General features: G+C 44.9%; 1 protein-coding gene across 1 annotated transcript; it reads left to right on the top strand.

Moving 5' to 3' along the window:
- The first annotated feature begins 20,576 nt into the window (after positions 1-20,576).
- LOC126236583 (facilitated trehalose transporter Tret1-like) lies at positions 20,577-42,520 on the top strand. Its single transcript, XM_049946005.1, has 3 exons — positions 20,577-20,657; positions 32,829-33,850; positions 40,482-42,520. The coding sequence occupies exons 1-3, from the start codon at positions 20,606-20,608 to the stop codon at positions 40,818-40,820; spliced, it is 1,413 nt and encodes a 470-aa protein (XP_049801962.1). The 5' UTR covers positions 20,577-20,605; the 3' UTR covers positions 40,821-42,520.
- Positions 42,521-72,089: the final 29,569 nt, after the last annotated feature.

The raw sequence follows: 72,089 nt of genomic DNA, 5'->3' as shown, positions 1-72,089 counted from the left end.
GCCGCGCTCTAGTGGGAACCGGCCTTTACGCTGTTGGCGACCGCACCGGCTTTCTGTCGTGCCCCTATCGTTTCCCTGGCCTAGTGGGTTCGGTACGCGCCTAGAAGGTGAGCTTCTTGCCGATTTCTGTCCGTGCACGCCGCAGTAGTCTCTCGTGGCGGTGGCCGGCGTCTAGAGTTCTGCACTGTGTCTGCTCGCAGAGCGCGTGCTGCTTGAGATTTCGGGTGATTGATGTTGTTGCCTCTATTGTCCGTGAGCGCTACAGTTGTCTCACAAGGAGGCAGTTGTCGCCTGGTGCTCCATAAGAGATTCTATCCCATTAATTACGCTCCTGGCCGTCAGAGGTTCGTTACTGGAGAAGGGAATTTCCTTCAGTTGTTTTTTTAGTAGTTCCAGAGCCGGAATCCACGCCGTACTGACCTGATATCCTGCTTCCCGGTTGATCAGGTCCTCTGTCACCTTGATTTCGATAGATTCAGTAATCACATTATACCGAAATCTGGAAGTCTGAGTCAGGACCACTGTTTTATCATAATTCATGGCACGTTCAAGTTCCATGCAATGTTCTGCTACTGCTGATTTAGTGGCCTGTCGTAGCGTAGTATATCTTTGGTGTTCTTTACATCGTATGTCAATTTTTCTGGTGATTTGATCGATATAAGACATACTGCATCCACATATCATGTGGTAGATATCAGGGTTTCTTAACCCCAGATCATCTTTGACTATTCCAAGGAGCGCCCTTATCTTGTTTGGCGAGTAGAACACAGTATTGATTGTGAGTTTTTTCAGGATCATGTTGATCTTAGCAGATACAGGCCCTGCACGCGGTAGAAAGGCAGCACTCCTGATCTCTTCTTCTTGTTATTCTTCCGTTATATCAGGTCGTCTTGGGGGTGAAGCGCTTTGTGGATGTCCCTGGTTGAGTACCCATTGTCTGTAAACACTTGCTGTAGATGTTCTAACTCTGCTGCTAAGCTGTCTGAGTCGGATAGTGTCTTGGCGCGGTGTACAAGCATTCTCACTACAGTATTTACAGACATTTCGCGAGATGTTCAGAAGAATTCCAGATCACACAGATGCTTACCAACTATAGTTCTCAGTGCGCGTCGTTCGTGGACCGGAACGGGAAAGAGTGGAAGTGGCAGTGGCAGTGGTAACAGAAAGTACCTTCCGCCACACACCATAAGGTGGACCGCGGAGTGTAGATGAAGGTGTAGATGTTGATGCAGATGCAGACTTCGTCTCGCCGTCAGTGCACTGCTTCGCAGTGCTCTGACATTTGACCGCTGCCGCGGCAACTCCGAGCTGTGAAGCTCTTGATCTCTTAACTTAAAGTGGTTGCTCTAAAGCTAAAAACGTATAGTCTGCTGAAAGTCACAAAACGATTTATGTATCGGGTGTGACTAAGTTTAACCAGTACAGTACGAAGTCTTGCCGTAACGCACTAGTCAATTTTATATTGTTCAAAAACTGGGATAATAATTACAGTTCCTAAATTTTTCTTCCACTTATGTGCATGATTTAAAACAGACTAAATTATACATTTGTAAAACAGTAATAAAATTTAATACGAGGTTGGGCTGTAAAATAATACCTCAAGAATTTTTTTTGCGAAAACTCTCAAAGCTTTCTGAATAGAATCAACGTTATTAAGGGTCTACATCTTTATTCGTCATGTCTGTATATTTGCTGCTGTTGTGGTCTTCAGTCCTGAGATTATTTTTATGCAGCTCTCCATGCTACTCTATCCTGTGGAAGCTTCTTCATCTCCCAGTACCTACTGCAACCTACATCCTTCTGAATCTGCTTAGTGTATTCATCTCTTGGTCTCCCTCTACGATTTTTACCCATCTCGCTGCCCTCCAATACTAAATTAGTGATCCCTTGATGCCTCAGGAGAATATGCCCTACCAACCGATCCCTTCTTCTAGTCAAGTTGTGCCACAAACGCCACAAAGTCCTCTTCTCCCCAATTCTATTCAATACCTTCTCATTAGTTATGTGATCTACAGCATTCTTCTGTAGCACCACATTTCGAAAGCTTCTATTCTCTTCTTGTCCAAACTATTTATCGTCCATGTTTCACTTCCATGCATGGCTACACTCCATACAAATAATTTCAGAAACGACTTCCTGACACTTAAATCTATACTCGATGTTAAGAAATTTCTCTTCTTCAGGAACGCTTTCCTTGCCATTGCCAGTCTACATTTTATATCCTCTCTACTTCGACCATCATCAGTTATTTTGCTCCGCAAACACAACAACAACAACAAATATTTGCAGTCTCTGTCGCTAGAAGGCTCCGAGTGGCAGCGCGTAAGATGGCAGTGAGGAATGTAGCTATGTTGGTGCATGAGAAACAGTGTGCTGTAATCGAGTGAATCAAAAGAGATCGTCCACACGTGGGGCACCCTCTCCTTCAGCATGAAAATGCCAGACCACACAACAGCGCTGCGACATCTGCAACAACCCGACGACCCCTCGAGTTCATTGTCATCGGTCATCCTCCATATAATACCCACTTGGCCCATCCGATTTGCATCTGTTTTCAAAACTTAATGAACATCTTCGAGCACTCCACTTTTATAGTGATGAAAGGGTGCAAGCAGAGGTGAGGTGGTGGTTCCATCAATAAAGTTAAACAGTCTATAGTGACGGTAACAAGAAAATGGTCTCTCTTTGGGAGAAATGTGTTCGTCGCCTGGGTGACTATGTTGAGAAATAAATATGTAGACATGAAGAATAAAGATGTATAATGTTAATAAAATATTTTATTTAAAAAGCTTTAAGAGTTTTCACATAAAAAATTCTCATAAATATTCCATCTTGGTATAAAAATTCATTGCTGCGCAAAAACTATCTACAGAAAAAACTATATACCAACTGAACGAAGTTATTAATACATTGATGTTATAATGTTCAGGTATAAATTAGAGCTCAATGCAAATCAAGTTTATAAATTCAACGTTAATATTTCTTACAGACTAAGACACGAAGTGACCTACACTACTGGCCATTAAAATTGCTACACCACGAAAATGATGTGCTACAGACGCGAAATTTAACCGACAGGAAGAAGATGCTGTGATATGCAAATAATGAGCTAATCAGAGCATTCACAAAAGGTTGGCGCCGGTGGCGACACCTACAACGTGCTGGCATGAGGAAAGTTTCCAACCGATTTCTCATACACAAACAGCAGTTGACGGCGTTACCTGGTGAAACGTTGTTGCGACGCGTCGTGTAAGGAGGAGAAATGCGTACCAACACGTTTCCGACTTTGATAAAGGTCGGATTGTAGCCTATAGCGATTGCGGTTTATCGTATCGCGACATTGCTGCTCGCGTTGGTTGTTAGCAGAATATGGAATCGGTGGGTTCAGGAGGGTAATACGGAACGCCGTGCTGGATCCCAACGGCCTCGTGTCACTAGCAGTCGAGATGAAAGGCATCTTATCCGCATGGCTGTAACGGATCGTGCAGCCACGTCTCGATCCCTGAGTCAACAGATGGGGACGTTTGCAAGACAATAATCATCTGCACGAACAGTTCGACGACGTTTGCAGCAGCATGGACTTTCAGCTCGGAGACCATGGCTGCGGTTACCCGTAACACTGTATCGCAGGCAGGATCGCCTGCGATGGTGTACTCAACGACGAACCTGGTGCACGAATGGCAAAACGCCATTTTTTCGGATGAATCCAGGTTCTGTTTACAGCATCATGATGGTTGCATCCGTGTTTGGCGACATCGCGGTGAACGCACATTGGAAGCGTGTATTCGTTATCGCCATACTGGCGTATCACCCGGCGTGATGGTACGGGGTGCCATTGGTTACACGTGTCGGTGGACGTTACATTTCAGATGTATTACGACCCGTGGCTCTACCCTTCATTCGATCCCTGTGAAACCCTACACTTCAGCAGGATAATGAACGACCGCATGTTGCAGGTCCTGTACGGGCCTTTGTGGATACAGAAAATGTTCGACTGCTGCCCTGGCCAGCACATTCTCCAGATCTCTCACCAATTGAAAACGTCTGGCCAATGGTATCCGAGCAAGTGGCTCGTCACAATACGCCAGTCACTACTCTTGATGAACTGTGGTATCGTGTTGAAGCTGCATGGGCAGCTGTACCTGTAAAAGCCATCCAAACTCTGTTTGACTCAATGCCCAGACGTATCAAGGCCGTCATTACAGACAGATGTGGTTGTTCTGGGTACTGATTTCTCCGGAGCTATGCACCCAAATTGCGTGAAAATGTAATCACAAGTCAGTTCTACCATAATATATTTGTCCAATGAATACCCGTTTATCATCTGCATTTCTTCTTGGTGTAGCAATTTTAATGGCCAGTAGTGTACTTATGTTAAAAATCATTCGCAGTCAAGACTTCAGTAACGTAGGGGAGACACTGCCGTGTTGGAGAAGACCAGTGACTGCAGTGGCTGGCCGCATGCCAAAAGCCCCTAACCTGAGATTTACGGCAACTCTACGCTAGTAACCAACACTCACTCGAGGCTGCCCTTGAGGCACAAACCGATTGTGAGCAGTCGCGAAACCGACTGCGTCTGCGTTGTCTTTCATCCGAATTAGTGAACCTTTATCGAGAACTTGAATCTGCGTAGATTACAACGGTACGGAATAAAAAGTAAAGGCAAACGAATTGCACTGGAAATAGTCTTGATAGGGACGGGGAGTATGATGTAGATGATGACCTGGTAAAAATAGCTACTCAAACTGGTGGCACTAATGTGCACTTCCGACAACTGTTTCAACTTCATAATCGGCCTCATCTTAATGCTGATGTTAGGCGTGTTAAAATAGGGCTAGTGAAGGCACTGATGGCAGAGGGAACGGCTCACATTGCAAGGGTGCTAACTGAGTCTATCAATAGATAAGGTTTCACTAGGAATGGGCTGCACCTCAGCAGGTATAGGAAGAGGAGGCTGGCAAAGCTTATAGTTGACAATGTAGTGGGCGGTCGTGGGATCACTTATGGAAAAATTCCTGTAATAATTGGTGTTAGCGCTGCACCTTTTTCAGATTGTAGTCAGCTGGTAGGGATCCCTGCTTAAAGGAAGTCCCTCTAACAAAGAAATCATCTTAGGAGGAGGTTAGGTATTCAAGTAGTGAAGAAATTAGCATATTTCTTCAAAATATAAGTGGTGTTAGAGAAAGTTAGTGAATTGTTTACAGATGGTGACTCTGACATTATTGGTATAGCGGAGCACCACTTAAATAATTTGACAGTTCAGAGGCGTTTTTTACCAGGATACAGATTAACTGGCTGTTTATCAAGGAGTTCTTAGCGGAGTGGGGGAGTAGCCATGCACGTAATAAATAGTATTCCATTTGTCTGTAGACGTATCATGGCATTCCACTGAACAGGTATTTGAATGTTGCGCAGGGGCAGTTGAATTTAGTGAAACTAAACTTCTGACTTTAGAGCCTTTGTGCTCAAACTGAGAGGGTCCTTGGTTCACTTCATGGGAAGTACCAAAAATTAGTCATATATGGTGACTTCAGTATTAATTTTGTATGTGCTTGAGCAATAAAAGGATGTTGGAAGATCTTCTAAATTCATATGATCTGGTGCAGACTGTTTCTTTGTAACCAGGTTGCAGGGGCACAGTAGCACAGCCACAGATAATATTTTTATTCTTCCTTCATTACTAGATGAGCATTCTGTTAGTAAAGGAGTAAATGGCCTTTCAGACCATGACGCACAAATTTTAACACTGAAAGGTTAATCCATTCCTAAAACTACCTTCATTGTGGATGATTAAAGGTGAAGCAGAAAAAGAAAATAACGTTCTTTGATTTCATTCGAATTAAGCCTTCGGGTTTTTCCACAGATAAATATCTCCGAATCACCTGATAAAGAACGCATCACGCGAGTTGAGTGGTTGGTGTCGGCTCATTCATCATGACGTGACAGACACACGTGCCTACGTCGAATGATAAGGCACATTATCGTATCACTGGACGACATCCAACACTGACAGTTATCGAATATTTTGAGAATCATAGCTCATTTCGAGACGGGACTGGGGCTTCCGAAAGGAGAGTACTTTGCATACGGTTTTCTGAGTTCTTCATGAGAAATGTAAATCTGTGTGTCTAGTATCAGGCTTGGCTTTGTCTGTTGATGTAGTGAAATTACTCGTGTGTGCCAAGCTTCAGATTATTGAAATTATTTACTAGTACGTAAAGTGCGACTGAATATTCACAGGACTTTCGCGACATGATACACTGGTGTTTTAGATGTTTGACATCAAAACTTCTCTAGTCTGTAATGTGTGCATTAACCTGCTAGGTACTCTTTGGAAGTTTATTGATTTTTTATATCTTCTCTTAACCGAGTTAGTCTTCTAACCAGATGGAGGTTAAACCGAGAATAGACACCATCATAACTCCGCTTAAAGAAAACGAACATACCACTTTAGTACGCGCGTAGAATCAATTATCCTGTCGATGTCCCAAAGGATGGGGCTTGGCCTAGCGATTTCAAGTAACAAATGTTGACGGGGTATTAATCGAATACACGGCCAGGAGGAAAGCAATGCATATTTTACACATGGGAGAGAAAAAAGTGACTTCGCTATCGTCATCTGCAGTGCCGGTCGGTCCATCTTCTACTGTGTTGTCGTTGAAGACGGTGGTAATACCTCCCATAAATTTATTCTAGCTAATATCGTATTTTCTGTTTCCGCGTCCATGAAGTTTCTCTCGTCCTGTAGCCAATGCACACTTCAAAAAGTAACATACCGTTTTCTACACTTATATCATCACAGCATGTTATTCTTGGCAGTTACGGGAGCGAAACTCTTGATCAAGGAAATTATTTTTAACAGAATCAGTATTACCAAGAATTTAGGTCTTAATAATATGGCATCAGTCTGTGTGAAACAATGAATTTTGTTGCAAAATTTTAACCATGGAATAAAAAAGAGAAGGTTGTCACTCAACAAAACGTCAAACTTTTGCTTGAATCTGGCTCTTAATGATCATTATTTTTGCCAGTCAGGTCTGTACTTAATTTCTTAGAGAACTGTTGGATGTGTTTTATGCTGTTTCTATTGTACGGACCATTGTAAAAAATGATTACAGTTCATGGAAGTAAGCCCAAAATCAGCTTTATTTCCACTTTTTTTTTTTTTTTTTTTTTTACATTTTCGCTGTCAATCTCTATTTCAAAGCTTCGCCTTTCGAATCATATGGCTAGCCAACGCGTAATGAAACCCTTACCACCGCCTGCATACACAACAAATATCATGTTTGGTAACTGAAAAAATTTCACAAGTTCAGATCGCTAAAAATAATTTTATTGGATAGAGCTATGCTGTCATCATTGGATCTGCAGGAGGATGAACAGATCCGATGATGTCAATATAGCTCTGTCGAAACCGCTCATCCAATAACGTAATTTCTTAGCGACCTTGGCTTGTGAAGTTTTCTTCAGTTACCATACACTGCACATCGCCCTCCACGCCATCAATGTCATGAATATGTAATTATGTTTCCTGATGTTTTCCTCGCGGGTAGAATATTCCTTGATTTTACGGGTGTGCATTCGGGACAATATTATTTCTTCTTCCGGTATTTCGGCTGATAACCATACAGTCATCTTCAGGGTGAGTCACTGGCAGAATCTACAAACGGATCTGAGCTTATCGACAATGACAATATAGATAGGGAGTTTCCAACTCATGGGGGGGGGGGGGGGGGTCCTAAGTTAAGCCATCCGCCGTGCAGATGGGATCGTTGGTCCTCACTGTGAAATGTCTCAGGGCTGAGACAAGAGCTGATTCTGACTTTTGCTGGAGGAAAAGGTGGACATATTTCTCTCCCGTTGTTCTGTTTTCCAACTGGCGAAGTAGTGGCAGAATTCGTGTTGGAGATGCCTCATGCGATGCTTGTCCTGAGAGTCATGAGACTACTTCCACTGCTGGAAGTAGTAATACTGGATTTTCAGATCACGCAGTGGGGGAGGAACTCATCCAGTGGAGTTGAAGCCCTAGGTACAGTAGAAGCAGAGGCCTTTATTGCCTTCAGGGTTTTTGTGGTTAGGTAATTGACAGCGCTAACCAGCTTGGCAGGCTTTGTCAGGTCAAGGTTTTACCACATGGTGTTGTTGAGGACCTTGGCAAATTTGTCCCAGTCTGTCATAGTTATGGTAGAATGAACATCTAAGGGCAGAGCTACATCAGTAAAGTGCAGGAGAACTGGGTCATTGTCAGATGCCAATTTGTGAAGGGTTTCCAATGAAAACTGCACTGCAGTCTTCTTGAAAATGGTCATGTCCAGAACGTCCAGTTGGCCGTTGAAGTAAAGTGGTATATCCATGGGAGTGTGGGGGCTATAGACATACAGTGCCAGAGTATCTTCCATTTCGAGGAAGAGTCTATCCTTGGGATGCCAAGTCAGATACTTGGCATTGAGATCAGCGCCAATAATGAGTTTATCAAACGATGTCAACTTTCAGAGGTCTGTTTCAAGAAGTGGCTCGATAAGGCTCAAATATGCGGCAGCAAAAGTGATGGCTCCAAGGTGGGTAGAGACAGGGACTGCCGTGGCCTACACATGTTTCAGTGGTTGGATAGCCTCATGATTGTGGACGAGTGTCTTATGTAAAAACATTGCCATGCCCCCACCTCAGCAATGGAGCCAGTCTGTACAATAGCAAACCATGTTACGCAGGCAAAAAATTGTTCATTGGTTTCAGGTGGTTTTTTGTAATAAGTAAGATTTCCACATGGCAGTCGTAGAGGAAGGTGTTCGGTTTTCATCTTTTTACTGCCACTAACATTAAAAATACAGTTGACTAGATCCTGAGACGGCTGGTGGTTGTCCAGTGTGTGATTCGCCATTATAACAAAATCTGGCTGAGCACTTCAATGAAGTCAATGATCTTTGTAAGCCTGTCCTCTGACCAACATATCTTCTGAGTTGTTTCGCCAATGACAGCTCTGATGAGGGGTTGCGTGAACAGATGACCTGGAGGTTCTCTCACAGGTCATTCCAAAGTGGGGCATCTGTCACCACCAACGGGGGCGGGGGGATGTCCAAGGTGGGTGCTTGACCCTGCAGCAGACAGGGGTGGGGTGTTGTGACTGGTGGAGATGTTGCAGCGGTGCACAGTTGTGGAACGTCAACATATAGGCTTAGGGAGGCTGCAGATGGCCTTTCGTTTTGGTGGGAGTTGGCATTCTTCACGGGAGATGGATGAGCAGGAGGAGACTGAGCTGTAGTGGCGAAGGCAGTCGTAGGGGATGGATCCAGAAGGGGTTCCTGTGTCACAGATGTGTCAGTTGCTTGAGCATCTGCAGTTTGATGGACGTCGAGTAGGCCAAATAAGATGGGGAAATGAGAGTGGTCCCACAGTGGTGGGTGTGACTGATTCATCCTCGGTCACCTTCTTGGAGGTCGGGAAGACTTCATCGCCTTCTGGTAGATAGGACAACCGTTCCAGGACACCAGACGGTACGGTTGTCAGAGATGCCAAAGCAACAGGCGTATATGGGTTTTTCTGAGGCTGGAAGTTTACAGTCCTCCAGCACATGCTGGCCAGCACACTTGACACACCACAAAGGCAGTGAGCAGTAATTACTGGTGTGTTGCAAATGTTGACAGCTACAGCAGTTGGATGATCCGTTGCGACCTTCGTATGATTGAATATGCACCTTGGTGCACAGGAGATATCCGATTTGGTCGATACGTTCGGCATCTTCTCTCCTAATTAGGGAGACAATATGGGTTGGTAAAGGGGTTAACTTCCGAGTCTCAGGGTCGCTCTTGTTGTATTTGTGGACCAAAGTGACCAGGAATTTGAGACGGAGCAATTCATACATGTTGCCTGTTTCCATAATTTCAGAGGGAAGGTGTTTGATTACGATATTTATTCTCCTGTTGGAGTAATTGATGGCCCTTGACTTCACATAGTTGAGGACTATGAGGTAGTCATCCTTCATGACAGATACTTGACATGGTCTTGGTAAAATGCCCACAATTGGCCTATAGTAAAGCGTTGCAGTTCAGTGTTCAGTTTAACATTATTCGTGGGAGTGCAAACCAAGATAGGAAATATCTTCTCGTTCTTTGGTGGTGTTGACGGTGGATTCTGCGAAGTAGGATCTGGAGGGGGAACAATTTCCTGGTCCATGTCACCAACAGTTGCGGATTCCCTTGGTAGGAAGACATCTGAATTCGTACCATGGTCACTGTGATGGACGAGAGCAGATAACCTTTTGGATGTTTGGCCACTGGGGGATTGACAGGGGCTGAGCCCCTGAAAGCCCGCTGGGACGGTGCGTCCATGTGGCTGTTGGTTGCATTAGTGGATAGTGCCGACATGGCATGCGCGCGCCTTTTAGGATGGGCGTGCCCGGCCATCCTGGACGCCTCGGAGCTGTCGCCCTCTGTTGGCGTTGCTGCGAAGCTTGCCCTCCGAGTCGCCACGGAGTGGCCGCGGCCGCCCGAAGTGCACTGCCTCACGAAGTATCGGCGCGGCGTAACTATCGCGTCACGACAACTACAAAAATGGTTTAAATGGCTCTGAGCACTATGGGACTTAACATCTGAGGTCATCAGTCCCACGACAACTACATTTTGATAGAATAGGAAATTTTCTGAACTGACATAATTCCCGCGAGCGTTGAAATATCTTACCGATACAGAGCGCTCTTGCCACAGGTAATCCATTTTTTACGCCTTCCTCGTCCAATATACAGATAAGGCGTAATCTTTAACATAAGCATCCAAATATCCAAAGAAGATTTCCATCAATAATACGGTAATTCGTTTCACAACGGCCGGTAAATTTAACGAAGCTATCAGTGTTGTTCGGACCTGGAAGTGAAAAAAAAAAAACGCGAAAGCCATGTTTCAACATGATTTCAGTACGACAGTTTTCTTGAAATTTTCGACTGTACAACGTAAATCCCCTATTGCAAGAAGATATTCTGCAAATATATCTCAGGAGAAATAAATTTTTCACACCACAAAAGAAGTGAAAAACAAGATTAGAGTCAAAGCGCTTGCTGGCATAAAGTATAATTAAAATGGGCTGTGAACTACTTCACGGTAACATTCCTGCACCCTCCGGAACTGATTAAACAGAACAAAGGAGAAGGTAAATCAAAATAGTTGCCCGGGCTTCGCAGATTGCTTCCCTGTATGAGTGCAGACAACCAATGACCCGCCTCGCTCGGTCGTTAGATAAGAACGGGTTCGTGTCGTGAACATGCACTACCTGCTTCAGGTCTATCTGAAATGAGAGCCTCTGGGGCTCACGGCTGTAGTCCATTAGCATGAGAACAGCGTTTACACTATTCGTTACGTGTGCCGGAAAATAGATGACAAGTAACTGGCCCTCAGAAACAGCAACAAGTCGTATGCAGCACCAGATATATGAGAGGAACTATACAGTTACACGCAGCATAAGCAAGAGAGATTAATAAGGGCGAAGGGCAGTGAGAGGAATAAAGACACATTATGAGCGCATCATTTCATATTAAGATGTAGTCTTGGCTGCCATAAATAACTGTACCGCACGCTGTGGTGAGTAATGTTTACGTTCTGTCACCGACGCGCTCGCAGCGTAGGACGTCGTGCCCTGCGCCAGATCTCCAGTTAACCCATTTCTGTCATCATATACGATTAAAACCATCTGAATCACACAAAGTCAGCAGTTCTCCGTAAGCGCTATCGTAGTTCTTATGCTGTTCCCGCTAAACGCTGCCATACTTCAATGAAAGAATGATCTGTGCAACTCCTTCTCGTTTATGAAAAGAACCACTGACTGACAAGGAACCCCTTGAATACGACTTCGCAAAAGGCCAGTGATATTACGGCATTCGACGCCCCACGCATTTTCTACCATGAAATCATGTTATTGGCTGCTATGGGAACAGGTGGCGAGGCAGGAAATATCCAGTGCTGAGCACAGCATGACGCTACGCAGCACAGTCGACGCGTAACCTCACAATATACAGTGCTAGCGGTGATCATACAAAGCACGGCAGTGGCAACGATAAACGAAGCAAACAGCGCACTATATCTACCACAACAGTTCCCGAAGTTGTCATTTCATCGGAAAGGAACCCAAGGAATTTCACACAGTGAGAAAGAAATGGCAGATGAAATATTAGCGCTTCTACAAGATCCGTCAAAAATGGCTCTGACCACTATGCGACTTAACTTCTGAGGTCATCAGTCGCCTAGAACTTAGAACTAATTAAACCTAACTAACCTAACTAACCTAACTAACCTAATAACATCACACACATCCATGCCAGAAGCAGAATTCGAACCTGCGACCGTAGCGGTCGCTCGGCTCTAAACTGTAGCGCCTAGAACCGCACGGCCACTCCGGCCGGCGCAAGATGCGTCAATGGTATGTATGGTGTCGTATACACTCGTCTGTGCGGGCAATGTTCTTGAAGAGTACTATGATGACAGTATGTGTTTAAATGAAAATGATACTGAATCAGGTGTCGAGCCGTGTAGTTCATCATCATTGTCGGATAGGGAGCCACACAAATCCAGACTCCAATTAAACGTAATAAAGGACAACCGTTGTCTAAGGAGCCGGTACTAAATATCTAAACGTAATTACGTACGTGGAGGATCATCCACAGTATAGGAAGAAAAAAGCAGAACAGATTGGCATTAGTCAGCAGCAATATGACCGAGTAGTGCATAGGAAAAACTTCAGATATTCAAGGGAGGAGACGGTGCACTTGTTACTAAAACTGGCTGCTCGATACAATTTACAGGATCTGCATGATAGTGACCTACTACTTTATGCATATCATATTGCGCGCGACAGATTCTAGTTATTTGAAGGGAAGCAGCGAAGTTTCAAACGAAACGACAGTTTGACAATGCTAAGAAAACTGTGGATCGGCCCGAAAACTTGTAGATGAGATAAGCAAACTTACCCCATCGTCCAATAAGGACTCTGACCAATCGGGATTTGAAGAGGAAGTGCATATGAAAGGAACCCTGAAAATGAGAGGTGCCAAGAGAGTTGTATCAAGATAAGCTAACATCAATGCCATTGCGCATTCCTATAAAATTACGCCGACTCTTAATCTGAACAATAAACTGACTGAAAAGTTATTTATTGTGCTATTAGCGTGCGTGCGTGTGAATTCTTAAGGGACCAAACTGCTGAGGTCATCGGTCCCTAAGCCTACACACTGCTTAACATAATGTAATTAACTTACTCTAAGGACAACACACACACACACACACACACACACACACACACACACACACATGTACGAGGAAGGACTCGCACCTCCGCCGGGGGCAGCCGCGCTGACCGTGACAAGACGCCCCGGACCGCGCGGCTATCCCGCGCGGCTGTGCTATGAGAAGTTGGAGATGCCCTGCCCCTCAGATGTTTTCTCGTGTGCTTGATCTTTCAAGGGCAGTATGGAATATTTACGTCACAGCAAGCAAGAGTAGAAAAATGGGCGTACGAGAACTACAACTATGGTGTGAGCACTGTTTTTGGCCAGTTGCTGCTCAAAATAACTTGCTTGTACTTAATTCCTGATCTGTGTATAAAAATCACACTCCTTTATAGCAAACTATCCCTCTTGAAATGTGTAAAAATCCATTTCATACAACCTGGAACCACTGGACAAACTCAGTCTATAACACATACTTGTATTATCGCACTACCTGCAGCTGCGCTTTAAGGGATAGCCCGTTTCATGATAAGCTCCACGACCGACTGTTTCGCATTCCGTTGCATGCTATTACATTCCATCACTTTTCATCACCCGTTACACCAATATGATTTTATATACACTCCTGGAAATTGAAATAAGAACACCGTGAATTCATTGTCCCAGGAAGGGGAAACTTTATTGACACATTCCTGGGGTCAGATACATCACATGATCACACTGACAGAACCACAGGCACATAGACACAGGCAACAGAGCATGCACAATGTCGGCACTAGTACAGTGTACATCCACCTTTCGCAGCAATGCAGGCTGCTATTCTCCCATGGAGACGATCGTAGAGATGCTGGATGTAGTCCTGTGGAACGGCTTGCCATGCCATTTCCACCTGGCGCCTCAGTTGGACCAGCGTTCGTGCTGGACGTGCAGACCGCGTGAGACGACGCTTCATCCAGTCCCAAACATGCTCAATGGGGGACAGATCCGGAGATCTTGCTGGCCAGGGTAGTTGACTTACACCTTCTAGAGCACGTTGGGTGGCACGGGATACATGCGGACGTGCATTGTCCTGTTGGAACAGCAAGTTCCCTTGCCGGTCTAGGAATGGTAGAACGATGGGTTCAAATGGTTCAAATGGCTCTGAGCACTATGGGACTCAACTGCTGTGGTCATCAGTCCCCTAGAACTTAGAACTACTTAAACCTAACTAACCTAAGGACATCACACACAGCCATGCCCGAGGCAGGATTCGAACCTGCGACCGTAGCAGTCGCACGGTTCCGGACTGCGCGCCTAGAACCGCGAGACCACCGCAGCCGGCAACGATGGGTTCGATGACGGTTTGGATGTACCGTGCACTATTCAGTGTCCCCTCGACGATCACCAGTGGTGTACGGCCAGTGTAGGAGATCGCTCCCCACACCATGATGCCGGGTGTTGGCCCCGTGTGCCTCGGTCGTATGCAGTCCTGATTGTGGTGCTCACCTGCACGGCGCCAAACACGCATACGACCATCATTGGCACCAAGGCAGAAGCGACTCTCATCGCTGAAGACGACACGTCTCCATTCCTCCCTCCATTCACGCCTGTCGCGACACCACTGGAGGCGGGCCGCACGATGTTGGGGCGTGAGCGGAAGACGGCCTAACGGTGTGCGGGACCGTAGCCCAGCTTCATGGAGACGGTTGCGAATGGTCCTCGCCGATACCCCAGGAGCAACAGTGTCCCTAATTTGCTGGGAAGTGGCAGTGCGGTCCCCTACGGCACTGCGTAGGATCCTACGGTCTTGGCGTGCATCCGTGCGTCGCTGCGGTCCGGTCCCAGGTCGACGGGCACGTGCACCTTCCGCCGACCACTGGCGACAACATCGATGTACTGTGGAGACCTCACGCCCCACGTGTTGAGCAATTCGGCGGTACGTCCACCCGGCCTCCCGCATGCCCACTATACGCCCTCGCTCAAAGTCCGTCAACTGCACATACGGTTCACGTCCACGCTGTCGCGGCATGCTACCAGTGTTAAAGACTGCGATGGAGCTCCGTATGCCACGGCAAACTGGCTGACACTGACGGCGGCGGTGCACAAATGCTGCGCAGCTAGCGCCATTCGACGGCCAACACCGCGGTTCCTGGTGTGTCCGCTGTGCCGTGCGTGTGATCATTGCTTGTACAGCCCTCTCGCAGTGTCCGGCGCAAGTATGGTGGGTCTGACACACCGGTGTCAATGTGTTCTTTTTTCCATTTCCAGGAGTGTACATTCTTTAAAAGTGGATACCTAGCTGAGCGTCCTGCACATATTGTAATTCCCAAGGAGTTTGTCTTCGATCTTGATGGTGCGAATCTATGTGATCACTGTGGCGCGCCATTTCTCATTCGGTGTTCATGGTGCCAGTTAATGGTTTGCTTTGAACATTTCTTGAATGTCGATGATGACAGTTTTCTGTCGTTCTCCTGACACACATGGTGAGTCACTAGCAGCTAATATTTTTCCTTCCATAATTGTTAACACAACACTTTCTCGTGAGCATTACTAAAGCCTGAACTTGCGACCTCGCATACAAGGAATTCTTTCTGGGTCAAGTTATATTGTGTGTGCTTTTTATAGAAGGGAAGGTGGGATTTATTGCTCGTATGTAATTATTCAGGGTCTACTGAGAAACTTTGTGAAAGATTAAGTTTTGTTAAGGAACGTATCGTCTGTAAAGAGTCATTTATGACTTACATTCGGGAGAACTCCATAAGGTTCTGAGAACGAACAACAACAGCTAAAATACGTGGATGCCTCGCCCCATATGCTTACACAGACAGCTCTTGCTATTCTAGAAGGCGAAAATGAAAGGAACTTACCCCAGTTTACGGGAATGGAACACGTCAACCGACCGTTGGGATTTTAAATTGATTACCTAACCACTATTCGACCGCGTCGGCATCGTTCCTACTTTCAGGGGGTCCCTGGAAAAATGGGAAGATATCACAACTCTAATAAGAAAGAAATAAGAAGTAACAAAAATATTGGCACATTCTGAAATCAGAATTATGAAAAACAATACTTCGCTGACGGCGGCCCTCACTCATGTTAGACAATGATAAACAACAGAGAGCGAATGCCGGCCATGGTGGCCGAACGGTTCTAGGCGCTTCAGTCTTGAACCGCGCGACTGCCTCGGGCATGGATGTTTGTGATGTCCTTAGGTTAGTTAGATTTAAGTAGTTCTAAGTTCTAGGGGACTGATGACCTCAGATGTTAAGTTCCATAGTGCTCAGAGCCATCAGAGAGCGAAAATCCTGAAACCACAGCTCGGTGCACAGAACTACGAACAGGAGAATGTGATAAACGCCTTGCAGAACTGAAGGAACTCGGCATCAACGTATGCGCTGCCTTCTGGGCTCGTGGAAACAGAGTGAGCTGGATTTCAGAAGATCTCCATATTGTTTCGCAATGAGGACATTTTCGGTCTGCAGAAAGTGCGAGCACAAAACATATTCCAAAATTCTATAACAGACTGACAAATTGAGCAAGGCCTATAGTTGTGTGCATCTGTTAGACGACTCTTCTTGTAAACGGGAATGAGCTGCGCATTTTTCCAGTCGGCTGGAAAGCTTCATTTCTTCAGCGATTGTGATACACATTGTATTATCTGTGGCAGTATCAAAAGACGAAAACCTCACTTGGCAGCTGTATCGTCCTTCTAAAATGTAAATTTCGTTTAACAACAGCAGACAAAGCTAGGAGTCCGACGGTGCCCTCGAGACTATCTTCTTCATATTGGAAACGAATAACTCGCTGTCAGACTACATTAAAGATGCTTCCGATTCAAGAAACGTTTAAAAGATGGACGGTTGAAATAATAGTGCAATCAGATTTCTGCCAATATCTCCGCAGAATGGATTTTTGCTTTGTAACTAAGTGAGGGCTGATATGAAACTTCCTGTCAGATCAAAACTATGTGCCGCACCGCGACTCGAACCTGTAACCACTGTTTGGTATGGAAAGTAAGAGATGAGGTACTGGTAGAAGTAAAGCTGCGATGGAGGGTCGTAAGTCGTGCTTGGATAGATCAGTTGGTAGAGCACTTCCCCTCAAAGGCAAAGGTCCTAGGTTCGAGTTCTTGTCCGGTACACAATTCTGATCTACCAGGAAGTATCAACATATCTGTTTCTCTTTCCTCCCGAAACCAGAAACGCAGGAAGGAAAGAGGTCATTGCGTATAGAATACCAGCTGACTTCGTCACAGACAAATAGGCCTTGGGCTTACTGATGGAACATGTGAAGGTGGAATTCTACATTTCAGCTTTCATTTTGCTATTACAGTATCTATACCGGTCTCTGTCTCGAGAGTGCGTCTGTACCCCTTCCTTATTTGCCACTGACGGGCTTAAAATACAGAATGACAAATTATTTAGGTTTTAAGAGAAATATTAGAAATGTATTTTTACGGTAGTTGATCGAAGACTTCACGCTTTGCCCCAGTATTTAAGCGCGTATCAAACAACAGCCGTGTACCCACGGATTTAGGCTCTACATTACACCTAATGCCTATTGCACAGCAGTCTCTGTTTCTTAATACCTTTTCAGTCATTGTTTGTACGACAAGGGAGAAGTGTTCAGTCGTCTTCAATTATTCAGTTTGATGCAATTTTTCCTATAGGTTGATTAATTATTAGCTTGATCACGAGCTGTAGTTCTTCTGTGTGTTTGTTGCTCGAGATAAAATCATTTACCTCTTTTCTGAGAACTGAATCCAGGCAGAAGTGAGAAATCAAACGTGGCAACGAACTATAAGGCATTTTGTACTAAATAAGCACCAGGCATCTTTGATACTGCAAAAGACTTTCCTTGCAGTTTGGTTTCATAAAAAAAAAAAAAAAAAAAAAAAAAAAAAAAAAAACCGACTGTGCTAGGTCGTATAGTGTTGCATAAACAACGCCATCTACGACATAGTTGAAGAAGGTATACGACGTAGCTCTCAAGCAGGAATATGTGGATGTGTCAGACGACTGGTGTACGGTATTAATATATATTGTGGCGACTGTGCCATTCGCTGAACGTATTTCTCCCCCTTTGCACTCGGATCCTCTGGTTTAGGCTAAGCCAAAATCAGCAATTATTAGCAAAAAAGCATTCCAGATTATCCCACGTTCGTTAATCTGCATCAAAACTTTTGCAATAAACCTTCCATGCATGATTATAATAATTCTGTCCTCAAAGTAATGATAATTGCATCGCGGGTGAAGGCATATCAGTTCCATTTGTTGACGATGTTTGGTTTGTGGGGCGCTCGACTGCGCGGTTATCAGCGCCCGTACAAATTCTCAAATTGTTTAGTCCAAACTCGCCATTTTCATGAATGATGATGAAATGAAGAGAATAACACAAACACTCTGTCATCTTGAGGCAGGTGAAAATCCCTGACCCCGCAGGGAATCAAACCCGGGATCCCGTACTCGGGAAGCGAGAACACGACCGCGAGACCACGAGCTGCGGACTCGACTTGTTGACCTTACCTGTTCAGGACTTAGAGAAAGCTTTGACAATGTTATCTGGAATACCCTCTTTCAAATTCCAAAGGTGGCAGGGGTAAAATACAGGGAGCGAAAGGATATTTACAATTTGTACAGAAACCAGATGGCAGTTATAGGAGATGAGGGGCTCGAAAGGGAAGCAGTGGTTGAGAAGAGATGTGAGATGTGGTCCCAGTGATTCAGCTCCGACGACGAGGTGAAAGAAGAGGTTCTTAACTTTCTGAACAGCATGGCGGCGAGCTGGTATGACACGGGCATACAAAAACAGCCACAGCGTCTACAAAAATGCATCGACAGAAATGGTGATTATGTCGAAAAATAGCTAAATGTTGAAGCTGTAAACTGATGTAAACCATTGTAGAAATAAACAGGTCTATGTACTTATAAAAAAAATAGGAGACCTTAGTTTTGGGATTACCCTCGTATGACTCCGATAACCCAGTCGAACGATTAATTGCAGCCTATAAAATCTCGGCTTCACACAACGTCATGTGAGGCTTATCTACTGTAAGCCCATCTCTGCTGCGATCATAAAACTGTATACTTGTCGCTGAGTCGCACCTTGTGCGGAAGGATCCAGTAGTGTTTGGTTAGTGCTGTGCGTGAAGCGTGTTTATTTTGTTAGCATCGTTTTGTTTGTGTGCGTGTTTTTATCATGTGTGATGAAATACGAAAGAAAAGGGCCAGTGCCAGGATTCGGGGTCCAAACACATCTAGAAAGAAATCCAGACAAGGAATTGGAACTGAACCGAGTAATTGTTGCGGTAGCTTGGCAACGGCGAACGGTTCGGAAGGGACGTCGAGCACTCTGATTGGAGAGAACCAACTCCAACTCGTGAAGTGTCAACTATCAAGTAATTTTAATCGGACTATAGAAAACTATCGTCAGGGTTCGGATATTTATTGCATATTTACGTTGTCACGCATCACATTATCATTCGTAACGCGACAGAACTGAAATCCAGTATCGGCAGTGTGGTGTCACCGCCAGACACCACACTTGCTAGGTGGTAGCTTAAATCGGCCGCGGTCCATTAGTACATGTCGGACCCGCGTGTTGCCACTGTCAGGATCGCAGACCGAGCGCCACCACAAGGCAGGTCTCGAGAGACTGACTAGCACTCGCCCCGAGTTGTACGACGACTTTGCTAGCGACTACACTGACGAAGCCTTTCTCTCATTTGCCGAGAGACAGTTAGAATAGCCTTCAGCTAAGTCCATGTCTACGACCTAGCAAGGCGCCATTAGCCTTAGATAGCTTGTATCTAAAGAGTCTCACTTGTATCGCCACAATCTCCAGATGTCTCATCAAGAACGATGTATACAAGGATGTATTAAAAGTTAAGTATTCAAGGAGCTACGTACTTTTCTTTATAACATTCATTACGTATCCTGTTTCAGACCTCACTCCAACCTTCGTGAGTTAGCGCGTGCATCTTGGCCGCCTCTTTCAATTAGTGTGCGTAGTGTTGGCAAGTCTGCCGACACTACAGGCAGGTTCATCACACAACCCTATTTCGAATCTCCTACACATCAGTCATTCACTTTGCTAGTTATATCAACGAATTTTGTTCTGCGACTTAACGTTATACTGTTAACTTCCAGAAGTATTTCAGTGGACACCGATCTACGCTTTAGTCCAAAGTTTGCTTTACGTACGCTGTTAAGGTGGGGGCGTCACAAAACAAGTGGAGCTGATCAAGTGCAGATTGCACACCGACGTTGTTATCATAACGGAAACAATGTAGTGGTGGTGGAGTGGTTATCTGTGTACGTCGTATGTAGATGGCGCAGGCCGCTTATATCAGCGGCAGGTCAGTGCGAATGCCGCCAGTCGTTGCCGCCGCGGACAGCAAGTATTCCAACAGCAGGGGCCATGCGGGCGGCGTGCGGCGGCCGCTACATGCAGTACTTCGCTGCCATCTCAGGTGAGCTGGTCCAGGGCTCCGCTGACCACCGACAGCGTGGACACTGATTAAACACAGGTTCTGCTCCTAATACGGACCCGGAAACAGGACCCGTTTGTAGCTTCCTCTTCAGTTACACGTAGGCTATCATGTAGTAAACTGAATTATTTTTAACGGGAAAAGGAAGTGCGCCACCTGCCTGTGACATGTAGTAAATACACTACTGGCCAGTAAAATTGCTACAACACAAAGATGACTTGCTACAGACGCGGAATTTAGCCGACAGACAGAAGATGCTGTGATTTGCAAATGATCAGCTTTTCAGAGCACTCACATAAGATTGGCGCCGGTGGCGACACCTACAACGTGCTGCCACGAGGAAAGTTTCCAACCGTATTCTCATACACAAACAGCAGTTGATCGGCGTTGCCTGGTGAAACGTTGTTGTGATGCCTCGTGTAAGGAGGAGAAATGCGCACCATCACGTTTCCGACTTTAATAAAGGTCGGATTGTAGCCTATCGCGATTGCGGTTTATCGTATCGCGACATTGCTGGTCGCGCTGGTCGAGATCCAATGACTGTTAGCAGAATATGGAATCGGTGAGTTCAGAAGGGTAATACGGAACACCGTGCTGGATCCCATCGGTCCCGCATCACTAGCAGTCGAGATGACAGGCATCTTATCTGCATGGCTGTAACGGATCTTGCAGCCACGTCTCGATCCCTGAGCCAGCAGATGGGGACGTTTGCAAAACAACAACCATCTGCACCAACAGTTCGGCGACGTTTGCAGCAGCATGGACTATCAGCTCGGAGACCACGGCTGCGGTTACACATGACGCTGCATCACAGACAGGAGCGCCTGCGATGGAGTACTCAACGACGAACCTGGGTGCACGAATGCCAAAACGTCATTTTTTCGGATGAATCCAGGTTCTGTTTACAGCATCATGATGGTCGCATCCGTGTTTGGTGACATCGCGGTGAACGCACATTGGAAGCGTGTATTCGTCATCGCCATACTGGCGTATCACCCGGCTTGATGGTATGGGGTGCCATTGGTTACACGTCTCGGTCACCTCTTGTTCACACTGACGGCACTTTGAACATTGGACGTTTCATTTCAGATGTGTTACGACCCGTGGCTCTACCCTTCATTGATCCCTGCGAAACCCTACATTTCAGGAGGACAATGTACAACCGCATGTTGCAGGTCCTGTAAGGGCCTTTCCGGATACAGAAAATGTTCGACTGCTGCCCTGGCCAGCACATTCTCCAGATTTCTCACCAATTGAAAACGTCTCGTTAATGGTGACCGAGAAACTGGCTCGTCACAATACGCCACTCACTACTATTGATGAACTGTGGTATCGTGTTGAAGCTGCATGGGCAGCTGTACCTGTACTCTCCATCCAAGCTCTGTTTGACTCAATGCGCAGGCGTATCAAGGCCGTTATTACGGCCAGAGGTGGTTCTGGGTACTGATTTCTCAGGAGCTATGCATCCAAATGTTATCACATGTCAGTTCTAGTATAATATATTTGTCCAGTGAATACCCGTTTATCATCTGCATTTCTTCTTGGTGTAGCAATTTTAATGGCCAGTAGTGTAGCTCGTTGACAGATAAAGAGTGGTATTTGCGCTTGGGAGGTGTTTCCTCCGTTTTGTGTGATCGTCTTAGGAAGAAACGGGGACTCCAGAAAACGCACGATGAGAGAACAGATGTCCATGCACCCTGAGGTGACGAAGATCATGAAATAGCGATTTGCACATGCGCCGAAAGCGGGAGTACCGCCTATACAGGGTACAAAAGGGCAGTGCATTGGCGGAGCTATCATTTATACTCAGTGATTCATTCGTAAAGGTTTCTGAGGTCATTATGGCCGCGCGACGGGAAGTAAACAGTCTTTGACGTGGAATGGTAGTTGGAGCTAGACGCATGGGGCGTTCCATTTCCGAAATCGTAAGGGCATTCAGTATTCCGAGATACAGTGCTGAAGGGTCCCGAGAAAACCAAATTTCAGGCATTACCTCTCACCGACGGCACTTAACGACCGAGAACAGCTGCGTTTGCGTAAATTTGTCAGTGCTAGCAGACGAGCAACATTGCGTGAAACAGCCGCAGAAATCAGTGTCGGTCGTACAAATGACGTATCCTTTGAGAGAATGCTGCGAAATTTGGCCTTAATGGGTTATGGCAGCAGACGACCGACGCGAGTGCCTTTGCTAATAGCACTACAGCGCCCGCAGCGCCTCTCCTGGGCTCGTGAACATATCGGCTGGGCCACAGATGACTGGAAAACCGTGGCCTGGTCAGATGAGTCTCAGTTTCAGTTAGTAAGGATGATGGTAGGGTTCGAGTGTGGCGCAGACCCCATGAAGCCATGGATCCAAGATGTCAACACGGCACTGTGCACGCTGGTGGTGACTCCATGATGGCGTGAGCTGTGGTTGCATGGAATGAACTGGGTCCTCTGGTCCAACTGAACGTGTCATGGACTGGAAATGGTTATGTCTGGCTGCTTGGAGACCATTTGCAGCCATTCGTGGACTTCATGTTCCCGAACGACGACGGAATTTTTATGGATGATAAGGCGCCATGTCATCGGGCCACCGGTGTTCGCGATTGGCTTGAAAAGAGAAGGTTCATAAAAATAGGCCCTAAAAGTAAATACACTGAAGAGCTAAAGAAACTGGTACACCTGCCTAATATCGTGTAGGGCGCCCGCCAGCACGCAGAAGTGCCGCAACACAACGTGGCATGGGCTCTACTAATGTCTGAAGTACTGCTGGAGGGAACTGACACCATAAATCCTGCAGGGCTGTCGATAAATCCGTAAGAGTACGAGGGGGTGGAGATCTCTTCTGAACATCTCGATGCAAGGCATCGCAGATATGCTCAATAATGTTCATGACTGCGGAGTTTGGTGTCCAGAAGAGTGTTCCTGGAGCCACTCTGTAGCAATTCTGGACGTGTGGAGTGTCGCATTGTCCTGCTGGAATTAACCAAGTCCGTCGGAATGCATAATAGGCATGAAGGATGCAGGTGATCAGACAGGATGCTTACGTACGTGTCACCTGTCAGAGTCGTATCTAGATGTATCACGAGTCCCATATCACTCCAACTGCACACGCCCCACACCATTACAGAGTCTCCACCTGCTGGCGTGCATCGTTCATGGATTCATGAGGTTGTCTCCATACCCATACACGCCCATCCGCGCGATAGAATTTGAAACGAGACTCGTCCGACCAGGCAACATTTTTTCAATCATCAACAGTAAAATATCGGTGCTGACGGGCCCACGCTGGGCGTAAAGCTTCGTGTCATGCAGTCGTCAAGGGTATACGAGTGGGTATTCGGCTCCGAATGCCCATATCGATGATGTTTCATTGAATGGTTCCCACGCTGACACTTATTGATGGCCCAGCATTGAAATATGCACCAATTTGCGGAAGGTTTGCACTTCTATCACGATGAACGATTCTCTTCAGTCGTTGTTGCTCCCGTTCTTGCAGGATCATTTTCCGGCTGCAGCGATGTCGCAGATTTGATGTTTTACCGGATTCCTGATATTCGTACTGTAAAATCCCCGCTACATCGCTACATCGAAGATGATGTGTCCCATCGCTCGTGCGCCGACTATGACACCACGTTCAGACTCACTTAAATCTTGATAATTTGCCATTGCAGCAGCAGTAGCTGATCTGACAATTGCGCCAGACACTTGTTGTCTTATTCAGGCGTTGACGATCGAAGCGCTGTATTCTGCCTTTTTACATATCTGTGCATTTGAATACGAATGCGTATACCCGTTTCTTTGGCGCTTCAGTGTATAATTCTGTACCACATCATATAGTGCCGGCGGTACTACTGAAAGTAATGTGGAAAGCACCTAACCTCTACCCATTGTTTCTGAACCAATGCTTGTACTGTTTAGCGACTAAGCGAACTGCTTCTCGTGACATTCCTTGGTTACAGTTATTCACAACCAAATCGTGACCTTTCAACTTTACCTACAGCGTGGACTGCCTCTCAAAAAATATACACGTATATTAAATACCGTCAGGGTTCCTCTCTGTGCTCTTGCGAATACTTGTTTGCGGTGGTGGAAAATGGCATCACAAACAGGCTATCTGCACTAGTCCGTTCATTTTCCAGAAGAGACTTTACCTACTACCCGTAAGTTACACCAAAGCAAAGCAAATGCCATTCCTGTGCGGCTATGTATTTAAACGTGGGGTATATAAAACCATTTTCTCCTTCCGACAAAGGTCAGAATTAGTCAGATGTTAATCAGGTAATTCGATGTTTCGGAAAAATGAGAATCGAACAACCATATTTCATTTATTTTACTCCTGAGAGAATATGGTGATTTCAGTTTTTTCCTGCTCGGATATTGATCACTGAAGATAGTAGCCACTAAGTTCTGAAACTCTTCTGCGCTCTTTGCACACATCTTTCAGCAGCCGACGCAACCCGAACGCAGGTAAATAGGATGTCCTGAGGTCACAGGCAAGCAAGTATAACATCATTGGCCACATTGCCTATACAGGCTCTGTATTCCTATATGGTTGTTAACTTTCCTTGTGTCTGGCCTAATACTTATGTTTAGCCTTGTACTCTATATATTGTAGTAGGTACATACATATACAAATGTTCACCATTTTGTTGATGTCACCGATCTTGACGGATGGCGTTGTAACGTTCATTATCCTTTTGCTTTCCACTGCAGACTCCAAACCCTCGAGTCTAGTTAGGAGTTTAGTGTAATTACTGAGAGTATTCGTTGCTACATCAGCGGCAGATGTCAAGAGTAAACAAATATGAGCTTTCTGCTTACGCACAACTATTACTTCAACACGCCCAAATAGTCTACGACTCTAAGAATGATGTACAACTCGTAAATAGACCAACAAAACGAAAAGAGTTTCACCGGCAGAGTTTGGAGAAGAGACTTGCCTTCACGCCATTTCCTCGTAGTTCCTATTGATGACCCGTTCTTCAGATTTATTATTGTTATTACTACTAATATTTAGCGGTATGGGCTACGTTCCAACAGTCGGTTTCATGTCTCATCCGTTTTCTTTCTTTATTTCTTTTTTTCCCTTGCTAGGACATAACATTGTCACAAGCATGCAATACAGCCCTTAACATTGTTGTTACACGGAAGACAATAAAACAAAGTAATTACCTTCGACCTCCATTGCTGTCTTTTCAAAAGTGCAATAAACTTCATCTTGCGATAAATTTTAGTGCCGAATATTCACAAAAAATCTATATCGCAACTTTTGTTTAAAGATTTCTTCTTCTTCTTCTTCTTCTTTTAGTGTTCAACTCTGAGGTTGGTTTGAAGCAGAGCGCCATTCGTCTCTTCTGTCTGCCTTCCTCTTCATTTCCACGTACGTGTTACATCCAACACCACTCATGATCTGTTGCATGTATGATATCCTTAGCCGCCCCCGCAGATTCCTTGCCTCAGTAGCTCCTTCTGCTATTGTTCCAATGATGTTCTGGTGTCTTAGGATGTGCCCTACAAGTTTGTCTCTTCTTGTTCGGATGTGCCTCCACAGAGATCTGGTTTCCTGTACTCTTCTAAGCACCTCTTCATCTGTTACTTTTTCTCTACTGCTGATCTTCATCATCCTTCTATAGCACCACTTCTCCAGGGCCTCTAGCCGTCTTCTCTCTTCTCTTCCCATTGTCCAAGTTTCACATCCGTATAGGGCCACTTTCCAAACAAAAGTTTTCATGATACGTTTCCTTATTTTCAGACTGATGGTCTTGTTGGTAAGTTCCTCCTCAGATTAAATGCAATTTTGGCCTGTTGTATTCTGTTCATAATTTCTTTCCGGCATCTACCACCCCTTGTGATTTTGCTTCCCAGGTAGGTAAATTCTTCTACCCGTGTATAGTAGTTATTCTAGTCCAGTTAGTCTGCAGTTTTTAAGCGTGCTGTATGGAGCAGCATTTGAGACGCGTGTTAGTGTCATATCGATGAGCCGAAGGTGTAAGACTAAAAATACGAAGCTTTGATATTCGATTGCCGTAAAGCCCAAAAGATTTGTTTTCCTGTCATTTCGACGGTTCTTTGTCTATGTGAGAAAACATTAAGTTTTACCACGTTTCGTTTTCTGTGACGACAGAACAAGTGCATACGTTCTCCAACAGCATAATGCCTTGTAAATCAATATTGGGGTAAATTCTCGTTGATCGTAGCTTTGTTTATTAATGTATCTGACCGATAAGAACAGCATATTTCGCCTCTAATTAAAGTGATATAATAACACGTGTGAATTAAAACAGTATGTTTCTTGCATATGCCTTCATGTTCGATTTTTGAAAAAGTGTTTTCAGAATGTACCTTTAACTCAGTTGACATGCTGTTAAATATCACTGTTGGTTCAACACTTACTTCTCGTGTGTTTGCTCTGAAGACAAGAGGAATTCGTAGCAGATCGCGCACAAAACAATCAGAAGACTGATGAAAAGAAAAAAAAAATGTCTGCACAACCCAGCAGACCAGCCACTCGATCACGTCAGATTGTCATAGCACTGACAAGCTTCTAATTCTTTTTCTCAGCAATGAGATTATGAACTTAAATGTACAGACTTCCATCTCTCGTGGAATCAAATGTTTTTCAACACTCCTTCAATAGTAATATTAATGATGTGATTTGCGACTCACGTTATGTCTGTGGAGCAGATGTCGATCAGTCACTGTACAACAGATAAAGACGCCTTTGTAGAACTGAACAGTAAGTGTAACCGTGGCAGATCCCCGGCGATAAGAGAATTTTCAATAGGCTATCACTCACTACGAACTATTAATTGCGCTGGTTAGACGAAAAACAAGTCTCGAGCACAAAATATTAATACTAAACAAACCTTTTAACGTTTTTTTACAATACGTGTCTTTATGAGACTGCGACTTTGTGAAAAAAGGCATGGATTCTTACAGAGAGGAAAAACAGTAGCCAGTTACTGTTGTTATTCCCTATTTATTAACATGTATTGCCGTTACCAGTTTCGGTTCGCCAGGTTCGCCTTAGACGGCTGTTTACACTTACCTTAAGACAGTTGAATGGTGCTAAACACGTATGACTTCATCTGTTTCCAGTCTGTCTTATTGCAAGGGCCGCCGTTAAAACATAAAGTCCGTTTTTCTCTGTTTTCGTAGAGCTGATAACGAGTTAGAACAGTTGTAATATTATCCGTCTTTCGGGAAAAAGTAGCCGTGGTGGGGAAAAAGTAGCCGTGGTGGGGAAAAAGTAGCCGTGGTGGGGAAAAAGTAGCCGTGGTGGGGAAAAAGTAGCCGTGGTGGGGAAAAAGTAGCCGTGGTGGGGAAAAAGTAGCCGTGGTGGTCTAGCGGGTAGAGCGGCCGCGTGGGTCCCGGGTTCAATCCGTGTAGGAGCGGGCAATTTTCCCCGTTCTAGTTCCTCCACTCAGCTCGCTATCAAACTGACTACCGGGGATGTAATGCCGCGGCGAAGGAAAGACTCCACTCTGCATGCAGCTACGCCAAAAGCCCGTTCACGGGTTGAACGGCTCTGGATTTGCCTTTACCTGTGGACCAGATGTAGTGGTTGATGACTTAATTTTGTATATTTAGTAAACAAGTCAACATACTACACACATGTTACCAAACACCTACACGTTTCGCGAGTCACGCACTCGTTATCAGATTTAAATACGGACAGTCAGATTATCAGAAACGTGACGTGCTCAACGTGTGGCTGAGTGTTGTCATTTGTCTGCTGTGGCTAAATGTAAACAGCTTTGTAAAAACAGCAGGTTTTCGGTGTAACTAGCACAACAGAATTCATTTATCTATGAGTATTAACAGAAGCTGGTTAAGTTGTTGTGACTCTTAGGTTTGTATAAATAAAACAGAAAATAACAATTTTCTACAATCGTCCTTGCTCTACGGCACCACTATTCCAAGACACTTTCACCAGAACTGGAAACAGATGACGTCGTACAGTCAACACTACGTGCGAAGTACACTGAGGGAAGTAGATAAGGAAAGGAGTCACTATTTCCTACTTGGGTATCAAGGTAACTGACAATAGCTGAAGAAAAAGGATAAAATGCAGGCTTGCAACAGTGATAAAAGGCTTTATTGTAAACAAAGAATACAAATCTGTGTTAGGATGTCTGTTCCGAAGGTGTTTGTCTGGGGTGTAGTCTTGTACGGAAGTGAAAAATGGACGGTAATCCGTACAGATAGAAAAAGAATACAAACTTCTGAAGTGTGGTGCTTCAGAAGAAATCTGAGGATTAGATGGATAGATCTGATAATTAAGTAACGAAGAGGTGGTGAATCGCATTGGCTAGAAGAAATATGTATGGCAAAACTTAATTAAAAGAAGGAATCCGTTGACAGGACACGTAGGGAAGCACGAAGGATTAGCCAACTTGGTAATGGTAGGAAATTGAGTGATTGCATAGGTGGGTTAAGGCATAACTACAGTAAACAGGTTCAAATGGATGTTCGTTGCATTCTGGATCTAGGTTGCAGGTCTTGGGCAGAAACGAAGAGCCTTCAGCAGGATAGACTAAGTGTGGAGAGCTGCATCAAGCCAATCTTCAGACTGAAGACCACAACAGCACAAGATGTGTGTTAAGAGTTGTCTGTCAGTTCCAAAAACGGCGCTATTCTCTAACAAAGAGAATAATTAACGCTGGGTGGTTGGCTTACACTATTTCATTTCTATACATCTCGTCGTCATCTAAACTGGAGCTTCGGTTCCCAGTTAAATTTACAGCTGCCCTCTGGTCACAACATAAAATGCGCTCCACTGACATGTGATATACCCAAATGTTCTCGTCGCAGGCACTATAAATGGGTGAGTCCGCCCACCAGCAAGAAGCCATTTATAAGCATGCTAATATTTGTTTAGAGACGGGAGGGACGTCACATTGTTTCTATTCTGGCCAGGAGGAGGAATGTGACTAATGGATAGCTGGTTTAACCGTCTGCAGCTATAGTCTCTCACCCCCACCCACTCTTACGGCCTGTACGAGAATGGCACAGTCTCTATTCCAGGCTCCTCGGCTGCTAAGTTAGCCTGCTAATTTCCTTTCAAAGTTCCTTCAAAGTACGCTGTACTTAGCAGGATACTATCTCCTTCACTTTTTTGAGGAAGCATCTTTAACGAAGGGACCAAAGAGCACTAAGGGAACGCAGACATGTATTCTCACTTGCAAATGATCAGAAAGGTGCCGAATGTCATCCTGCGACACACTGTCCCATGCATTTTGCACCTTTTGCTGCAATTCGGTAATGGTGCTTGTAGGCTCTGGAGAATGAGTAAGTTCCTACTTCATGACGTCCCATAAGTGTTCAAATGACGAGAGATGGCCAGGACAGTTGTTGCACACCACGAAGAGCACGTTGCAGCTCATTATCCCGCTGAAAAAGTACATCACCTTCCTGTCGAAGACATGGCAGTAGCAGGGGGATAACAGTACCCTGCAGAAACACCAAATGTGACCTCAGTTGTAACTGATACTGCTCAAACTATAAAGCCTGGGATGGGACTTGCGAATGCTCTCTAGAACAGGCGGCTCACCAGGACTACGACATACACATGTGTGTTCATCACTCGAAAAAAGACAGAACCTTCTTTCACCACTGAAGGCAACAGAGCGCAATTCCATTAGCCGGTCAACTCTTTCACGGCACCGGAGTATCCACGCTTGGTGGTGTCGTGGCGTCAGTGACAACCTGGTCAGAGGAACACGTGATCTTAATCCTGCTGTAAGCAGACGGTTCCCAATACTAACAACTCACCTTACTTCTCGACATGGTCTCCTTTCAGAGAAATACACTTGGTCCAGGGATCTCCAACTTTTTCATCCCACGGGAAAAATAAGTTCGTCAAACTCTGTAAATACTCGTTATTGCAACTAACACTTACTGATCCGATGAAAATTTCTTCACGGAGAGGCAAAATTTCAAGTTAGGGTGCTGGAAGAAAACACTTGGGACTAAGTTTGATGAACAGGTTCGATAAGTTACCAATTCAAAGCCGAATTCATGTACTTTCACCAATGTTATCGCTAATGTGTGGGATGGTGCATTATCCTGGTGAAGGAGCATTTCTTTGCGTGCCAACCTTGATCTTTTTTAGCCAACGCAAGTATAAACGATTCAACAATGAAGCATTATAGGGTACAGTTATGGTTCTGCCTTTTTCTAAGTAATCTATGAGGAATACTCTTTGGGAATCTCAAAAGAACAGTGGCCATCATCTTACCCAGTTGACAAATAGTCTTTATGTTCTTTAGTGCACTTTCAGCAGCTATTGCCCATTCTTTTAACTGCCGTTTTGAATCTGGCGTCAAGTGAGGGATCTAGGTTTCTTCAATAGCTACAAATCGGCGCAAAAGGTCTTGCGGAATGAGATGAAATATCAGACATTGTGTTCAAATGTTATGCCAGATGCGCTTTTGGTCGACTATGAACAATCGCGGCACCCATCTCGCACATATTTTCTTCACATCTTCACCTTTTGTAGTCCTATCTTCCTCAGTTGCGTGTAATATTACTGTATAAATGGTTCAAATGGCTCTGAGCACTATGGGACTTAACATCTATGGTCCTCAGTCCCCTAGAACTTAGAACTACTTGAACCTAACTAACCTAAGGACATCACACAACACGCAGTCATCACGAGGCAGAGAAAATCCCAGACCCCGCCGGGAATCGATCCCGGGAATCCGGGCGCGGAAAGCGAGAACGCCACCGCACGACCACGAGCTGCGGACTATTACTGTATATTGATAATTGCATCGAAACAAGTGTTCAGTTCCTAGGGCTGTGATATGTGGGGAAAAAACCGCAAATTGGCATTTATAACAAGAGGAACAACACCAATAATGGAACAGGAGCGTAATATGTAGAAAATCGTCCACGCAACTTGCCACTGAAGATACCTTGCAGAAAATAAAGGCGAAGCGCGTATGGCACGAAAACTGTTTCATTCATTTGTAGTCAGACGGTCCATAAAGTAAAAATTATCAATATACCGTAACAGTTTCTTCAGCTTCTTCATAGTCAGTTCTCTGTGTACCATACTGTTTGCTCACTCAATTGAGTTGCCTGGTCTCAGGAACCTCACGAATTTTTATTGAGCGGTCTAGCGTCACCATGTCATGGATTGCGTCAATTGCTTCCTTTGCAGGTAACTCAACTGGACGTCCAGAGCGAGCTTCGTCTTCGGTGCTTGTCTGACCACATTTAAATTACTGAGTCCTCAATGACGGTGTAGAGTCCGCGTGAATTCATCCAATTCTGATATAAGTTCGTAGGCTTCCACAGGGGGGGGGGGTGTGTCATTATGTATAAAACAATTTTTGGTATTGGACTGCATCATTGTAAACTATTAAACTACTAAACAACTAAACTGCCGACATGAAACTTCCTGGCAGATTAAAACTGTGTGCCAGACCGAGACTCGAACTCGGGACCTTTGCCTTTCGCGGGCAAGTGCTCCGGAAACATCCCCCCGGCTGTGGTTAAGCCATGTCTCCGCAATATTCTTTCTTCCAGGAGTGCTAGTTCTGCAAGGTTCGCAGGAGAGCTTCTGTGAAGTTTGGAAAGTAGGAGACGAGGTACTGGCAGAAGTAAAGCTCTGAGGACGGGACGTGAGTCGTGCTTGGGTAGCTCAGTTGGTAGAGCACTTGCCTGCGAAAGATAAAGGACCCGAGTTCGAGTCCCGGTCCGGCACCCACTTTTAATCTGGCAGGAAGTTTCATATCAGCGCACACTCCGCTGCAGAGTGAAAATCTCATTCTGGAAACTGCCGACATTTCGACCGACATGCTACGGTCATCAATCCATTTCTGTTTTGATTTGTGCAGTTGGTCAGCTCATGAAATGAAAATGATTAATAAGAGCATGAAACTCGGTTTTCTCCATTTTCAGTCACAGTCGACCCGCTGACCAACTCAGATGGCTCTCAATAACGAAATGTACGCCGTACATTGTTTGAATTCCTTATACGATGCTTGGAATAATTAGGCTTACCAGCCATGAAGCTGCAACAAAAGTGTTCCATTCTTTCATGGAAACTTACTAGACTTGTGAAATCGTTCTCAGAGATTACAGTTTTTAATTTTGCGGTGTTGGTCCTTCCTGGGTCGCTATTAACATTTTTGTGTGGCTCTTCCCTGCCCCTGACAGCGTCGCTGAGCGTGGCCATGCAAGGAGCGTTCCTGGGCTGGCCAGCGCCGACGCTCCCCAAGCTGGAGGCGGCCGACTCGCCGGTGACGATCACGCCGGAGCAGGCCTCGTGGCTGGCGTCCATCAACTCGCTGACGACGCTGATCGCCGTGCCGCTGGTGGCCCTCACCATAGACCGGCTGGGCCGCAAGTGGCTGCTCCTGCTCGCCGCCGCGCCCTTCGCCGTCTTCTGGCTGATGGTCGCCTTCGTCTCCTCCTTCGAGATGCTGCTCGCCGCCCGCATCATCGGCAGCATCGGTTCCGGTATAGCGCTCTCGGTGCCGCACCTGTACGTGTCCGAGGTGGCACAGACCCACATCCGGGGCGCGCTGGCCGCGCTCTTCATGATCATGATGAACAGCGGGAACCTGTACATCATGTGCACCGGGCCCTTCCTCTCGGTGACGGGCGCCTCCTACGCGGGGCTGGCGCTGCCCGCTCTCTTCGTGCTGACCTTCTTCTGGGTGCCCGAATCTCCGTACTTCCTCCTGCTGCGTAAGAAAGAGGGTGACGCGAAGGACACGCTGGCCCGGCTGCGCGCGAACACGGATCTGGAGGCAGAGCTGCGAGAAATGCACAAAGCCATACAGCAGAAGCGGCAGACGCAGGGTTCTTTCAGAGATATCCTCTTCAACGCCGTCCACCGGCGGACGCTGCTGCTAGTGGTGGGTCTGACGGTGCTGTACCTGGGGACCGGGTCCCAGGCGCTGGTGGCGTTCTCCACAGAGATCTTCATCCGCAGCGGCAGCTCCATCGACTCGGACGTGAGCTCCATCATCGTGGCCGCGGTGCAGCTGGTCGCCAGCGTGTCGGCGTCGGCGCTGGTGGACCGGGCGGGCCGTCGGCCGCTCCTCATATGCGGCTTCGTCGGCTGCGCCGTCTCCATGGTGGCCCTCGGCGTCTACTTCTTCCTCGCCGACGCCCAGCACATGGACATGTCTGCCCTCTACTGGCTGCCGCTCACCGGCCTAATAGCCTTCCAGGTACCACCCGTAACACAAATCTTATTGTGACACCTCTTCGTAAGAAAAACGACAAGGAAGACTCCCACTTTGGGTGCCATGTTCATATTATTACGTTATCTTCAATGTGGGAAAGAAAGCCATGCCAAGCGCTCAGCGGCCAGTGCGGCACTATGCTTTCGAATTTTTTCAAACTGTTGCATCCTCACTTTATTAATAATTATAGTACAAAGTAATATCTCCAGTTACAGTTGCATTCTCAACAAGTACACCAAGTCCTTTCATCCATAAAAAAAATGTTCAAATGTGCGTAAATGAAATGATCGTATGGCATTGTTGGCCGGGAGGCCCCATGCGGGGAAGTTCGGCCGCCGTATTGCAAGTGCTTTATAGTTGACGCCACTTGGGCGACTTGCGCGTCAATGATGATGAAAGACACGCAACACCCAGTCATCACGAGGCAGAGAAAATCCCTGACCCCGCCGGGCATCGAAGCAGGGACCCATGCGCGGGAACCGAGAACACTACCGTAAGACCACGAGCTGCGGACAAAGTGTATAAAATCTTATGGGACTTAACAAGTCCGTAAGCTTACACACTACTTAACCTAAATTATCCTAAGGACAAACACACACACACCCATGCCCGAGGGAGGACTCGAACCTCCGCCGGGACCAGCCGCACAGCCCATGACTGCAGCGCCTTAGACCGCTCGGCTAATCACGCTCCTTTCATCCATATATGTATTTTTCAATCATTACTGACTTTTCTACAAGAGCGGGTATACACTGTAAATGGCATATTATTGTAGCCGGCCGAAGTGGCCGTGCGGTTAAAGGCGCTGCAGTCTGGAACCGCAAGACCGCTACGGTCGCAGGTTCGAATCCTGCCTCGGGCATGGATGTTTGTGATGTCCTTAGGTTAGTTAGGTTTAACTAGTTCTAAGTTCTAGGGGACTAATGACCTCAGCAGTTGAGTCCCATAGTGCTCAGAGCCATTTGAACCATATTATTATAAACATAAGTAGGTCTACCTTGAGTCTTCGGGTCAATTCCACAAAGCCAAGTCTTGTAGGCGATGACATCTCTGTCGGCGAAAGATTCAAGTCCAGGAAGGGAAGCGTTATCACATCGAACGATGGCTAGCGTAAACCAACCACTACCAGAATTTCCAGTAGCGACGTCCAGAGTAAAACTAACCCTGCAGCCACGAAAGAATATAGGTCCATTTAATATAACTGCTTGGGCTGTTCCATTTCGACCAAGTTTATTCTCGAGACTAATAATATGTTTTTAGACAGGTGTACGATGGCGGCGTTGACGATACACACATCGACGAGGCATAGTGCTTCAATGCTGTTGCAGATAGAGCTCACAACATCTTAGTGAGGACTACCCAACCCTTTAATATTGTGGGCATGCCAAGTTCTTGAGCTCGTAGTATTACGGCATGGCATTCTTTCCAGCACTGAAGACAGCGTACGTGGGTCGTTTGATAAAGCTGATAAAAACGGGAGAAAAATATTGGTTTCGTAAGCAACTCACCTTACTTCTCGACATAGTCTCGTTTAAGGGATATGCAATTGGTCCAGCGATCCTCTAGCTTTTTCATCCCACCGGAAAAATAGGTTCTGTCATACTCCGCAAAATACTCGTTAACTGCAATTATCACTTCCTCATTTGGCGAAAATTTCTTCCCACTAAGCCAGAATTTCAAATCAGGGAACCGAAATATGTCATTTAGGGCTACATATGGTGAACAGGATGGATGAGGGACCAATTCAAAGCCCAGTCCATGCACTTTCGCCATTTTTATCGCTGATGTGTGGGATGGTGCACTGTTCTGGTGAAACAGCGCCTTTAAGCCAAATCAAGTGTCAAATGGTTCAACAATCAAGTATGTTACGATTCTGCCTTTTTTCAAGTAATTTACAAGAATTATTCCTTGGGAATCCCAAAAAACAGTGGCCATCAGCTTACCAGCTGACAGAATGGTCTTTGCCTTCTTCGGTGCATTTTCACCAGCCTTGTCCATTGCTTTGACTGCCGCTTTGACTCTGATGTGCAATGATGAATCCAGGTTTCATCAACAGTCAGAAATCGATGCAAAAAAAAATTTGTGGAGTGCAGTTAAATATCGCCAGATATTGCGCTGAAATTTTGTGCCGGATGTGTTTTTGGTCGACACCCTCCTCGCACTCAGCTTCTTCATTGCCAGTTCTCCTCGCAGAATATTACCAAGTTTCAGAAATCTCACGAATTTTTATTCAACTGTCTTGCATTATCGTGTAATAGATTTTGTCAATGGTTTTCTCTGTGGTGACCTCAACTGGACGGTCATAGAGCGCTTCGTCTTCGGTGCTTGTCCGATCACGTTTCATTAATCTATTGCGATGCCGAGTCCGCATGGACTTCATCCAATACTGTTTTGATTTGTGTGGCACTCTAAACCTTCAAATGAAAATGTTAATAATAGCGCGAAATTCTGTTTTCTCCATTTTCAATCGCACTCGACGCACTGACGAATTCAGACGGCTATGAACAATGACCTGTACGCTGTACATTGTTGAAATTCTATATAAGATTCTTGGAATAATCCAGCATTGCATTTTTTAAGAAAAACGCAGTAAAACATTTTCTATTCTTAGAAATGAGGTGACCTTTTTTGGCAGTTATTTTTACTGCAGTTCTCGGGTTATTTTAATTTGCTGCGTGGTCGTCGATAAAGCCTTAACTTCTCCATCAAACAGTGTATCATTTTGTACAGGGCTGGACGTAATTCTGGCCTGGTACACGCATTTTCTTGTACGTCCAAAGATTATTCGTTGATTTTAAGCCACTGGTGAATAAAATCTTAACGAAACAATAATCAACTGTAATAACAATTTTTTTTAATTATATCCAAATGCAGCGCTTAAAACGCAACACATTTTTACGAAACACAGTTTTAAGTGCAAGTTCAAAAACCTCCCAGAAGAACACGTTTTTCGCACGTAAAACCCGAACAATGAAGGATTTTTGCAAATGCTTCTTACAGTTACCGTAAGAAGGTATTTTTTATTATCTGTGTAACTTTAAAAACTCTCAGCACGTGCGATTCGCGTAAAACCGGATTTTACTTGCATTTCGTGTGCAACTTTAGACCACTATATCGTCGCAACGAATATAGCTTTCACTAAAGAACAGGACGAGTACTGATTACATGTATCTGTCTACCTTGTTACAAAATTAGAACCGATTAACCTAAGTTTAAACAGAAGTGGCATGGGTAAAAAAAATTCACAAAAACTTTATTTTGGATATAAAATCCGAATGAAGCTAGATTTTTGAAAGCGAGTTTTCAATTTTATTTGATTAATTTTAAACCGTTTCCGCGCATTCAGTTCGCTTAAGAACGAATTTTACTTGCTCCATTTAGTTCGACTTTTTAAACCATAGTTTCTCGACAACGGATAAAGATCATCGGATAAAAAAAATTCGTTTTAAGTTTATCCGTTTACCTACCTGCGTGTAAAATTTGAACCGATTCGTACAAGTTTGAAGCATATAAATGAAGCGCTTCAAAAACCTCCCAGAGAAACCAATGTTTTGGACATAAAATCTGACATACAGGTGGACCAAGTTTGAAACGTCAGTCGCGTTCAAGTCCGGAGTTATTTAAGGGTGACTGTTTCTGCACGTAAAACCAAAATGAGGATGACTGTTTTTGCACGCAAAATACGAACAGTGCTCATACAAATGGTGCCATTACCTGGGCACTGAAGCCCAATTAAAATGTTTTGCAAAAGAAATTCATCGATTCACACTTCTTGCCCTGCCGGGAGCTCCGGTTCGTTATTCAGACCTTGCTTAATAAACTGTAGCATTTAGCTGCGGTAAGGCTAAACAAATGGCCGCTGATCCTGGCTGCACCAAAACCTTTTTACCTCACATTAGGTTGTCTCTGGTGTTTCGCCAGATATCTACAATTTCGTGTCTTCAATGTGCAGCTGGAGGCAGCCCAAACAAATATCACTGATCACTTCTTTCAAGCGACGCCCAGTGTCGTGTAGCGGGAAGCAAATCGACGCTTTCCGTCGCCACTGGGCGGAGCGTGAAAGAAGTGACGAACAGTTTTTGTTTGGGCTGACTCCATCTGCCCACTGAAAAAGTGAAGTTGCAGGTACCTCCAGAAGCATCGAAGAAAAAGCGCCTGACGACTCTTAGGAGAGACATTATATGGCCTAGGGGCTAACGTGGGGCTAAGTCCCACGAGGCATTTCGCGGTGGTGACTATGTATACAGAGAAGCGGAAATGCAGAAAATTGTAGCGAAATGTAGGACGATCTGCAGCGGAGAGACTTTTTTGCAAGGACTGACATTCCACCCTCAACGTAAATGTCAGATATTGAACATAAATAAGTAGCAAGACCTATTACACTATGACAACCCGATCGCAGAATTATTACAGGAAGCAGTCACATACATGAAACACCTAGGAGTATGCGTACGTACGAAGTAGTTTAAAGAGACACGACCACATAATACTATTCGTAGGTAAGGAAAACGGCAGCAAGACATTCACTGGACGAATCCTCAGGAAATGTAGGTATCTTACAAAAACTTCGTTAGGTCGATTTTGAATGATGCTCGGACCGTAACGAAACAAGATTCACAGAAGATAAAAGAAGATCCAAAGAACTGTGCGTTTCGTACCAGGTACATTTAGTAAGGACGAAAGCGTCTGGGAACCGGCCACTGTGGCCGAGCAGTTCTAGGCGCTCCAGTCCGGAACCGCGCTGCTGCTACGGTCGCAGGTTCGAATCCTGCCTCGGGCATGGATGTGTGTGATGTCCTTAGGTTAGTTAGGTTTAAGTAGTTCTAAGTTCTAGGGGACTGATGACCACAGCAGTTGGGTCCCATAGTGCTTAGAGCCATTTGAACCATTCGAAAGAGTCTGTGAAACGCTCAGGTACCTACAGTGGCAGAAGTTGCGACAGAGGCGTTTTGCATGAAGGTCTTTTTTCACTTTCAAAGCTGAAAGACCGTACACTCCTTGAAGAGTAATCCAATACACTGAGGCGACAAAAGTCATTGAATAGCTCGTTATATCTTGTCGGACCTCCTTTTGTCCGGCGTAGTACAGCAGTTCGACATGGCATGGACTCAAAAAGCCGTTGGAAGTCCCCGGCAGAAATATTGAGCCAAGCTGCCTCTATAGCCGTCCAGAACTGCGAAAGTGTAGCAGATGCAGGATTTTGTGCACGAACAGACCACTCCATTATCGCCCATAAATGATCGACAGGCTTCGTGTCGGGAGATACTGGGGGCCAAATCATTCGTCCAAACTGTCCAGAATGTTCTTCGAACCAATTGCGAACAACCGTGGCCAGAAGATATTGCGCATTGTCGTCCATACTAATTCCATCGTTGATTGGGAACATGAAGTCTACGAATAGCGGCAAATGGTCTCCAGGTAGTCAACCATAACCATAACCATATCCCGTCGATGATCGGTTCAGATGGACCAGCTCACACAGCTTTCACAGTGCCTTGCTGCTGACATCTTGGGTCCATGGATTCGTGGCGCCGGCCGGAGTGGCCGAGCGGTTCTGGGCGCTGCAGTCTGGGGCCGAGCGACCGCTACGGTCGCAGGTTCGAATCCTGCCTCGGGCATGGATGTGTGGGATGTCCTTAGGTTAGTTAGGTTTAATTAGTTCTAAGTTCTAGGCGACTGATGACCTCAGAAGTTAAGTCGCATAGTGCTCAGAGCCATTTGAACCATTTGATTCGTGGCGTCTGCACCACACTCGAACCCTACCATTAGCTCTTACCAACAGAAATCGGGACTTATCTGACCAGGCCACTGTTTTCCAATCGTATGTGGTCTAACCCATATGGTCACCAGCCCAAAGAGGCATTGCAGGCGATATATTAGACTACAGTTAGTGAAGTGTTGGTCATCTGCTGCCACAGCCCATTAACGCCAAATTTCGTCCACTGTCCTAACGGATACGTTCGTCGTACGTCCCACATTGATTTCTGCAGTTATTTGATGCAGAGTTGCCTGTCTGTTAGGACTGACAACTCTACGCAAACGCCGCTGCCCTCAGTCGTTCAGTGAAGGTCGTCGTCCGTTACGTTGTATGTAGTGAAAAGTAATGGCTGAAATTCTCAGCACACTCTTGGCACGGTGGATTTCGGAACGTTGAATTCCCCAACGATTTCCAAAATGCGATGTCCCATGCATCTAGCTCCAACTACCACTCCGCATTCAAAGTATGTTAATTCCGTTTGTGTGGCCATAACCACATCGGAAACCTTTTAACATGAATTGCCAGAGTACAAATGACAGCTCCGTCAATGCACCACCCTTTTACCTTGAGTATCGCAATCTGTATGTAAGCACATTGTTGTCCATGGCTTTCGTCACCTCAGTGTATGTTACTTTCTTCTGCGTATATTTCGAGAAAGGACCATAAAGGTAAAGTTAAAGATATTCGAGCTTACATGGAGGCTTAGCAGCAATTGTTCTTCTCCCGAACCATTCGCGACTGGAAAGTAAAGAGGAGAAAGCGTTAGTGGTACACTAAACACTCCACTACACACGGTAAGATCCCTTGCGGGGTGTACATGTAGATCATCGGAAATATGATTTTTCTTCTCTTTTACAGGCGTCGTATGCCCTGGGTCTCGGGGCAGCCTTCTTCGTCGTCGTCGGGGAGATATTCCACGTGTCGGTGAAGGGTGTGGCGTCCTCAGTGGTGACTGCGGCGCTGGGCGTGGTGGGATTCGCAACCAAGATGTCGTTCCAGCCGGTGTCCGCTGCGCTCGGCACCCACTGGGTCTTCTGGGGGTTCGCGGTTATCTCCCTGTGCGGAGCTCTCTACGTCTTCCTGCTCATCCCAGAGACCAAAGGGCAGACCTTCAGCGAGATAAATGAACTCATGGAAAGCAGCGTCCCTACGGAAGTCGTGAACGAGAAAACCAAAGGTCATCATACAACCTCTTAAACGAGATAAGGAGCAATCAAGTACGGAGTGTAGCAGTCTATTCGTTTCCATCTGTTGGAGGCTGTTTACTTATAAACATACTTCCAGAAAAAAAATTAGTACACCCTTTTAGAGGTTTCCAGTTCACTCAATATTAGTTATTGCAACAGTCCATATGTAGTACATGAAATGATTACATTTACAGAGCAATAGTACAAGCGGTTTTGAGGTACCAGATGTCGACCCATGCTGAAACACCCACATTGGTATGTTGTGTATCCTCCACGGGCGACAATGCAGGTGGTGACTCAGGCATACAGTCGATCGTACAGATAGCGAATACTGTCTTGGGATACGTTATGCCACGCCTGCTCGGGCTGTTGAAGTAGTTTTGTGATAGTGGTTGGTTGATGAGTCGCTTGAGTCACTTCTCATCCCTTCATATCCCACACATGCTGGATTAGAGACAAGTCCAGAGATCGTGATGGTGAGGGAAGTTGCTGCACGTCTTGCACAGTTGCAAAGCATGTCGAGTTTCACAGGCAATGTGTGCGCGGGCATTATCCTGCTGGAACAACGCATCACCTTCCTGTTGCAAGAGCGGCAAAAGAGTGGGTCAAACAACATTCTGTACTTACCGAATGCTGGTTAGCGTCTCCTGCAGAAACACCAATGGCGAACGAGAGTTGTAGCTTATCGCACCCCAGACTATAAGCCCTGGGCGAATGCTCTTTACGAAACAGCGCTCACTAGGCCTACGTCGTACGTGTAAACGATCATCACTTGCGTGCAGGCAGAATCTGCTTTCATCGCTGAAGACCACAGCGCGCCATTTCATCTTCCAAGTGATCCTCTGAAAGCACCCGTCGAGTCGTGCACATCGATGCTGTGCCGCGAGTGGAAGACGGGCTACGGTTGCGCGTCCCTAGCCCCTCTGGTAAAAGCCGTTTTAACAGTTCGTGTCGACACGTCTGGGTACAGAAGCCCTCTTATATGTGCTGTGGCATCATTTCGATTTGCCACTGCTGCTATTGCAAAACGACGACTCTGGCTGGCGTCTGTGCTGCATGGGCGTCCAGAACATCGTCTGCGTGTATGAGAATGTTCACGTGACCACTGGTGACAACATCGTTGTACGACTGATGCAGCACGTCCAGCGTGTGTGTCATTTCTCCGAAAGGACCATTATGCTACTCGACAGGCCACAGTCTGACCCCTGTCAAAATCGCTCAGCTGGGTGTAGGAAGCACGAGTGCGACTCCATGGCGCGGTTGCCAGCTTACTTCACATGTTTGCACCGCACTGAGCCTTCTGAACGACCGAGCGAGGTGGCGCAGTGGCTATCACACTGGACTCGCATTCGGGAGGACGATGCTTCAATTCTGCGTCAGGCCATCCTGATTTAGGTTTTCCGTGATTTCCCCAAATCGCTTCAGGGAAATGCCGCGATGGTTCCTTTGACAGGGTACGGCCGACTTCCTTCCCCATCCTTCCCTAATCTGACGAGACCAATGGCCTCGCTGTTTGGTCTCTTCCCCCAAATCAAACCAATCCTTCTGGCTGCGAGCGTTCCCTAATAAAGAGTAGGCACAGATGGCGCTCTGGTAGCTATGCCGCTACCCTATCTGTTGATGGACAACGTTGAAACAATTATCAGTACATCTACTGTCCCCCAGATGGCATATGCCATCGTCGGATGAAAATCAACGTCCTCTTACTGGGTGTACTAACTTTTTTTTTTCTAGCAGTGCATATGACAAGTCTGTGTAAAAAAAAACAGCAGACACTAGTATCGATAAGGTGCCTGCCACGTATGACAGAAAGGGAACTTCGAAAATTTGTAACAATAATAAGTCTTCCTTGAAGTTGGGCACAGGGCACAGCATTTCTGTTACTCGACATGGCTTCTAGGCTGGAAATGGTGTTTTACACGTAAAGCTCCAGTCTTAGAAATTATGTTTTGTTACTAATGCTCTGTGAGGAAGGAAAGTAATCTCTAATTAGCTGCTTAAGTCTGTATTTGCATGTGTTTTTGTATCAGTTGGTTTCATTGACGTATTTTGTATTTGCATGTACTACATAGTATCGAAACAAGCAGATAAGAGCAGCGGTGCAGGAAGTCTTTGATATCACTATCGGTTATGTCCGCCAAATTTTAAAATTACGAAGCACTTTTCTTGTTATATATTAACCGTCATTGCTTCCTTGACGACTAAAAAGAATTTATTACTGTATTTCAAAGACTGAGTACAAAATATGATAGCGATCAATAAAGAATTATAATTAATTTACAAATTGGCAGAGACAGTGCAGTTTCTACTCCATGCTACGACAATAAGAGATACAAATATGGTCACTATATCAGTGTCAGATGCACACTTCTATAAGATCTGTTTATAAAAAGACTAAACTCAGCGAATTCACTTATTTCTTTCCCCAGAAAGACGTAACGCATTACGTTTCCCGACAGAATAACGTCCTCGAATCTATTCTTTAACGACCTTTTTTCTTGTATAATAAAGAAGTCTAAAATATTTTTAAAAATGTGTATTGACGGGTCTTACGTATGTCGTAACGCATTAAGTTTTGAAATTTCTAACTACTTTTTATTTAACAGCATTGTAACATTGACGAGAAAAACATTAAATTTCTGTTTACAAGCCCTAGTCGCTTGACACGGTTATGTCTGGTGATTTCACTCGACATCTGCCGTACTACACGGCTAAAACCACACTTTCCAGTTGCGGGTTACCTATCTAATGGCTTCCAGAGGGAACAAAAATTTTATTTTCAGTGTTTCATTGACGTATTGACCGAATTTAAAAATTGAAAATGCCGTCACAATTTACTCATTAAGAGATATAATGTTAAGTGAAGCATTAAAGCTAGAAACTGTGATTGTATCATGAGGCAGCATTACTCACGACATTACCCCGGCTATATTCCTCCAGTAGTTGAGAATGAGACCACGTAGCAACTACCAGTAACCTTTCCACACACCTTGTAACAACAACAACGTTATACTATTGTACATATAATAAATTTTGCTTCTGTTTTTCGATAAATTAGTATAATCGATGTTCTGATTTCATTTCTTTTTTGTTTCATGCCATTATGTTAGAGGAAACTGTAAACAATTTTCGATGTGAATATTAATGTTTATGTCAAATTGCAAGCAATATTATAACAAAATGGAAATGTAAGAAATGTTGAAACTGTTGTAAGATGTTAAAGTTGTAATTGTGCGCCTGGTCCATACGTAGGCAATGTATTAGGATATGTAGAATGCAAAACCTCGGGTGAATACCCAGTCTGTAGGGGAGCGGTAAAAGGTGGATGGCAGGCGAGCGCGGGAAAATGCACACGGGCGCGGCACGGCTAAACGGGCTGAGCAGTAGTAGTCGGAGTTGGGCACTGATCTGAGCAACACGTTCTGGACCGAGGAGGCTCTCCTGGAAAACGTAGTTTTATTGAGCCTCGGATGTGCCGTTTCCGACGACTATACAGCATGGCAAAATTCCATAGGCATTAAATGGAAAAATATTGCGACGCTATGAAGAATTAAAGTGCCGATACATCAAGAGCCATAGCTGTGCTTGTATGTGTGCTCTGCGCCTCGCCATCTCGCCGCCCGCCAACCGCCGCATCGATACGAACAGGTTGAAACTTTTAGTACTGTATTCGTGTGGACCAGTGTTACTTTTGTTCCTGACTGTTCAATAACAACTTAACTTTTACCAGAACTATCCTATCATTTAATTATCCTCATCACTAACCTAGACAGGGTCCTTTGCACACGTTGTGCAATCCGAGTGTCCCGAAATGAAGATTTAAAGTTTATGTTAATAATAATTACCTGCAGACCTATCTATGTTAGAATGATTTTTAAAGAACTTTGTTGTTAATGAATATATAGGCAAATAATATAGGTCTGACAAAGTTGGAAGATAATGTTGAAATTGGTTTAGTAATAAAAGTAATGGTAGTTAAAAGAGCAAGAAATAAGACAAAAAGAGTTGTAACTCATATATTGGAAACCTTGAGTGCTTAACGATTCCATAATCAAAAATTTTCAGTACAGTGATCATAACAGTTTCAGGGTTCCTTCCCCCCCCCTTTTTTTCTTTTCTATTCATTTAAATTCTGAAGTGTACTGAACTGATTTGACCAGCAAAGTTAAAGTCAATATAAAAACCAAAATTTATTAGTGTTTTACCTTTTTCAAAACTGATGTTGTATGTGTGTTTCGAAGGTGCTATTTCTAGGGTAACCTATGCCCGATTTTAATCAGATCAATAGACAGTACGAAGTTCGTAGTAAACATTATAGTGTATTGTTGTGTATTTTTGGCTTGCCCATATCAGTGCAGAAAGTGAAATTATTAGTTCAGTAGATTTTCTGGTTCTAAAATTTACCATATTATGCAGTGCTATTACGTGTTGTTTTGTATGAACGTACATCAACTTGTACTGGGAAGAAACTCAGTTAATGCCTAATTAGGCTGGCGACCGTATTATTAACAATTTGGTAGCATCTGCTGTGTCGTTTCTTGTCCGTCATAACGTGTAGTTGCACATCAGACTAGCTTGACGTATCATTGTTGTTACTGAGTGGATGGAAGTCTGATTTTGCCTCCATTAAGGTACACGCGGTCAACATATATACCAAAATCCTTTCTTATAAGGTGAAGCCCGTCAGCTTACCATAGTACAGGCTTTAATAAGTATCGTGCGCAGTAGCGTAGTGTTACAACCTTCCTGAAACTTTCTCTCGCTGACATACTCCATGGTTCAAATGGCTCTGAGCACTATAGGACTTAACATCTGAGGTCAACAGTCCCCTAGAACTTAGAACTACTTAAACCTAACTAACCTAAGGACAGCACACAACACCCAGTCATCACGAGGCAGAGAAAATCCCTGACCCCGCCGGGAATCGAACCCGGGAACCCGGGCGCGGGAAGCGAGAACGCTACCGCACGACCACGAGCTGCGGACCTTGGCATGATGCATGACGTTTTGATTTATTACTTTCTTACTAGAGATCGCGCAGTTTTAACTAGGCGCATCCACAGGAACCCACTCTCGTTCTCAGCGACGGTCGAGTCCAACCCTCTGTTCCGAAGCGGTGGCATCCTCAGCTGCCTGACACCTATTGAACAGTGTGCTCTGTCTTATTATGATGGAAACGTTCTCTGCCATCCTCGTTTACACTGTGAGAATGGAGATGTGAGCATGCCGGCTGCAGTGCAAACTTTCTCAAACGATTTCCAAGAAACTACTCCGAAAAAAAAAAATTATTCTTCCGAATCTCATAGCCTCTTTAGTTAGCTGCCTGATGAACTGTATCGTTTCGTTGACGGTCACAGTTATGACATTTATGTATTATTAAGTAAGATACTGCGGGGAATGCGAATACTTTGCAATGAAAAATAGGGGTCGCTATGGATTTGCTACATGTTAGACCGTATATTTCTGCATATGAAATGGAGCTAATAATCTGAACTTTTCTTCAAACATGAGAACTATATCTATCGCCGATCCAGAGAAAATAGATTCTGTGCAGTGCACTCACTTCCGATCGTGTGCGGGAACGATAGAGTGCAGGCGAAGTATTCATAACACACTCATATCTTCTGAAAGGATCGATATACCGAAAAGATTTTTTGGCAAAAGATAGCAGGAAAAGCGGAGAGTATTTTATCATACAGGTAACAGGCTAAACTTTCTTATCTACTGCATTGTATGAGTGGTTACAAATTTTTTCAATGAAATAATTTAATTATTTCATTGTGAAATATAACATCTCACTCAGCATTCGTTAACTCGCCATTTTTCAACAAAGAAACACTAGTCTCAAGTCGACCGAGGAATAATGTTTCTCGAGTGATGGGATGGCTTTTGTCGTTTATGTTGTGGGAGTTCGTCACAATAAATGAGAACGTTACGATTAATGCTAAGAACCCTCCTCTCATCACTACCCACTGGAAATACCTGAGGTAGATGGTGCATCGTGCATGCTTCATTCATTTTACGGAAAACCCACAGATCTAATTCTTTAGCTACCCAGTTTCGTATAAAACGTGCGAGAAACTGAAATTATCTGTCCCGAAAGTCTTTCATAGAATGAAGGGTACTAGCACGCCACTGTTATCATACCTGAGAAAATGCGGTTGTAAATTACCTTCCAAACGAGTGTCGCTAACTGAGGTCAGCTAGAAATCTCCAACCAGAAATCTGTCAATTTTCTGGAGCTACCTATTGCTCAGTTCGAACATCATTTTCGTTATTCTTTCAGTTACATTCATGATCATTTAAACTACTGAAGAAGTCCTCAGCTCCAACACACCGCCGGCCGCTGTGGCCGAGCGCTTCTAGGCGCTTCAGTCCGGAACCGCGCTGCTGCTACGGTCGCAGGTTAGAATCCTGCCTCGGGCATGGATGTGTGTGATGTCCTTAGGTTAGTTTGGTTTAAGTAGTTCTAAGTTCTAGGGGACTGATGACCTCAGATGTAAAGTCCCATAGTGCTCAGATCCATTTGAACCATTCAAACACACCAATCCATAATAGGCAGTCGAGCTAGCATTGCCACGAGTATAATATTTCGCTTTTCTATGCTCGGCTAAGGAACGGTGCAATGATTCCACCTTCAATCTTTTCTGTTACTTACTGTCTTAGCTGATTCCAGAGCTACTGAGCAGCGCCGTTTTTCGTTAGTATGATTTGCTGAGAGTGTCGGCAACAGTGGCATAAGCTATGAATCTGGTGAGAAATATGCAAAGTGTTTCTACGTTCAGTAATAAGGCTTTCAAAAAATTGGGCTGAATCCTCTCGCAGCATGCACTTTCTCATCAACTCATATTAAGCACGCATACTTCATTTTGAATAGGATTTACTATATTAAAGTAAATGTCCACCATTTTAGAGGTGAGGAACGACACTTTTGCGGTCCCAAGCGACAGAAGTTACTCATCGTATATACGACAGCAGCTACGATTGTAAGGTATTTTTTACTTGGAAAAGAACTGTCACATTGCATATTTGCTACTACACAGTGAACGGCAATACTAAAACCTATCCTCTGTTTACGCCATTTCACTTTTACTCATTCCTACATAGCTCCTTTTCAGATACTTTACTGTAATGACATACACATTATGGGGGAAAGGGGATGAACAACTTCTAACATTGGCCATACGAGTATAAGAGCTTTATCTTGTGTGCGTCTTGTACATCACTTATGCGAGTGTATAGGTGGTAATGATGTTGCTTCCACCACATGTCTGTTGCAGTTTTTAACTCTCTCTCTCTCTCTCTCTCTGCGCTCTGCGCGCGCGCGCGCGTGTGTGTGTGTGTGTGTGTGTGTGTGTGTGTGTGTGTGTGTGTGTGTTTCCAGCTCTGAGGAGTTCTGAGGCGAGAAAGACCTACAGACAAAATGTAAAACATTAGTTAGTTAATTTTCGAACTGTATAGTTTACACTCTGTTGGAACACTATCGATTTCAGTTACGCACAAATGGACACAGGAAAGATTAGCACTTTTAAAGACGAGAAGGAGAACCATAATTATATGCAGAATTCATGGGGGATACTAATAGCATGCTTATGCTCAATCTCTGATGTCGTCCTCATTGACATCCGGTTTATTTCCGCTTGTTGATATTTTTCTTTAACGTGTATGCTTAAAACTAATGAAATCTCGTATAAATTAATTAAAAGAACACTACGAGATACTCAATAGGAGCTCCAATAATAAAGTAAAAGGCTTAAGAATTGTATCACGTTCACCGCTAACAAATTCTCATACTCACACCTTCTCATCACACACACGATCAAGGTTTTGTAATAGTCAAAAGATACGGCATTTCACATTACTTGTGGCTCTCTCACTGCTAATACTGCGTGAACCAGGAGGAAATATTCAACATGCTGAACAGGCTATTCCGGCAACCAACCATATATTGTAACGCACGTTGCCGTAAATGCTCTCATGAGATACCGCCAGGTAGCGTGTCGGATTTCCTTTTGCCAGACGTAGTGCAGCATCTAGACGTGACATGGACTCAACAAGTCTTTGCAAAACGCCTGAAGAAATACTGAGCCACGCTGCCTCGATAGCCGTTCATAATTTTAAAACTGTTGCAGGTGCACGATTTTGTGCACGAACTGACTTCTCGGTTATGTCCCATAAATGTTAGACGGGCTTCATGTCGAGCGATCTGAGTAGCCAAATCGTTCGTTCGAACTGTCCAGAATATTCTTCAAATCAGTCGTGAACAATTGTGGCCCGATGACACGGAGCACTGTCAACCATAAAAATTACATCGTTGTTTGGGAACATGAGGTTTGTGAATGGCTGCAAAGGGTCTTTAGGTAACAGAACATAACCATTTACAGTCAATGGTCGCTTGAGTTGAACGAGGAAACCCAATCCATTCCATGTATACACAGTCCACACCATTATGGAGTCACTGCCAGCCTGCACAGTGCTTTGTACACAACTTCGGTTCATGGCCTCCTGAGGTCTGCGCCACACACGAACCCTACCATCAGGTCTTACCAACTGAAATCGGGATTCATCTGATCAGACCACGGATTTCCAGTCGTCTGTGCTCCAACCGATATGGTCACGAACCCAAGAATGCGTGGCAGGCGATGTCGTGCTCTTAGCACTTGTGTCGGTCGACTGTTGCCATAGTCCATTAAAGCGAAATTTCGTCGCACTTACCGAACAGAACGTTCGTCGTACGTTCCATATTGATTTCTTCGGTTGCCTGCCTGACTGCACTGACAACTGGACGCAAACGCCGCTGCTCAGTCGCGTCGGCCACTGCGTCGTCCGCGTTGAGAGGTAATGCCTGAAGTTTGGTATTCTTGGCACACTATTGACACTCTGTCTCTCGGAATACTGAATTCCCTTGCGATGTCCGAAATGAAATGTCCCATGCGTCTAGCTCCAACTACCATTCCGCGTTCAAAATCTGTCAATTTCCGTCGTGCGGCCACAATCACGTAGGGAACCTTTTCGCATGAAGCATCTGAGTACAGATGGCAGCTGCGCCAGTGCACTGCCTTTCACACGTTGTGTACGCGGTAATACCGCCGTTGTATACGTGCATACCGCTGTCCTATGAATGACTTTTCACCTCAGTGTGTACCTAATACAACAGTTCATGGTGGAAGGGAATCTCCGTAGTGTACATACGGTCTCTATAAGCAAACTTCTGAAGCAACAGCGATTACTGCACAATAGCTGTTGAAGAATGCATACGGCTATAGATAGAGGATCGCTAAATGAAACGTTTTCGGCTGTCAGTACATGCAATGGAGAAAGTCTTTGATGACTACCGTACCATACCCTTACCGAAAGACGTCCCACAAAACCCGAAAGAATACTGGGCGTATATGAAGACTGTCAATGTCCACAGACTTCCGGATAATACAGTAATTGAAATACAGGGTAGCAATGCGAAAGCAGAAATGCTAAAATCAGTTTCTAAAAGTACGTTTACAGAAAAAATCCAGGAGAACCATCCCAGTTTAACTGTAGCACCAACGAAAGGATAAGCGATATATACTCATGCTCATAAATTAAGGATAATTGCAGAATGTGGTTCCACACAACGTGGCACTACACAAAACTGGCGCTAATAGCGTAGGCACATAGGGAACACACACGACACAGATCTTTAAGTCCACGGTATTGGTGATAAGTTGAGATAACACATGTGCTACAAAACGCCACTGTTTCCTGCGCATGTACCCCGATATCGATATGGGACATGATCACCATGCACACGTACACACGCCGCACAACGGATCGGCATACTCTGGATCAGGTGGTCGAGTAGCTGCTGGGTATAGCCTCCCATTCTTGCACCAGTGCCTGTCGGAGGTCCTGAAGTGTCCTAGGGGAATGAAGACGTGCAGCGATACGTCGACCGAGAGAATCCCAGACGTGCTCGATGGGGTTTAGGTCTGGAGAACAGGTAGGCGACTCCATTCGCCTGATATCTTCTGTTTCAAGGTACTCCTCCACGATGACCTCTCGGTTGGGCCGTGCGTTAACATACATCAGGAGGAAGGTGGGAACCACTGCACCCCTGAAAAGGCGGACATACTGGTCTAAAATGAAGTCCTGATACACCTGACTTGTTACAGTTCCTCTGTCAAAGACATGCAGAGGTGTACGCGCACCAATCATAATCCCACCCCACACCATCAAACCACGATCTCCATACAGGTCCCTTTCAAGGACATTAAGGGGTTGGTATCTGGTTCCTGGTTCACGCCAGATGAAAACCGGGCGAGAATAACTGTTCAGACCATACCTGGACTCGTCCGTGAACATAACCTGGGACCACTGGTCCAGTGACCATGTACTGTGTTCTTGACACCGGGCTTTACGGACTCCTCTGTGACCAGCGGTCAGTGGAATGCACCTTGCAGGTCTCCGGGCGAATAAACCATATCTGTTCAGTCGTCTGTAGACTGTGTGTCTGGAGACAACTGTTCCAGTGGCTGCGGTAAAGTCTCGAGCAAGGCTACCTGCAGTACTCCGTGGCCGTCTGCGGGCACTGATGGTGAGATATCGGTCTTCTTGTGGTGTTGTACACTGTGGACGTCCCGTACTGTAGCGCCTGGACACGTTTCATGCCTGCTGAAATCGTTGCCATAATCTTGGGATCACACTTTGTGGCACACGGAGGGCCTGTGCTACGACCTGCTGTGTTTGACCAGCTTCCAGTTGCCCTAGTATTCTACCCCTCATAACGTCATCAATGTGTGTTCTTTGAGCCATTTTCAACACACAGCCATCATTAGCACGTCTGAAAACGTCTGCACACTTACTCGATGAGACGTACTCTGACATGCACCAACACATCTCTGCGTACGTGGACTGCTGCCAGCACCACCGTGCGACGACAGCGGGTCAAATGTACCGCATGGTCATACCCCGAGGTGATTTAAACCCGCAAACCGCCCATCAGAGCGTTGTTTCACCTATCTCTTAACCACAATAAACGTCTCTAAAAAAATAGTGCCCTGTAGTAGCAGGGGAGCACAGTTGATTCCAGTCTACAAGAACAGTCGCAGGAGTGATCCACAGAACTACCGTCCAATCCCACTAACATCCATCTGCCGCACAACAATATCTCAAATCTCCTCCAAGCTCCGAAAACATTAACTGTGCAAAAACTAACTCATGCTTTCCTCACATGAAAACGTAAAAGCCATGGGTCAAGGCAGTCACGTACATGCAGCATTTCTTGGCTTCCGAAAACCATTTGCCTTACAACCAGATCAACGGTTATTGATGGAAGTATCATCATATTGGGGATCAAATGGAATTTGTGACTGGAGTGAGGATATCTTGGTGGAGGGGACGCAGCTTGTTATCTTCGATGGACAGTGGTCGAGAGATGTAAAATTAACTTCAAGCGTTCTCCCAGAAAATGTGTTGGGGGCATTGCGGTTTATGTTGCACACTAATGACCTGACAGACAGTGTTAAGAATAAACTTAGAATTTTCGCCAATGATGCAGTTATCTGTATGTTGGTACTGTCTGCAAAACCAGTAGAAATATTCAGTCAAGTCCTGATAAAATTTCAAAGTGGTGCAAAGATTGACAGCTTGCTTTAAGTTTCCGTAAATGTGAAATTGTGCACTTCACAAAACGAAAAAAAAGAAAACATGCTTTCCAATGACTACATTATCTAGTCACAATTGAAATCGGTCAATGATACAAATAGCTAGGCAGAAAACAATATTCAGGGATGTGAAGTGGAATGATCACATAGTCTCATTGGCACGTAAAGCACGTGGCAGACTTCGATTCATTTATTGGATACTGCGATTATACAGTCTACCAAGGAGATTGCTTACAAAACATCCGTTCTACTCCTCTTAGAGTATTGTTCAATTGTTTGGGACACGTACGCAGTAGGTCTAACAGCCTGGGATAGTCAACATTGACAAAGAAGGGAAGAACATATGATCACAGGGTTGTTTGACCCATAGGATATGTTGAAAGACCTACAATGGCAGTCGCGTAAGTACAGGCGCCAATTGTTCCGCGAAGGTATTCTTTCAAAGTTTCAAACCATTATTAAATGAGGAATCTCCGTACGTACTACAAGTCTTTACGCAGCGCTCCCGCAGTGACTAAAAAAAGGCAGGACTAGTTCCAACTTGCACAGAGGCATTTCAGCAATCATTCTTCCGCACTCCATGCCTGTATGAAGCCTGGAAAAGTCCCCAGTAAGTGGTAAAATGGGGTGTACCTTTCAGCACACACTTTGCTGTGGTTTTTAGAGTATAGCTGTAGATGTAAACGTAAAAAAAAAGTCAGAGCCAGCTGCTTCGCTGCCAATTGAAGCCGGCCGCGGTGGTCTAGCGGTTCTAGGCGCTCAGTCCGGAACCGCGCGACTGCTACGGTCGCAGGTTCGAATCCTGCCTCGGGCATGGATGTGTGTGATGTCCTTAGGTTAGTTAGGTTTAAGTAGTTCTAAGTTCTAGGGGACTGATGACCACAGATGTTACGTCCCATAGTGCTCAGAGCCATTTGAACCATTTTTTGCCAATTGAAATATATATTCTGACAATTTAGAAAAAAGTCTTGTTTTCTCGCACAGTTTTAACATCCCTGCTACACTTTACCAGTCGTAGCCTATAACAGAGGCCAAGTCAACATGTAATTGCAAGGCTGACCTCATCTTCCGTCTATACTTAATTCACAATGTCGTGCCGTAAAGACAAAAGAAGACGCACAGTTACCACGTAAATTCTGAGATCATGTTGAATGTACTGAACTTCCTAAAAGAGTAGCTTCTTGTGTAGTAAGACGGTACGGCCGCGTCGACGAGACCAATGCGTGCAATGAAATGAATTTCGGCCGAGGTTGTATTGGAAGATTACATAGTCCCCTCGTTGGGCAGCAGCTGTCAGCTCGATGGTGAGTAGTGGAAGGTACACAATTGCACAGTCTCACCGCCCTAATTCCTGATATGTAGGGGCGCGTAGATCCAAGCCAAGGGGCGCCCAAAACGAGACTGCAGCGCTTAACGTGAAGCTAGGCTAAGAGCATACTGTAGGTATACAACGCGAAACCTCCTCTTACACAACATCGCATGACCCTCATGATGGTGTGAGGGGCGCAGGTGATGAGATAAATGGAAAAAAGTTACGTTTGACGACAGATGATGCTGTCTTAGTGTCAGTGACGATTGTTTGCGACTTCGGCGTCACTCAGAAGACCGACAACTGCCGGAGCGCTACGAGACAGTGGAGGACAGCGACCAGTCTGACCATCATGTGTGGAGACCTTAAAGGTCGTGTGATTCTTGAGTTTCTCCCGGCGTATTTGATAATCAAAATATCCACGGGTGTGCTGCCGGTCTATAGTGTCCAACGGGCACAATATTTCGGCGATCATACATGTCGCCATCATCAGGTGAACTGACGGACTGAGCTCCTGTGAACGTGCCGGCACGGAGATCCGTACGCTATGGCTGCTCAGAGGGAACTGGGTTCGGTCGCGGCGGCGGCCGATTTAAATACCCTCCGCCCGCGGCGCGCTCCCTCCGCCGTCCGCGCCCCGCGCCACGGTCGGGCGGTGGAACAGATTGCGACGGCGTCTGAGATGACGTCGGTGTGATGGCTCTGTCCGCCGTGGTCGTCACAACTATACGTTTGCTCGATTTACTCTCGAGCAAACGTATAGTTGTGACGACCACGTATTTGCTACTAAATACGTGAAACAACCGGCATGTAAATTTGGCATACCAACACTGCTAAAATTTTTGTTCTTTAAATAAAACTTTTCAAAAACGAGTAATGTTTATTCATTAAATTTCCATTATTTTGAAATATTGGATTATTATAGAAATCTGGATGGCACCTATTTAATAAGAACACTTACAAATGGAAACTAGCAACAGACAATAAAGTACCTGTTTCCATGTGGCGTGGTCCATTACACGATACAAGTTATGTGCAGTGTGCAAGACATGCTCCATCTTGTGTGTACCGTGGTTTCTCGATACCGTCCACGGACATCAGCTGTATTCCAGAATGGTACCATCCCTAGTTTGGTAGTATCTTTAGAAGTACCGTAGCAATGAAGTATAATGCTCCACGTGCTTTAAAGGAATAAAAACGGAAGGTGGCACAACAAACTTGCGACATCATATGAGGAGAAAACATCCACAATGTTCCTTAGAAGGGAAGTTAAATATGATTGATATAGTTTATAATTTTATTGACGCGCTATAAACTTCGGATAATAATTGAACCGTTGCTTCAGGGCGAAAAATTGATACCATCGAAAAGTGACGATGCAGGGAAGTCATCAATTCGTGACCTTTCGCACTCGCTGTTGACGCGTCCGTCTTCCTCACCTTCGCAATCTTTGTTTGAGATAACAAAAGCTATTTCTGCACCATATCGACCATGATCTTCTCTTTCTTTACCTTCACTAGAAGTTTTCAATCTTTGGTCAGAGTCTACGTTTATTACTGGAAGTAATAGTAATAAACAACCGAAAATCAGTTATTTCAGAAATCGCTTATTTTGAGCAGTTTTAATAGTCAAATTAAACTGGAGATGAAAAGAACCGGTATAACAGAACACTGATTGTAACTGCCATCTCCAGTTCGTTGCGGTAATACTCAGCAGTGCCAGTTACATTCAGTTTAGTGTATATTCTGGAGCAATCGCAGATGTCGATTAGTTCCGCCATACCATGATGATTGTCTGTCATGAATTCACTTTCGCTAAGACATGCCGTCGGAAATATGTAAAAATGACAGCAAATTAAATTTTTCGCGGAAAAAATCAGAAAAATTAGCAAACTAATATGTCGGGGAATTCGATTAAGCCAATTGCGCTATGTAAAAATTATAATATTGCAGACCTAGCACATTTGTCCTGAGTAGAAATGACACCCCCTGCTATCACCCAAGAAGTACAATGAACCATCATATCTTTCATAGCCCCCTCCCCACACCACGCCACCTCTTTTCATATTTTGCTGGTTTGAATATCTAACACTTTCGTCGTAGTGGTCTAAGAAGAATAGCCTTTCTCCCTCCCCCAAGCCACTTCTGCCTTTTTCAACCATAACACCCTTGCCCACGGATTTATGCTATGCTGTTGCGCTTTAAAATCCCCTGATTGCATTTATTTGTTCCTAAATTCGTATTATTTCGTAACGTTTACGCTTTTCAGGCATTTCTTATATACACTCCTGGAAATTGAAATAAGAACACCGTGAATTCATTGTCCCAGGAAGGGGAAACTTTATTGACACATTCCTGGGGTCAGATACATCACATGATCACACTGACAGAACCACAGGCACATAGACACAGGCAACAGACCATGCACAATGTCGGCACTAGTACAGTGTATATCCACCTTTCGCAGCAATGCAGGCTGCTCTTCTCCCATGGAGACGATCGTAGAGATGCTGGATGTAGTCCTGTGGAACTGCTTGCCATGCCATTTCCACCTGGCGCCTCAGTTGGACCAGCGTTCGTGCTGGACGTGCAGACCGCGTAGGACGACGCTTCATCCAGTCCCAAACATGCTCAATGGGGGACAGATCCGGAGATCTTGCTGGCCAGGGTAGTTGACTTACACCTTCTAGAGCACGTTGGGTGGCACGGGATACATGCGGACGTGCATTGTCCTGTTGGAACAGCAAGTTCCCTTGCCGTTCTAGGAATGGTAGAACGATGGGTTCGATGACGGTTTGGATGTACCGTGCACTATTCAGTGTCCCCTCGACGATCACCAGTGGTGTACGGCCAGTGTAGGAGATCGCTCCCCACACCATGATGCCGGGTGTTGGCCCTGTGTGCCTCGGTCGTATGCAGTCCTGATTGTGGCGCTCACCTGCACGGCGCCAAACACGCATACGACCATCATTGGCACCAAGGCAGAAGCGACTCTCATCGCTGAAGACGACACATCTCCATTCGTCCCTCCATTCACGCCTGTCGCGACACCACTGGAGGCGGGCTGCACGATGTTGGGGCGTGAGCGGAAGACGGCCTAACGGTGTGCGGGACCGTAGCCCAGCTTCATGGAGACGGTTGCGAATGGTCCTCGCCGATACCCCAGGAGCAACAGTCCCTAATTTGCTGGGAAGTGGCGGTGCGGTCCCCTACGGCACTGCGTAGGATCCTACGGTCTTGGCGTGCATCCGTGCGTCGCTGCGGTCCGGTCCCAGGTCGACGGGCACGTGCACCTTCCGCCGACCACTGGCGACAACATCGATGTACTGTGGAGACCTCACGCCCCACGTGTTGAGCAATTCGGCGGTACGTCCACCCGGCCTCCCTCATGCCCACTATACGCCCTCGCTCAAAGTCCGTCAACTGCACATACGGTTCACGTCCACGCTGTCGCGGCATGCTACCAGTATTAAAGACTGCGATGGAGCTCCGTATGCCACGGCAAACTGGCTGACACTGACGGCGGCGGTGCCCAAATGCTGCGCAGCTAGCGCCATTCGACGGCCAACACCGCGGTTCCTGGTGTGTCCGCTGTGCCGTGCGTGTGATCATTGCTTGTACAGCCCTCTCGCAGTGTCCGGAGCAAGTATGGTGGGTCTGACACACCGGTGTCAATGTGTTCTTTTTTCCATTTCCAGGAGTGTATATCACTGCTTCGAGTCCCACAGTCGCCTGGTTTGAACAATATTTGACATTTTCTCCTATCTCAGACTCTGCTAGTATTTCCAAAGAATCATATTATTTCGCATCTCTCGTATATGTACAACGAGATGCCATCTCCATCATCTTCCTGTGTTTGTTGTGGTTTATCAGTACATTTATTTGGTTATTGTTGTTGTTTGATAATGTTCCGTTGTCAGCCGGCCGAAGTGGCCGTGCGGTTCAAGGCGCTGCAGTCCGGAACCGCAAGACCGCTACGGTCGCAGGTTCGAATCCTGACTCGGGCATGGATGTTTGTAATGTCCTTAGGTTAGTTAGGTTTAACTAGTTCTAAGTTCTAGGGGACTAATGACCTCAGCAGTTGAGTCCCATAGTGCTCAGAGCCATTTTGTTCCGTTGTCCCATCACCATCTCATTTTGTCCCACACACGTCATCAGCACCATCACCACATCGAAGTTTTCGTTGCAGTTTTCACACCGTCTCCATAACATTAATATTGATCATATCATTTCTGTCCACAGCCCGCATCTCGTGGTCGTGCGGTAGCGTTCTCGCTTCCCACGCCCGGGTTCCCGGGTTCGATTCCCGGCGGGGTCAGGGATTTTCTCTGCCTCGTGATGGCTGGGTGTTGTGTGATGTCCTTAGGTTAGTTAGGTTTAAGTAGTTCTAAGTTCTAGGGGGCTGATGACCATAGATGTTAAGTCCCATAGTGCTCAGAGCCATTTGAACCATTTCTGTCCACATCTTCATGCCATCCCATCCCACGCTAACTCTTCTGCAGTCACCTCATACCACATGCGTATCACATTATATTATCAAGATCTGAACCACAGTAGCTATATCTCAGCGTTAAGGCGCAAGGTGACGCCTTGCTCCAGCCTCGGGACTAAGCGACTAAGTGCCTCAAGCACCGATTCAATTTGATTTTGTCAGAACCAGCAACGAACATGATGTCTATGAAATCTGTCCTATTTACCCCCTCCCATCCCTCGTACACACACACACACACACACACACACACACACACACACACACATATACACACACACACAAATCGAACGTGTCATTGCTACGTATTTGCAAACAGTCAAGCGGCGGGTACAATTGCTGTACTGGCGTTTATTTTTCCAGACTAACCTAGTCAACGACAATGAAAAGGCAGACTTAACTTTTCTGTAATCTGTTAGGATACAACTTAGGTCCTATGTACTTTCAGTTTTCATTGTGTGGCATGACAGAGAAACAACTCAACGGAATCAGGAACGAGTAAGCGTTGGTTCATATTGTTCCGCCACAATGAAAGAGTTAGGGATGCAGTCTGCCCCCCCCCCCCCAACCAGACACACCCACGTATACACTCTCTCTCTCTCTCTCTCTCTCTCTCTCTCTCTCTCTCTCTCTCTCTCTCTGTGTGTGTGTGTGTGTGTGTGTGTGTGTGTGTGTGTGTGTGTGTGTGTGTGTGTGGAGGAAGCTTAACGAGCCCAAGTCTACGAGAAATGCTGCATGATGACAGCGTTTAGCACTTAAAGAGATAATTAGACAACCGGCGAACAAACTGAACCCTTCAGTATCGTGACAGATAACCACATTTTCGCATCATTATATCAACTCTGACGCCTTGTTATTAAATACAGTCAAGTTCGTATCATACTGAGATATTAATGTTATCGCTGAAACTGTAAGCTTCACAGGAGCACAATCACCCAACACACGGAGCTGGAAACCCAGGCGCCATCTGAATTCACATGTGTAAATATATATGACACATTAATTACTGATAAAAGTTTTCGAATATTTATTGACTGTCTTTATTAAATAGTAGTAGGTATGATTTAAACACGAAGATACTCTACAAGTTACGTTTACACGTTTTAGAAATCTATTCCCATTTTCAAGGTCTTTGGGAATTTGCTTTAGCATAGTATGTGATGTCTGCGTATATGTTGTTCTGATTATCTTTCCCTGCAGTCTTGAAATAGAGCAACACACACGCAGACAGCACATGCAATACTAATATAAATTTCCAAAGCACTTGGATATGGCAATAAATCCCTAAAACACTTCGTGCTGGGCAGCTACAAGTATTAACTTGTACAATACTTTACTATTTAAGTCATTACTGACACAGTTACGACCTTTCGAAAAATATCGTTTATGATAAATGAAATTAAGTAGTTTTCATGTCACCACCTATTCCACTGGCATCTCACGACGACACCATAACTCTTTCATTTTTTGGTATTTTCGGAGACTTCGCGACTTGAAAGTATTGCACAAATCCCCCCTCTCTCCTCCATGCTATCACGAAAATGATGCCTCGTACTGTATATAAGAATCAAAATTACTTGTCCTCTTGTTCACAGTGCAAGAAGTAACGCCCCAGGAATAAACACTGACGAATGATGAAGCGTAACCTTATGGCCACTGTCCACCGCGAGACTGAATACAGTCTGATGGCCTTGTGATCGCGTGAAGCGGAAAAAACATACAGGGTCTTTTACAATTCCTATTAGAAGCTTGTGAGGGTTGTAGAGGGGACTTAACAGATAAAGTTTTGATGAGAAACCCACGTTCCGAAATGTACGATTTGGATGTAAAATAAGTTTGAAGATAGGGTCACTTTCAAATATCCAGCTTCACGGAATGCACATAGCGGTGAAATTGAATTCTGATTTTGTATGCTCTACAGGAGCCCATGGCATGCGCAATATTCCGTGTACTCGTTGTTGGGTTCTAAGTGATGAAGTTCGTCTTCCTCGAAATCGGGAGTACGGCGCGCCATTGGAGCATCAGAGTCAACCCTTCTTGAAAGCTTACCAGTTTCCCTTAACCGTTGTTTAGTCCGACGAAGCTGGTATGTGATGTCACAAATACAGCATGGACTGCTGACGGCGCACGCTTCTCAGTTTGTGTGCGTACCGTGAGGCGGGAGATGTGAAAGTGATCCGACCTTCAAACTTACACTGGGCGATCTACACTAAGTAATCAAAAGTATCCGGACACCCCCAAAACATACGTCTTTCACATTAGATGCATTTTGCTGCCATATCAGCGACCTCAGTAGTCATTAGACATCGTGGTAGAGCAGAATGGGGAGGTCCGCGGAACTCGCCAACTTCGAACGTCGTCACTTGTGTCATACGTCTGTACGCAAGATTTCCACACTCCCAGACATACCTAGGTCCACTGTTTTCCATGTGATAGTGAAGTGGAAACGTGAAGGGACACGTACAGCATGATAGCGTACAGGCCGATCTTCTCTGTTGACTGACAGAGACCGCCGACAGTTGAAGAGGGTAGTAATGTGTAATAGGCAGACATCTATCCAGTCCATCGCACAGGAATTCCAAACTGCATCAGGATCCACTGCAAGCACTATGACAGTTAGACGGGAGGTGAGAAAACTTGGATTTCATGGTCGAGCGGCTGCTCATAAGCCACACATCACGCCCGTAAATTCCAAACGACGCCTGACTTGGTGTGAGGAGGGTAAACATTGGACGATTAAACAGTGGAAAAATGTTGTTTGGAGTGACGAATCACGGTACACAATGAGGCGATCCTATGGCAGGGTGTGGGTATGGCGAATGTCTGGTGAACGTTATCTTCCAGCCTGTGTAGTGCCAACAGTAAAATTCGGAGGCAATGATGTTATGACGTGGTCGTGTTTCTCATGGAGGGGGCTTGCACTCCTTGTTGTTTTCCTGGGCACTATGATAGCACAGGCCTACATTGATGTTTTAAGCACCATCTTGCTTCCCACTGCTGAAGAGCAATTCGGGGATGGCGATTGCATCTTTCAACACGATCGAGCACCTGTTCACAATGCACGGTCTGTGGCGGAGTGGTTACACGACAATAACAACCCTGTAATGGACTGGCCTGCACAGTGTCCTGACCTGAATCCTATAGAACACCTTTGGGATGTTTTGGAACGCCGACTTCATGCCCGGCCTCACCGACCGACATCGATACCTCTCCTCAGTGCAGCACTCCGTGAAGAGTGGGTTGCCATTCCCCAAGAAACCTTCCAGCACCTGACTGAACGTATGCCTGCAAGAGTGGAAGCTGTCGTTAAGGCTAAGGGTGGGCCAACACCATACTGAATTCCAGCATTACCGTTGGAGGGCGCCACGAACTTTTAAGTCATTTTCAGTCAGGTGTCCGGATACTTTTGATCACATAGTGTACATAAACGTGAATAACTTCAATGGGTCATAATTCCCTTCCGAAAGAAATTTGTTTTAATGATCCAGTGGCTGTGGGAGAATCAGGAGCACCGCCCGTTGTTGGCAAGTTGATTGTCGTTTCTGTGCATGAGATCTTTTGTCCGGTCTAATGCCGCACTTGATTTTTTTTTTTGTGAAAACATATTGGAAGACAGACTTATTGTTTATAGCCCAACATGCATTCCGGAGAGAAATGAACGTGTTCTATGTTCCAACAAAGCCAACAATTTTATCGATTGTAAGGAAGCTGGAGACAACTGGTGTACTAAACAGTGACAGTGGTAAACATAAACCACCACTGAAGGCAGAGGTTACTAAAAATGTTCGAAGACGCTTGGTGAGCTATCCCTGGAAATCATTACGTCCATTGAGGAAGCAGACAGGCATTTCATGTGGCACATATCGGAGAGCTATGATGAAACTAGCATTGCGACCATACAGAGTGCATGATGCAAGCATTGCAAGAAACGTATCGTCAGAAAAAATGCGTTCCTGTCAGTGGTTTCAGGGGTTTCTTATTCAATATCCAGACATCCTCTCCATAACTTGGTTTACAGATGAGGCATGCTTCCATCCATCAGGTTGCATCAACACGCAATACAGCAGATACTCCCCACCACATCGTCCACTATACACCACAGTATCATGAAAAGTAGTGAGGTGCGCAGTGTCGGCTTCCAGGATTGTTGGCCCCATTTTATTTGATACGACCATAGGCTCTACAGTTTATACGAACGTCTTCAAAACATTTGTGAAGCAGGTAGTCGACATCGAACTTACAAAATGTTATTTCCAACATGGAGCAACGTGTCACACGTCTAACGCTTCGATGCAACTTAAAACAGTTCCTTTGGTGACCTAATAATCCCAAAAAAGTTGTGCCACCCTCTTCCCGATCACCTGGCCTAGCCACCGCTCCGGATTATTCTTTTTTTTTTGTGCGGGGGTATCCTAAAAATCGTGTGTACAAGAACAGATCACTGACAACTGCAGAGCTCCGCTAGGCCATTACACACGAAATAAGCAACATTGGTGAGGATACACTTCACAGAATGTCGCGGATTAGGGTGAAACGAGATCGCACTGCATTACAAAATGGCTCTGAGCACTATGGGACTTAACAGCTATGGTTATCAGTCCCCTAGAACTTAGAACTACTTAAACCTAACTAACCTAAGGACATCACACAACACCCAGTCATCACGAGGCAGAGAAAATCCCTGACCCCGCCGGGAATCGAACCCGGGAACCCGGGCGCGGGAAGCGAGAACGCTACCACACGACCACGAGGTGCGGACGCACTGCATTACATCCAAAGGGTATATTTCGGTACATAGGTATCAAAACTTTACCTACCAACTCTCCTACAATCCCTAGAAGCTTGTAATACAAATTGTGAAACACTTTGTACAAGCGGAGCACAGACGTATGGAGAAGCTCGTTACGTGAGAAGACAAGGGAATCACCAGAATTTCAGAGAAAAGCTTATACCAGCCAAATTAGCAGGTAATTACTTCGGGTAAAACACTACACCAGCCAGGAGATAGGTTGAACCTGTTCAAGAAGAAGCCAGTGGCCTGGGGAATCATTCTAACGACGATATGCACGGCAAAGGGGGAAATCCACTGGCATAAGCTGCTTGACAGAGGGCGCCAGGGAACGAGCACGTTGGAAACGGCAAATGTTGTCGGTTGTTCACATGCTGCTGTCGTGAGCTTATATGGACATTGGTTGAAGGACCGTGAAAGCACGAGTAAGCGACGGGATGATGCAGATGCATGCCTCGTCGCAGAGCGTGATGGTCATTGGTCATCATCCATGCTTGATATGTACGCCGTGCGACGGACACAGCCCCTTGTGCGCAGTATTCCTTAAAATTATTCACATACAATGCTGATATCTAATGGAAGGCTGCAACGCCGGAAGATTAGCGAAATACCTAAGTCCTACTGAATGTCGATGATTGGTGCAGGGGCTGTCAACTGAATCTGCACGCAAATAATTGTAAAGTATAAACAGGCGAAGAGGTTCATTACTGCTTGGATTATGCTACTGGCAGGAACTCACTGAAAACAGTAACAACCATAAAATACCTGCGAGTAACCGTCAAGGATCTACCTTAATTGGAATACCCATATAAAACTAATTATCATCCAGATGCCAGGCTGGGATTAATTGGAATAACCTTAAGGAAATGTAATTCATGCCCGAGAACTGTAGCTCACACGTCACCTGTTAGAACTATTCTTACCGCTCATCGGTCTGGGAAACTTATCGGATTGGATTAATAGAAGAGATATAGAAGATCGAATATAAAGCGGCACAATTCGTCGTTGGATTGTCTAGTAAGTGTGAGAACATTAGGAAGATCCGCCACCAAGTCCACTGGCAAACACTATAAGACCGGCCGGTGTGGCCGAGCGGTTCTAGGCGCTTCAGTCTGGAACCGCGCGACCGCTACGGTCGCAGGTTCGAATCCTGCCTCGGGCATAGATGTGTGTGATGTCCTTAGGTTAATTAGGTTTAAGTAGTTCTAAGTTCTAGGGGAGTGATGACCTCAGATGTTAAGTCCCACAGAGCTCAGAGCCATTTGAACCAAACACTACAAGAGAAGCACTGTGCATTACGGAGCGACTTCGGTTGAAGTAGAACGTACGTATGTTCGAAGAAAATCTGGGTAACACATTACTTCCTTCCACATATATTTCGCGAAATAGCGACGACGGGTAGACCAGGAATATCAGTGCTCAAATGGATATTCATCGACAGACGTTCTATCCAAAACCATATACGTGTGGAATAGTGAAGGCGGGTAATGACAGACGCACCTAAAGAACCCTCCACCACGCTATGAGGTTCTTCTGGAGGCTGTCTCGCCCCCAATTACTGTTTTCTTCAAATTATTGTTGAATATGTCAATCTTTTTAAATGCATGTCACAAAAGTAAAATACTGTTTAATAGTTTGTACTTTTACAGCTTTTTACGTTTACTTTTACGTGGCAGCTGCAATTCTTTTATTTCATCAAAGAAAAATTCATGTATCTTCATCGTATTATGAATAAGGCAAAACTGTAGCTGAACAATTCGTGTTTTCCACATCCTACTAGGTGAATACCGGGCTGGTCACGACTCGCAGACTTTTGAAACACATTCACACTATTTCACGATTTACACTAGACGCAGACAGCTGGGGTACACTACTTCCGTACCGGAAGGTATGGGGTGGCGGCAGGAAGGGCATCCGGCCACCCCTTCATATTAACCATATCAATTCCGCACTTAACCCTGCCGACCCTGCGCACAAGGCGGGATAAAGGCGGTAGCGAAAAAAAATAGCTGAACGATTTTGTACTAATTTCAAGCGTATGTTAAAATATATTTCATAGGTTCAATAGACATTCAAGCTATTGTTTTAGCGCGTGACGCTAGTCGTGGGTAGAGTTAATGATCAGTAGAGGCGTCTGTAATAGTCAGCGCACGCTTAGCAGTTTCCTTCCGCACGCTGCATCCGTGAGCAGCATAAAAAACTTAAAACATGAACATGATAAAAGCATAATAATAATTAAGACGTATTCTAGCACGATTCTTCTGACTGAAATCACTTCGCGCTCTGTCGTTAGCAAAAATCATCTTTGCGAGTTGTCATACCTCTACTTTATGTGTGTGCGTTTCCGTGTCTAGTGAAAATTTTGTAACAGTCGATTTTACTTATATAAGTAATAAAGTCTGCTAAAGAGGAAATTACTGAACTCACTATTTCTTAATAAAAGACAAAAATAATAATTAAAAGTAACAGGAACCATATCACCTTTATTCAATTCCCGGTAGTCTATAGTTTATTTTGTTGCGAGGACCTGAAATGTAGCTCCGTGTTGTGTACTGTTCGATTCAATCCTAGGGACATAACGAACTCTAATAGCATCTTTCATATGAAAAAAGTAATAAAAAGTAATGTAGGTTTTTAATCTTTTCTTGTTTAGATTAAGAGCTACTTACTAATCAAAGTACATTCTGTTTGAAGTGATGTCCTTCTAAACTGAGTTTCATACAGTGTTATTCAATTTTTTTACACCAGCCTAAAGCAAAGCTTATGTCCGGCTTGCATTACGGCGGATCTACTAAAAATGAAGTAATTTAAAATACATGAGGAATTATTCTTCGCCACAAACCATCGGGCGTAACGTATGCCATGCATTTCATAGCGTATCACAGAATATAAATGTCGTTGTTAAATCGGAGAGTAACATTGACTATCGACAGTGGGGCAGCTCCGGATCTACGATATTTCCGAACCGCGGCAAAAACTTGATGGTGCCGCCCCTTCCCCCCATCCCCCTCGAGCGTTTGAGACGTCAAAAATCTGAAAAAATCGATTTTCCAAAAATGTGTTCATTTTGTAGCGCGCATCTTTCTGAAGAGTTTGATATACAGAACATAACTGGTATGTTCGAGGAAATGTAAGACATGTTATTTGATTTTAAGTGTGCCGAAGTGCAGTGCCACCCACGCTTCTTCACACGGCATTCTTCTATCGCACGTCACTGTATTTCGCTCTGTGGAATTCAAACGTGTATGTTTTGTAATGGAAGCTATCAAACCTATATTTAGGACAGTGGAAATTAAAATGTCCTATGGTCCTTCTCCTGCTCCCAGTTGGCCGGTTTGACTTATTACCCCCCCCCCCTAAAAAAGCTCACGATTAATGCTGGGTGGGATTAGTTGCGACTACGAGAGTAAGAACTATTCAGAAAACTTGCACTCTTTATTGCCTATTAACTAATAACTCTCTCTTTTGTGTGACATAAAATTAAATATAGGAAACGTTAAAGCAGTAAAGACAAGAGACAAGCGAGACACTACACATTTCTTCAGTCCTTAGGTCCCAGCATTTTTTTCTCTCTGATCTTGCTACAACTTGGCACATCATCTTTTCCTATAAGCTCATCAAAGTTCGTCAAACGTTTTGCTACATGAAGAATCAAAATGTCCGTATCTAATACTGGAAAAGCTGTTGGTACCCAAGACTAGTGTGGTTTCTCGATTTGATTACGTCTATTTTGTCAGTATCAGGTAGAGAAAACGGAATAGACCTAGCTAGTATTGCGGTAATTGTAACACACGCCAAATAAGCGAGACTGTTTTGGTACAAATGGTCATATTTATCTACCGCATTTACATTAAAAAACCGACATAACATAATTCACGAATATCTATTAGACCTTCTACAAGCAGAAAGTTTTATGTTAGGAAAAAGTTTCACATTTCGTTCATATGCTCCAGTTTCTCAAGTATGAGGTCGAAAAGTAGTAGTAATATGAAATTTTTATGTCAGTTTGGAATAGTCATATTCTTCCATATAATTTGTGTGATGACCCCGTTTCTTCTTCTTCCTCGTTCTAACAAACAATCTTTTCACCACTAATTCGTTAACTATTCCTGCTTTTGTCAAAACTTAATCTCCGGTTAACCTCACTAACCCTGTCAGAATCACCAGTTTAGTTATCCTCGCGTTTATTCTCCGATTAGACGTTATTACAAGTTCGTACAAAGTGTTTTCCGCGCTATTCCGAGAATAGAATTTAAGAAGCAGCTAACCAGGGACTATACAACTGGCCCTTAGTACTGTAACAATATGGCAAAAATTTTCTGTCAAAATTTCAATTTCTTGGCTACACCGAGAAGATAATGTGCAATCTTTCTTGCCGGTTATTTCTGTTAGTCGTTTATTTCCTCTCTGGTAGTCTAAATCTATGGATATCGCTGGTAATTGTTGCAACGCATTAATTCGGCTCAGTCGAAAAGCTCCGTCCCTTTTCGTCTGTGGGAAAGTTTTTTATTTCTAGATGTGACAGGAATTCCCCTGGCAGATACATCACTTACAATATGTGCGCATTCAAAAATCAACTTTGATTCGTTTAGATATCAACTTACAATGTGTTCAAAAATATTCAAAAATCAACACGGGTGCATTTCAAAATCATATGAACAAACGATAGACCAAAGTGCTCTGATGCGGCGCTTTGTGAAACAAGAAGTTTTTCTTCAAGAACATGAATTTGGCGACCCCTGAAATTGCCACCCGGGGAAGATACACCCCCCCCCCCCCAGGCTCCCCTTGATCCGGGCCGGCAGTGGGGTGGTGATCGCGTATGCTACCTCGTTAGTGTAACACAATTCATTTCCTCTCGAGATGCTTCAGTAAGATTCAGTTGCTTTCGAGACTCTCGAACAAGTGAAATTCCCATCCCTGCATACGTGAAAATAATTCATAATATTACGATGTTGACGCAATACGTTTCGCCGTAATCATCATCCTAAATTCTGTATAATTACAAAAACCTTTCAGTGTAGGAAATACTTAATTTCACCCGTCAGAAACGTTTAGTTCAGTTTCGTATAGTAACACTACACCGCAGTACGCAAACGGAAATTTAAAGTGCAAATTATTTGCGCTAGTCGTAGCGCTGCAGATTATCCCAAGTCATCAATCCTTACACTGAAATACGCTTCCTTGGAGCGTGTCTTATTAGGTAGCCAAGATGAGGGCAGGTTGTTTTTTTTTTTTTTTGTTCACGTTAAGTGCATCTGCCGTGGGCAAGGGCGCTGTGAACTGACCATCGCGTCCGCACTATCCGTATGTACACTTCCTCAGAATCTAAAGAAATGGTATTAAAATTTATTCAACCTTTTTCATACTCCAGGTACAGACTTTTATTGATAGTACAATTACACTGTAAATATCTTCAATCTTTTCGAGATATAACTTTTAAGTAAAACATATAATAACTTTTCTGCCGTTACGAAACTGAGCTATAGATTGTAAAGTATTCGTTTGTAAGATTAGTTGAAGCTATAATGGAAAGGATTCAGCTCACGGAAGTTATTTTTCTAGACTTTTCTTTGTTTTTATTACAATAGTTGCTGAGGCAATAGCAATCAGTTAAAAAATTATTATTTAACTGTGTTTTGTTGTGTGCGTGTTGTGGAGAGAATGTGAGAGCTTATAAAGGGCATAGTAAAGTGAGGATTTTTCATTTTATTAAAAACAATGTAAAATGTATGCGTGGGAAAGTTCTTGTTCCATTATGAATCACGTGACGTGTATCACAGCGCGCAAGGTAGGTATTAAATCAATTAGTATTTCATTTCTCGGGATAAACCGTTCTTTGTTTCATTTAAATTAAATTTGGTTCCATAAATACAATATATCTTTTATGAATTGCTTTCTGTGATTCTGTTGGATGACTTAGGGATGACCGTGAGTATTCGAGGGCTGGAGCTGTTCCGATTAGCTGCCTAAATCATCAGCCAATATGAGTTAAGCATCTCCCGTGCTTTGTGTAGTGCTTTGTGCTGCAGTCCTGTATCTCTGGAGTTCGCTCGTGAACCATTTACTTTACAGATCAATATGAAATCGCTAAATGCAAATTTTTGTTACGATGAAAGAAATCTAAACTATTTCTGTTTTTTTTTTTATCGAAACTGTAAAGCGACTTTTGTTTTAAACATTATAGAGAAAGTCTGAAAATGAAGTGGATTTCTTTGGAAGTTGTTTGCTTGCGAACTTTCTGGTCGTACTTAAATTCCGCGTGGCGTGTTTCGTGAACATGGCGAGCACTTCTTTAATGGAAGAACATTGAACGCCTTGATTTAGTGACTCGAAAATAGCCGTGGGTCAGAGACTGTTGAAGTCATTCGGATCGGGCTGGAGAACTTCTGGCTGATTTCGTGTGGAGAACTTTTAGTAAAACAGTCGTTAACTTAGGCAATAAAGCCTAATTATTTCAGCTTTAAAACATTTTGAAACGATTTATTTAGAATCCCGAACGCCTGAAAGCTTTATAAACTTACACGTTTCTGCCTCAGAGCTTGAGTGATGCGGCCTTTATTTGGCAGGTATTTAGTTGAATTTTCTTCAACGCCGCTTTTATTGGCAGAACTAGTGTCTACCAACGCAGAGTGAAAGGGACTAACGTCAATAAGCATGACGAGTGAGGTGGATTGAACTGTTTAAGATGATAATTTACAACATGCCCTGCCGCACAGTAACAAACGTAAAATACGTTTCCATTACCTACTTATTCGATCAACGTACTCGTATAATTTCTAGCTTCAGTTATGTGAACTGACAGAGTTTGTATCCTTTACAGAGAAAGTAACTTCGAAAATTTCGGTGACGCGTTTTTCGTTTGCAGACTAGTACTTAGGAACGTCAAGTGTTGACTGCTGGACATAACCAATACGCAAGGACTGATTCGTCTGGAGTGAGCCGCAAAGAGAAACTGCAGAACACGTACACCGGCGCACAGGCCTCGGGATTTCCCCAGAGAGGCGTGTCCAAGCCTGAGAGTCGCGGGAAATCTGCGGAACAAGCATCGAAATTCCCAGTGGTGCACTATCCCGCACCGAAGGCTATATTTGGCCAACTTAAAGGGTTTGAACACTGGGGAATTGTGGTCTCCGTGAATATGATTATGCGCAGGAGGCTTAATGCAGCTACAATGAAGAGCGAGTGGAGGAAGTGGCTAGCTGGAACTTACCTCATGAGATACGAAGCATGTCCCTTTACTGGCAGTGAGAGCTGCAGCTAAAGTGTAGACACAACAATCAAGGACGTCTACAAGCCTCTACGCAGTGCCTAACACTCACTCACCTCCCCCCCCCCCCCCCCCCAAGTACATCGGCGATCTCTACCACATGTGTGTATCCCTTTCCGAGGGATACCGTTTATTTCACAACAGAAGAGCCTTCTGCTACACAGTTGCTACAGATAATGACGCGTCGACTAGCAGCAGTCATCTTCTCCGATGTGTCCCTTACCGATTTAGGTAATAGTGACGGCAGAATATGCTTCATGCGCTACAGAGACATCTCGCAAAGTGCATTCACTCAGACACAGCAAAAAATAGTTCAAATTTCTAAGCACTATGGGACTCAACATCTGAGGTCATCAGTCCCCTAGACTTAGAAACTGCTTAAACCTAACTAACCTAAGGACATCACACACATCCATGCCCGAGGCAGGATTCGAACCTGCGACCGTAGCAGGCGCGCGGTTCCGGACTGAAGCGCCTAGAACCGCTCGGCCACCGCGGCCGGCTCAGACACAGCAGATGAGAGGACGGACGTTAGACATGAGCTCAAGCCCAGTTTGAGCAAGGGTGCAAATCAGTGTATTTGTTTCTGGCTATAAATTAATAAGGCAACAAAGTTCTTCCTGGTACACTCTGCGTTGTTGCCAAATTTATTCAAGATTGTGTGTGGCCCCCGCCCCCTCCCCCCCCCCCCTCAAGTGCAGATGTGACGACATCGCAGCTTAATGGATATGGAAATTAATTAAATTGTTATGCAAAACATCAGATTAACCATGCAAAGCAATTAAATTAAAAATGGCGGTAATGTCAAAACGGCGGTAAAATCAAATTTTTTATCCCTAGTTCACAGTACCACTACCAGAGGACGCTCTCGGATTCCCTCTTCTCCCACTTCCCCTCTTCCCACTTCCCCTCTTCCCACTTTCTCACTTGTGAATTGGTGGGAAAAAGACAGTTGTGGTGATCTACTAGAGAGGAAGGTATATCCTTTACTTCATTTATTTTGAGGGAAATATTCAGTTGTTGCTGTGGGAGATGCACGTGTCGGCAACTACGTATCGTAATTACATATCATTATATGATCAAAAAAACATCATTAACATATTTAGAACAAACAGCAAAGATCTCCTAACATGTACCACAAGTTAAATAATACGTGCACCCTCTGCTATCAATTCTGAGCAGATGCGTGGCGTTAGAAAAAAACTCCTTCAGTGCAGCAGGTCAATGCTCTCTTCGTACTACGATCATGACTGTGCACATGTGGTGTCTGAGGAAGGCTGGGAGCGCATAGCCCATAGCTGTCGCAGCGGTGGTGTAGTCGCGCGGTTGTGGCTCCCATCGTAGGAGGTTCGTGTCCTCCCTTGGGCATCGGTGTATGTGTTGTCCTTAGCGTAAGTTAGTTTGAGTTAGATTAAGTAGTGTGGAAGTTTAGGGACCGATGATCTCTGCAGTTTGGTCCCACAGAGAATTACCTCCACCGCGCGGCGAATCAGTTAACTACTAGCTACAGGCGGGTGAGGCCAAGGACCTAGTGGTGACGTGAAGTAGCGGCAGTGCGCGGCTTTGCGTTTAAACTCTCGGCTACGAGGCACTGGACAATCTCAGAAGTGGGGGTGCTCCGAGGGTTAATGAGGCGGCTTTCTTTGATGGTTGTAAAACACCGAGAAGATATATGCTTCTAAGCAAATACCGGAATCCTATATGGTGTAGGCCTTCCGAAGCACCATATTTTGAAGAGACAGCAGCTTCCAGGGTCCTCCTAAAAAATTCGGCGGTCAAGGACA

This window comes from Schistocerca nitens, chromosome 1, assembly GCF_023898315.1.
Source record: "Schistocerca nitens isolate TAMUIC-IGC-003100 chromosome 1, iqSchNite1.1, whole genome shotgun sequence".
Lineage (NCBI taxonomy): Eukaryota > Metazoa > Arthropoda > Insecta > Orthoptera > Acrididae > Schistocerca > Schistocerca nitens.
This window is presented reverse-complemented; position numbering and strand designations above follow the sequence as displayed.

What these genes read in the sequence shown, in the direction of transcription:
- LOC126236583 (XM_049946005.1), top strand. Translation starts at nt 20,606, where the DNA reads ATGCGGGCGGCGTGCGGCGGCCGCTACATGCAGTACTTCGCTGCCATC. An exon ending in GTACTTCGCTGCCATCTCAG is followed by an intron (nt 20,658 to 32,828) that starts GTGAGCTGGTCC and finishes TGCCCCTGACAG; the next exon opens with CGTCGCTGAGCGTGGCCATG. An exon ending in CCGGCCTAATAGCCTTCCAG is followed by an intron (nt 33,851 to 40,481) that starts GTACCACCCGTA and finishes TCTCTTTTACAG; the next exon opens with GCGTCGTATGCCCTGGGTCT.